This window comes from Poecilia reticulata, chromosome 21, assembly GCF_904066995.2.
Source record: "Poecilia reticulata chromosome 21, P_reticulata-male-v2, whole genome shotgun sequence".
Lineage (NCBI taxonomy): Eukaryota > Metazoa > Chordata > Actinopteri > Cyprinodontiformes > Poeciliidae > Poecilia > Poecilia reticulata.
Genome location: NC_088850.1, coordinates 15,931,334 through 16,003,422, shown reverse-complemented (window position 1 = coordinate 16,003,422; position 72,089 = coordinate 15,931,334). Strand labels below are relative to the sequence as shown.

Sequence of the window (72,089 nt, the reverse complement as noted above, 5' to 3'; positions counted from 1 at the left end):
TTTCAGATGCACTCCTGCGTTCTGTGCATTTCAAGATTACCATGTGGCATTTTTACGTTTCATGCATGGAATCACAAACGATCGAAAGCTGCCAAAAGTTTGATTAACACAAATTTCAACCGCATATTTTTCAAGCCTTCCCTAATCAGCAGATGTGCATTTTCCCTTTAGGAACACATAATAAAATTTGATATACACTCCCACAAGTGCACACATATCTAACCCACTCATGTTTAAAAGGTGCAAAATAGGAGCTCAGCACATTTGGAACGGAGTGGGGAACCCCAGAAGGAGGGCTTAGGAGGAGCACGCCGCTTCTGCACTGAAGCCAGACAGGAATTGATGCATATGGGACCAGCTACCTGTATAATCCCCCCCTAAAGCTCTCGACACCTTCGGCTGTTTACTTTTCCATTTGCCTTGTTATTCTTCCACACGGATTGGTAACTTCATGGAATGACTGAGGCCTATTGGAAAATGTGCTTTTGACAATGATTGGGGTAATCATCTCGATAATCATCTTGTGTGATATGGCAGGAAGGAATGACAAGTTCCATCATTTATTCCTGTTAGTCGTCACTCAACGCTGCAAAAGAATGATTAATATCATTTTCTTCTGTCTGGTCAAATTCAGTTACAGTATCTTTATTTCATGAAGCACACAACCATTTATCATCATCACCGCAGTGCCTGTTAAAAGTATTTACCCCCTTAGATATTTGAACCTTTTATTGCTTTTACAATGGAAACCAAAATATTAAAAAACAAAACAAAATGAAAACTGATTTTTACAAAAATAGCGACAAATAATAATAAAAAAGTGATTACATAGATATTCACCCACTTTAATTCATCCGAGGTCCAGCCAATTGGTACTGAGAGTACTCACACTGAGTGGAATGTTGCTAGTGTATCTCCAGTGATTGTAGTACCAAGTATTGGCAATTGGGTAATAAGTATGCCTGGCTACCATTACAGATTAAAGACAAAAGAAAATTTCCAAAAAAAAGAAAATCAGAGAAAAGGTTATTGAAAAGTATAAGTCAGGGTATGGATGCAAAAATCTCCGTTCAGCAGGCCCACATGCGCGAGAGAAGAATGTTCACGTCCCTCAGCAGAGTGCTGTTCAAAGAATTATTATTAAATTGTTGAGCAACAGGAACCAAAAGTTGTTATTCATAGCAAAGGCAGCAAGGCAACACTGGAGTGTTATATCCTCAAGGCCACATATTTTCTTAGGCTGCATTTTTTTTTGAACCTGTGCTGAATCTATTCCTATTTCGATCACATGTTGTTTGTTTGGGACTACACCATGAGGGAAGACAGGTGAAAATGATAATTGTAATTTTTGTCCTTCCCGAATCAGAAGAATAATACTTTTGCCAACGCCTCTGCTAGAAACCGACCTTTTAATGCATTTTGTTGAGTAAAATATATAGTTCTACCCTTGCTCCAAGTAAATTTCCTTTATTATCTTTCCCCACATCTATTGAATGACAAAACAAGCCATTCTATCTGAAAATAAGCAGTCGAGTGTTAACAAAGTGAATAAACACATTGGCTTATACATTTTTCTCTTGGCCAAATCTCCTGTAATGCAGAATTTTATGGTGTTACGGACAGAAAAATGACTGGCTTGAACCTGGTGATTTTGTATTTATTGCTTGGACAGCTGATGAAGGCGATGCTGCACTCTTCACTGTTAAAATGGGGGCGGAGGGGGTAGCAGAATCATGCAATTATCACTTTTGTCCACAAAGGCAGCCGTTGCCAGGCTTTTAGCGAGTAAGACACAGTTTAGACTGCAAAGTTAAGTAGTTAGTGTTCAGCTAAATCCCCATCAGAAATTTCTATCACACAGTACGGCTTGAATTCGAGTTAAAACAATAATCACAAAAACTGAACTGCAAAAAGACTGTCACTGATATATCGACGTGTTGGACATTGCTTCTTTTTTGTGTGTGTAAAAGCAAAGAGGGAAAAAAAAACTAATCTGAACGAGAGTGGAATAAAGCAAATACTTCTCATCACTAAGTGGCTGCATTGGGAGCTGCCTGCCATCCGTTCCAAGGTGTACAGTGTGTTTTTATCAGGGTCAAGAAGGCACGTAAGATGCGGCGGCGTGAAGTTTTAGCACATGAACCACACAATCTTCACCCTCCTTACACCTCGTCACCACGAGTTTATCCACTTTCATACGGCTGCTGTCCAGATATCTACAAATTCCTGCATGTGATTAAATGTTTTTTTTTAAAGAAGTAATTAAAGAAATTGCTGTCAAAACATTGCTTCGAAAAGATCTTGTGCATAATTGAGGTCAGGAAGACAAAAATCATCTGATCTCAAGAAAAGCGTTGTAAAACTTGCAGTAATGAAACATTTAGAGTGTGGCTTATTGATGTAGATAACAACATTGGGTCTTCTTGTAAACAGGCCTTGTCCCTGGAGGTATTAATGATGTGGACGGCTCAGGGAAGAGAAACATTTCAATGCCATGCGTCCAACAAAGGCACTTTTTGTGAAATAGCGATCGTTTACATTCTGTAATGGTGATCGTTGTTGATAGGGGCCTTGCCCAGCATGGCACGACCTGGAGGGTTGTACAAGAGCTGGAAAAAGCACTAAAGATCCACCATTAACCCTGCATATCTGAGGTAAATTGATCCCAGATCAATTGAACAAAACCAAAAAAAGCTTGGTTTTGTGAAACCAAGCTTTCACAAAACTGCTTAAAACTCAAGGTGAAGTGAGACCATAAAAAAGGGAAAAAAAAAGAACTACCTCACTCTTGGATAAATCATCTTTTCAAAGAACTTATTTTAATCTCATCATTCACAGCTGGACAACTGGTGAGAGCTAAAAATATACAACTGGAGACTTAAAAAAAAAAAAAAAAGACTGCCACTTGTGCTTCAGTGACAGGAAAAGTGCTTAATAAACCGTAAAGCAGGAAACCTAAACGCTTTCAAGCAATTTTACGTCTGCGCCGATGCACTGACTGTCAGTTTATTATTGTGTGAAGGATGAGAGAATGAATCAGCAAAATATGGCAACTCAGCTCAGAAAAACAAGGCATTTCCTCTGATTCCTTATTTCAGAATAGCTGAATCTCAGCCAGATTCAATGAAGAGTATTTGTTGACATCGATTTCCAAGTTTTCTCATAGATTCTCAATTGGATTTAGATCTGGACTTTGACTGAGCTATTGTCAAACTAGCTGGAAAGGGACCTGTGGGCCGGTCTCTTCTGTTGTATTTCCCATCTATACTCCGACCAACTCTTACCAGCATTCTTGTTTCTGCAAAAAAAAGCAAGCCCTCAGTATGTTACTACTGCCAGACTGTAAGAAGCTCAGGTCCTGCAGCAAAATGCTTCTATATATCTGTTATCTACATCGTCTATAAATCGGTTGTGGAAGGTCCAATCTTTTCTGCCATCATCTGCTTGGGTAGCGACATCAAAACTGGGCACTTGCTGATAAAGAAGGCTGAGATTCTCCACCGTATGACAGAAGAGATCCTTGCCGCTCACTGCCATCACGATCTACAACATCTCTTTAAAGAAACTTGAGTATTACTACTTGAAGATGCATTTACTTTTCCTTTGGGAGTACTAAATGCGTTTGAGTCGAATTGAATGCAGTTAAACACAAAATAAAACTTGTCTGTTTGAGAAAAAAATAAATTGCAATTGCTCCATATGAGGAGGATCAATGGTCATTTTAAAGGAACCTAAACAAGGAATGACCTGTATGGGTTATTAAGGTAAAATGGGCATTTTTTAAATGGTTTGGATGTTTACAAGACTCACATAACTCTGTCTGGCTTTGGCTTCTTTCTTTTAATTAGATTTTATGGGATAGATTAAGACAAAGTAGGGAGTGGAATGAATTGTGTTAATGGTTTAAAACAAAAACAAAAACTAAACCACATGAATATGAACGGAGTGGGATACATTTGTATTCAGCTGTATATCCATTCTTCTTTGCAAAATAGCTCAAGCTAAGTCACGCTACGTGGAAAGCATCAGTGAAAAGCAATTTTGAAGTCTTGCCACAGATTCTGAATTGGAGTTTGGTCAGGTCTTACCCAGGACAATATGATCAAAACCAGCACAACTTCAAGATCTTTTTGTACCACCAACCTGCTGGATGGTGAAATTGTGTTGCAATCTCAAGTATTTTGGAGCTTATAGAACATAAATAGAATAGGAAAATAAAAACAGCCTTTATTGTCCCTCAGAGGGGAAATTTAGGTGCAACAGCAGCAAGGCAATCGAAGCAGAAAGACAAATATTAGATATACTATAAAATAATTAAGAATAATATACTGTAGAGTAAGGGCAAACATAACAATATGAAACACAAAGGAATGTGCAGCTGAGTAGGATAATTTCAGAAATGTGCAAAATGTGAAATAACAATAATAAAATAAAAAACTGTGCAAACACCAGAGCTTTGCAAATACCAGCAGAAATGTTACTTGAAATGAGAAAAACTGTGCAAATACTGCTGCTCCAGCCTGTGAGGGTTATAGAGTCTAACAGCTGCTGGGAGGAACAATCTGCAAAATCTTTTGTGCGATGCAGCAGTCTGTCACTGAAGGAGCTCCACAGTTCAGTTCTGAGTCCAGACAGAAAAACAACAACCACGGTGGACAATAATGAGGATTAAGCTGCTTATATGTTGGCTTCACCTCATGATGCACTGACAGTGTCTTCAGGTTGGACCACATCCTGAGCTTGTTGGTTATTTCTGCTTTTACGGTTAAATAAGAATCATTATTAGGGCATTTAAAAGTACTATCCCTTCACTCCTGCTGAAATGTTTTCCAAGTTTCCAAGGAGTGCCGAGAAATCCCAGCCTTGAAGCCGTACGGGGTGGATGCTGGGGTGGATGAAGAGGAGTGGGCAGTATGCAGAGCAGGTAGCAGCAGCGGCAGCATAGATAAGCAGAGTGGGGGAGGAATTTTGCAGCTTCACCAGACCGCCTATATTGAAGGAGAATGTTTTATGTATGGCGTGTGGAGTTTTGTGGTGGGTCCAGTACAGAGCAGCTGCACACCCAAAGTTGACTCCCTGAAAAGGAGCTGCTTTGTGAAAGATGGCTGTATTAAAGCTGTTGCTTATACCCCGCAAAAAGTGTTGGACTTCTAAATTATTTTTTTTAAAAACCAACACTCCAGATATTATGCCATTCATTTGTTGTCTCATAAGACCAACACTAGACCTATGTTTGTAACACAAAATAGAGAATTTAATATAAAGCGAATGCTAGAGAACATACTGATAAACTGTTTATTCAGTCAGATATCTTGAAAGTATGGGATTTTGTTGAGTTAAAAAGCTGTTAGAAATGTTTAAAGCCATATAGAGACCATTGCCAACAAATTTTAAAAAGTTTTGCTAACCTCAAGTGACAGAAACAACAGAAGGAAGAATGATTTCAAAAGTAAAACTGTGCGTAATACTTGAAAAGAAATGGGTTTTTTGGTGCATGAAGTGAAATTATGGAAGTTTGAATGAGGAGTTGGGAAAAAAAAACATGCTATACTGTAAATCAACGCAAAACACTTTACAAAAAAAGTCTTATTAACTCTTTAGTTAGTAATGAGGAGAACAGTTTATAGTTAATGTATAGCATGTGGTTCTGAAAATTAATTTTGTAGTTATTGAGAAAGAGGCAGGCTTGTATAATAATAATTTCAAAATAATGTTTTTATTTTCTATTTTTATTATTTCTTCACTTCCTGCTCCCTTTTCATTTGAGTATAATAAGCGCTGTAAGCTTGCGTGTAAATTAATGATGACATTTGATTACTTTTTATTTTACTGTATTAGGCGACGAAATCAGAGCTCACTTGTCAATATCCAGATGCTCTGGCTCTTTCCTAAAGAAAATGGTGGTTCAGGGTCTTCATCAGATGTTGGGAGAGAGGTTGTTGACCTTTCGATTCAGGCACCAAATCAATAGTTGAGATTACCGGCTTCCGTTTCCAGGTCCTGCTGAGCCCCAGCAGAAGATTGCACCTAAATCTCTGAGAGAAAATAAAAAAAAAAAAAAAAAGAAAGGAGGGCTTGTACTTCTCATCCCAAAGCTTTTAATCTCAGCCCCCGAAAGCCCACCCACACAATCGCGGACTGCACAGGCACTCACTCGCACGATCACACCCGAACACACGATGCGCGCGCATGCTCAAAAGAAAGATGAATGCGCAACTAAAACCCAATTACAGAGATAAAAATACATGAAAAGGTGGTGCTGAAGACTGTCACACCACTTTTGACTCCAAAGAGTCCCGCCGGCGTCGTATTGATGTTGTTGTGCCGAGTGGCGTACACGGCACTGGAGTGGCTCTGGAGACGAGCTAGTTACCGGAGCGCATCCTTACAAATGACGGGATCGTCCAACTGTGAGAGTGATGTATGAATAGCCCGAGCTGAACCCCTCGCTGAGTGTATTGCTGCATCGCAGCTGAGCTCAGCCTCACGGATATCAGAGGAAAATCTGTCCACAATCTGCCACCTGCACCCACATGGGTCTCTGACAGAACAGCTGTGCTCCGCACACTCATTCAAATTCAAGACTTACACATGTGAAACAAAGTCGAGTGCATAGAAATATGAACACATTATTAACTCCAGTAAGAGACTTTCTTTGAAATGTCCTGCTATCACAAATCCGCGTTGATACAGAAGGCCGATGCTAATTATTTGAAGATATGAGTCAGTGCTCAGTCTATACTTAGTTAGTCTATGTTTAGGCAACATTTAGAACAGGCAGTTTATTCTTGATAGGTTCAGGAACAATCTGTAAATCACATTCAAACTGTTATGATATTTTTGAGATCGGAAATGTTTTAAGAAAATGCAAGACCGTTTTGGCCTTGGCTCTGCTTAGACTAGTTGATGGCTTTCACTTACAGAACCAGCTAACCTAGGCTTACACTAAATGAAGATGTAAAGACAGTTGTACTAAATGTGAGAAATTACATGTTTCTGCTCTGCAAAATCTCACTTAAAAAAATCCTGCACTTAAACTTTAATAGAAACATACCATTATGCACAATGTGGGTACATTCGGCTCCAAAAAGGGCTCCAAAACGTATCTTGGTGCAAGCATATTTTTTGCATATTTTTGCATAATGTCTTCCTTTCTGCATACATTACTTTTTTTTTGTTTTGGTTGTTTTGTTGCGCAGATTACCTGAAACTAGTGTTTATGTACTGAATTATGCATAGAAAACATCTGTACCGCCGTCATGCAAAGTGCACTTGCGAGCAAGCAAAACACAAAAACGATCAGAAACAGAGAACTGGATCCAACACGCTGACCTAAAAACATCTTGCTGTTACGTTTTGATATATTTCTCTTTGTCTTACAACCGAATTTCCAGCTTCACCTGGAAGTTTTTATTTATTTATTTTACTCAGCATTTTGGTGGGATTTCATCTAAGTTTCTGAAGCCTTCTTTATAATCTCTTTAATATTAAGGCAGCGATGAAAACTATCACATTGTGCTTCCTCTTAAATCATGTGGATTTATTCTGTCGGGAGCTTAAGTGTGCAGGCATTACCACAGGTACAAGCATGTTTGATGTATATTCAGGTGAGAATAAGGCTATGCGTTTAAAAAAAAAAAAATAAATAAAAAAATCTTCCGCTGCCTCGTTTCTCCCCTTTCCTCCCTCGTACAAGTGTGCATAGAGTCTACTGGGATCCCACAGAGTCAACAGAGTCAGACAGACATCCTTACAGCGTGTGTCTGTCTGCTAATCCCTGCACTCCCCATATCCTCCTTCTGAGTTAGATATAAAGCAAATGAAATGAACACATATCCCCAGTCGATGGGCTCCCGTTTGAAAAGCAAGAGGCATTAATGCAAGGTTCCTCTGCACTCCTCCCACACTCTCAGGCTGAGGCGAGAAGTTGGGGGGGGGGGGCGAAAAAAAATGACAAGATGGATTTCCCATGGGCTGCTGCTGAAATGATAGATTTGTAGTGAGAGTGCTGCGAGTGCTTCATTCTAGGCACAAGCACGAGGATATATTTCACACCAAAGAGATGTGCCAAAGTGTTTTATATCCCCAGATAGATTCTCGTGCTGTTCACTTAATGGCAGTAGGCCACTTAAGGTTTACACTCCGTCTTAATATCTGAGCTTTGATAAATAATCAAACCCAGTTGCATGGAAATAAGATCAGATATACAGTCATGAGCAGCATGATGATGTCTAATAAGCCATCCATCTAAAAGGCATTAGTCGGCTCGGTGTTGTGAACAAATGTTTTAAATCGTTCTAAATGGTCTCATGTAGAAGACATCCAATAAGAATGATCTCAGTTTTTTTTTCTTCTCCTGACAGATTATTATATTTTCTTTTGCTAGTCAAATCGGTCACACATTTAAATGCTTGTTCAACCATTCCTTGTATCAACTGTCTAATGATGACTCTAACTCTGTCCTCCATTCCAACTAAGCCGTTATTGTAAATAAGAATTTGTTTGTAATAACTCACCTCTTTAAATGAAAGTTAAATAAAAATAAATGAATACTAAACATTGCATGTGTGTGCCACTAAGACGGCTGTTTTATGTGAAGAAGTGACTGCCACCCGCTGGAGTAAAGGTTTGGTAGTAACTGGCAAATGCTTTTGCAGTTTCTTCCATTTTTATTGACATAATTCTTTTCAGTTCTGCCCTCCTGGTGGGTTTGAGCCTAAAAGACCTGCGTAGGGTCCAGCCACAGCCTCTCAATTGGATTTTACTGCGGACTTTGATGAGGCCACATCAAAACCCTCCGCTATTCAGAGGTGGAATTACTGATGAGCTTCGGAGCTTTGTCATTTTGCATAATCGTTGTGTGTTTGTGCATAAGGTCCTGATGGATTGACGCTTTCCTTCGTGAATTTGTAGAATTTATGGTTCAGTCGATTTCAGCAAGGAAGGCCAGACCGTCACACTACCGCCGCCAAGTTCGACTGCTGGTATGAAGGTGGAGAAGGTACTGGAGGCTGCACAGGCATGTGAGTGAATGGTGCAATGGGCTGGTGACGGCTTTGGGTTGTGTCTTCAAGGAAGGCTGTCGGAGAAGCAGCAAGGAGGTTCAAGGAGAGTTTCACAGGAGGAAGAAGCCAACTGGACAAGGGAAGGAATGAGCAGATCTCTGGGGATCAGGAATGAGACTTCAGCATGCGTTTGTTAGTTTGAGGCTGGTTACACTGCTATGCGCTTTACTGTAGAACAAACTGACCACTTTACTACTTTCTTCCAATTTATATGTTTCTGCAGTTATTTCAGCTATTAACTTTTTATTTTCTTTCAGTTTTTTTTTTATCTCCTTAAAAGCTACATCTGGTCTGGCTTTCTGTTTGGCTGTGGTTCCGTCCTGGAGGAGGGCGTCGGCTCAGCTAAGGCTGGCAACAACTAAACTTTTTCCCTCCCCTGCTCTTAACTTTTCACTTTTGTTTAACTTAGAAAGTACTTCTACATCAGTTCTTCTGTTTCTTTTTTGTCTGTCCGCTCCACCGTTTTCAAGTCCCCAGTCGGTGGTGGCAGATGGCTGCTGGTCCAGAGCCAGGTTCTGCTGGAGTTTCAGGTTTCTTCAACTTACAGGGCCGTTTTGTCCTCTCTCCTGTCAAACGTCTTTCGTTTCGCAAAGTACTGAATTAGCAAAAGGTGGGATTAAGCAGGAATAAATTCAATACTTACCTCCAAATCAGAAGCTGCCTGTAGACGTGGCTAAGTGAGATGTAGAACAAAACAATTAGTAAAACGAGACAAAAGATTTTATTGCGCCAGGGTAGCACGGGATGTCACTGAACGACAACAGTCTCGGTGGTTTTCATGCATTTTGGAATTACATCTACAAACCACTCCGCCGTAGTCTCGCTCAACGTTGGGGAAACATCCATCAAATGTGTCGTCCTAATATGATTATTACTCTCATTGAACACTGGTTATTTGCATGAACTCGAGACAAAATGGGGATTTTTGAATTTAGAAGCACAATGCATCTGCAAAGCTGTTCTTACGTGGGAACCTGTGTGACCAGCGCTTCGATCCCAAAACAACAGAACAGATCTCTGCTGTGCCAAGTGGATTTTAACTGGAGTGCAGCAGTCTGTGACAAGACCTCAATGCATCCAATCACAGGAAATTGCAAACAGGCACAAAGAAACTGAAGTGTACACAGATCACTGAGAACCAATCACTCCGAGACTCTGTGACTGGCATCCTAATAGCATTTTTTTTTTTTTCTTTTTACTTTTAGCAGTTGGAGTGTGACTTACCAACAGATTGTCAAATTGGTCCCTACTTCGTCTGAAGTAGATGTAGAAGCATTTGTATGATTGAAGTTGGAAAATGAGCATAAACCTCTTGAAATTCTCAAGATATTATCAGCCCACACCCTCTTCACGGCAGCTCGTTTCCCACTTCCTCTCCTGATCAGTAAAAGTAATCCAGGACCTTTCATCTCACAGATTAGGTTGTTGTGTTATGTATACGGGTTTGTAGTTGGAAAAACCACCAGATGCTTTTGTGTATTTCTGTGACATACCAGAAATTTAGTTTTAGTTTTAACTTATGGCCAAGCAAAACAAAACAAACAAACAAGAAAGCAAATAAAAAGTTTTGCATGATTGGAAACTATTAGACTCGTGTTTGGAGAAGAAAAAATATTGTTTTCCTGCTAAGATTCTACTTTGACTTGTTTTTATTGGAGGATCTGTTAATTAATACAATGTCTTGTATTTATTGGAAACAAGTTTTTAAAAAAAGAGGATAAGGAGACCAAGATACAGTGGGTTTCATTTTAATTAGCTTGCTCCACTGTAGAAGCTAATATACCAGTGGCTAAAATTAAGATGTGCTGGGAAGCTCACGCCCAACATTTCGTGAAGAGCCAATTGTTCCAGATTAACAGGCATAACATTTTGTCTCCAACATACGACAATTCATGAATTATTTGTCAGATTATTTGTTACATGAGGTGAAGACCGTCTTAATTTGTTGCTTCCTGCTGACTAACGACTGTTGGGCTAAGAAGCATCCAATCTGGATGGTTGTATTCACTCAACCCAACCAAGATGTGGCTGATTTATCAGAAAAAGGGTTATCAGTTTCACCCTCACAAGATTTAAAGCTTTCTCCTTTCTAGTTCCTCCTGTTTAATCGTGTTACCTCCCTGTTGTTCCTCATTCCTGTTGTTTTTGTTCTGCTCTGGCTCCTTGTGTTCTTTTTGTTGCAAGTTTTTGCTTTTCATTAAATTAAACATTCAACATGATCCATGCTCCCAGCTCCTTTCCACATTTCAGTCCATGCACAAACTAACCAACCATGACAAATTCAAGTGACTCTGACGGACATAAAACAGGAAAGGTTTAGTCTAATTAATGTCAGAAAGTAAATAAAGGGTCATGTTACTTTTTCTAAACAAACATTTGGTTTCAACTGCATATTATAGGATTGATAGACAAGAGATGAGGTCTTCACCATGCAGTTTGCAAGGCCAGACAAAGACTGAAACTCCAAACTCCATATCTGGTTGAGAGTATGGTCATAAATTGTCGCAGCTTTTATTTTTCTAACCCGAGTGCATTGAAAATTATAAAATGAAGACAGTAATAATGAAAACCTCATAACGTCTAGCAATCTAAATGGAACAATTTTGTTTTCTGAACTTATTAACATGAGTATCTGACAAGAACAATAAGCAATATTTAATAAAGAACAGCACACATTGTCATTATGATTGATTGCCATCTGATTAATTCATATATATGGCACATTAAGGTCCTTCTAATTCACCATTTTGACTCAGACTGCAGTTAAAAACTACACATCTTCTGTGCAAACTGCATAAATAAACCCAGTGTCACAGGGTGACTTGGCAACAAACTATAGAACCAGCAGTTGGCTATGTGACGGCTCCATAGAGCGACGTGGGGGGACTGAGTTAAAAAATCTCATCCTGCAGAGAATATGGCAAATTTTTCATTTGTTTCTAGTAGCAGTAACCCCCTGGTGTTGCTTTTTTTCTTGCCCTTTAAAACGTTCATTGTTATTTAACGGCTCTCCCTGGACTGAAGACATTGATCTGTGGTTAAATTAAAATTCTCTTTTGTGGATCGTTAATATTTATTATCACACACTCTAATAGGAAGCACAAATTAAAAAAAACAAAAAACAAAACATAGGCACAAGAAGAACACAACAAACTTAGGACATCTTCCTGAAAGCCTGTTTCAAAACGTACAGACAACTTTGCGGAAACGAGACTGATGCTGCTTTCTTAGACTTGTGTGTAATAAAAAAAAAATTAAAAAAAAGCAGCATCACAAGTCTTTTAAGGAAAGGCCATACATATTGATGTTCCATTGTGGTTCCTTTATTATGTGTAATAAAGTGATTGTGAGAGCGAATATCCAGCAGAATTGTTCAATAAGACTCCATTAAAGAACTTCCTGGGGCTTTAATAGATGAAATGCTTGGATTATATCAAAGCAATTATTTGAAAACAGCACGATTTCTTTAGAACGAAATCTCGTTATTTCACATTTATGTAAGTGCGTGATGCTGCGGGGCTGCTGGCAGAAACATGCTGTAAACATTAAAGCAAAACTGGAGAGAGAGAAAGAGACAGAGAGAGAGAGAGAGAGAGAGATTAAGAAAAGTGTGTACAAAGCCTCTTAAATACAAAAAAAAAAAGCAATTATCTCCAAAAACTTTCTAAGGTTCATATCAGCATTCACACTGTTACAAAAGGGATCACTGAACACCGCTGGAAACGTTGTTGTTGTAAAGAAAATGAAATGGAGCGAAACAGAAAAGGCAAATCCCACCCCTCCCTTCATACGCCGATTAATTAGTTCCGAGTTATCCATGAGAGCAACACACGGATAAGAGCAGGACAAACAGAAGCCAATTACCAACGCTTCCCCGTGAGCTCGGAGCATCTACACACCAGCAGCGCTGATTGAAAACATTTAAGGCGTCTTGAGGGCTGATTGGACAGGTGTTGCCGGGTGATCGCAACCACTCGCTTCGCCTCGCAGCACATCGTATCATTACTGAGCCAAGTAAACACCCTTATCTCTCTGCATCCGTCAAAAGCATGGGAAATGAGACCTTGCATAAAAAAAAAAAACAGGGGAGCCATCTACAACAACAGCTGTGGATGAGCGGAACCCTTGAGGGGACCTGAAAAAACACGTGCAGAGTTGGGAGCAGCACAACCCCCAACATGCAAGCTTTCAATATGTTTCAACGCTTCAAAGTATTTATTTTTTTTTAGTAAATCCTTGTGCTTCTCAGTGCTGCGATGCTGTTGCCACTCCAGTAATGACAATACATTGATTTCGCTGCCTCCACGCAAAGCCACCTTTTGACCTGCAACAAGGGGTTTTTCTACAGCAAAGCCTTGCAGGTGGATTCCTTTGCCCAAAACATAATTAATAATTGATTAGCAGTCAATGGGACTGCATCATATAAAGAAAAAAAAAAACAAAACAAAAAACTAAAAAACTGCAGGATTGGCAACCTTGAGCAGACAGCTAGCTGTGTGTTGTCATTTGCACAAAACCCCATGTTATAAAATACTTTCATTTTTCCTAGTAGTTTTATTTAATTTTTTTTTTTTACAAAAAGGTTTAATCAAGTTGAGTGCATGGAATTTAATTAATTTATCAAAATTAATCACATTTTATTTGAAAGCTATCATCAACAAAATAATCAACATTTTAAACTCAAATTTTTTCCCCCTGTATATTCATTTGACTTTGGATTCTTAGAAAACGTCAACATGGAATTCATGCAGGAATTGGAACGGCATTATATCCCTGAAAACAAAAATGAACTTTCTGTAGCGTTTCGGCTAAAACGTGTGCAAAACAGATGGCCTCTCCAATAAGACGGATAAACGTTGACACCGTGAACAGAGTCAGGTTGCTTGTGCGATCCAGATTCTAGTTTTAGATGAATAAAGAACTCTTTGTAACTTGAGCTGTCTGCAGGGTTTGCCGCCTGCGTTAGGAAGAGATAACATTTTTTAGCCTGGATCTGCTCTTTTCCTCCATGTCAGCCTGATTATTCATTCCCTTTTAAAATGCTAATCAAGTCAAATCCCTTACTTTGCTGTTCCTCTTTGACTCATTATTGAGATCTATTTCTTCCTCCTCGCAGAATGAGCTTGAGTTTCTTTGCACAATAGGCATCCCGCCCCCACCTCCAGGTTCTCAGAGGAGAAAGGAAGGATGTCGACAAGCGTGATTGTTTCGTCACCAGAGTCTTGTAAACTTGTCCGTTCCCAGGGGACGTCAACAAAGTCTTCACGCAGACTGACTCGCCACTGGATGGTGCTGACATCAGGAGATAATTGACTGTCAATTAGCGACAGAGACAACAACATAGGAGTCAGCGGGAAGGCAGTAAATCACTGCCTGTCTGTCAAACGGCTTCGGCTGCTCTGGTCTTGTCTTTATTCTCCTTTCACTGTGTCTCTGTTTCTCCCCCAGACATGATTCACTCCTAAATATCCTGCTCTTCAGGCTGTCTCTCATGCTGCCTGGTGCCACTCGCTGTGATATTATTTGCCGTGCCGACGGCTTTGTCTCGCTCCCTCTCTACAAACATATTTGCAAAACGACAGCTCCAGCTTGGTCTAAAAGCAATCGACTAAATGGTTTTGATGTGGAAAGTATCCACCAGAGAGAAGGGGAGTTCTTTCACTCACATTTATTTTCCTCAAAGGTAAAAACGTCTCAGGCTTCCTCTACTCTTTTCAGTTCAGCTATTTATACCCGTTGAACTTCCTCACATGTTTTCTGGCAACATTTTTCCATGTGTTTATATTGACTTTATATAATAGAACAACACCAAGTAACACGTCACAGTGACATGACAATAAAACTAAAACGCTTGCAACCATAGCTAAAATACAAATGGCTTTATCAAGTCTGAGGACTCCAAAGTAATTTACATTACAGTCAGTCATTCAACCAGAGCAACTGACCATGTGATTATTGGAAAAAAAGCACGTTTTATTTATTTTCTTAAACTGTCTTTGAAAGACCCACAAAAGTGACCTGGCTTTGGCTGACCTGGATAAAAAGCAAATCCATGTGTCAGAATGGTCTAGTCAAAGTTAACACAAAAATTTAACTGTGAATCTGTGGTAAGACTTGTAAATTGCTGCTTGCACACATCAATTACATTGTTTTCAACTTATCTGTGATAAAAGCTCAGAGAGGAAAACCCAAACATCCCTCTCCTGCACTAAAAAGACTCTGTTCTTTGCAGAACAAGTTCAACGTGTCACTTTTTTGTTTCATCTGCAACAAACTATTCAAACAAACCTGCAGCAGAGAGGCTCTCCAGCCAGGTTTGAGCTTTCTCAAACAGTGCAGTAAAGTGCTTAATCTCGTGTGTAACTTGGGACCTTAAGTGTTTAGTGGATAAGCAAAGATGCAAATCATAGGGCCAAGCAGGCAGGCAGGTTGGTGGACTCTTAATTTGACTGTGGATTCCAGATAATAGAGGTTGAGCCTCCTGCAAACAAATTTCTTGTTTGTTGAGAAACATAATCAGGGGGGATTATAGGTGTAGTCATGCACTTCCATATTAAAACAAAAGTAAATATGAGTGCCAGAGAGCAGAGGCTGAGACAGTGAACTCGTAAAAGTTACGAACGACTAAAGTTGGAAGCAAAAAAAAAACAAAACAAAACTATGTGCCGGAGAAGTTGTGAATGACAGCTGCAGGGGATGAGGCAGGTGTACTGTTAAAGATAATGGCAGTAGCAAGTGTGTATGAGGCACCGGCATTGTTCAAAGAGTCGCTGCTTCTGTTTAATGTTGTCTGCACCGCACTGTGGCGAACGTATCCAGTCTGCTGAGAGAAGCCGTAATAAAAGGCCCACTGAGGTGGTGTTACCTCAGCCGAGCAGGACCACCCTGAAGACAAGGCGGTTCAAATGCCATCTATCTCAAATGCTGAATCGTTAATGTGACAGCTATCGGGCTGGAGCTAAAATCGGTAGACAGATTTATTGCACCGAAACGTCGCATGTCATTACGCTTAACATTTAGGCGCATTTTATGGCTATCAAAAAAAAAAAATCAAGGAAAATGTTCTCCATTTTGTTCTTTGATTCGAGCTTGCATTTGTTGACTAAATTCCACTCTCAGGAGAAAAAGTGCTACTACAATATGGCAGGTATTTTTTTAGCTAATTATTATGTTTTTCATATACTCATATGGATGTACAAATTACTAAATTCAAACTCTAGAGCAGAGGTTCCCAAACTGTGGGGCGCGCCACCTAGGCGGGGCGTGGGAAGCCGTCTGGATGAAAAAAACAAACAAAACATGAATGCTGTATGCGTTGGGTTTTTACCTTAGAATGGCCAAATCTCTGTTATTCTTATGTCAATTTGATACAGTAGGGGCTTCCACACTTCCCATATCTGTGTCCTCTGTCACTTTTATCAGCAGTTAAAACTGTTTCATCCGTTGTTAACATGTGGTAACCTGTTTTTCCGAGCCGCCTTTAAACGCAACATGAGCGCTATACGACGCTCGCGCTGGGTTTACACCTGTGCGGCAGCGAAGGAGACCTGCTGCTGCTGTGTAGAGCTACGCAGGTGTGTTAGAATCATGGCAGCAAACCAGCAAAACGCAAAGAACTTTTCAGTTTTTCCCCCCAAACTAACCGACTGAGTTGAGTAAAGCTGCTAGATGCAGGTAATATTAGCTAAAAGATGACTAGCTAATATCAATACAGCACCTTAAGCTTAACAAGTAGCCTGTCTATGTTCAGCTACGTACATTCATTTTGCCCCCAAAAAGTCGAAAGTTTCTGGACCTCTGCTCTAGAGTTATCAACTCTCTCTTTAGGAGTGACACTCATGCTTTTCCTGTTTTTCTCACAAGCTGCCCAGATAAATCTTACTTACCATAGGGAAAACATTTTCTCTCGCTTTTTGTAGCAGGTCAATCCAAACTCAGTGGTATTTGGGCTGTTCATATCACTTTACAGATGATTGACTTCCAGCGATAAGAGAGCAAATTAAAAAAACCTACACCTTAGAAATGGAATTAGTGTTAAAATAAACCATGCAACATTGACAATCCATGTTGTTCAGTTGTTTTCATAAAGTATTGTTAACAAAAAAATATGTTCTGTTTTTTCCCCAAAATATAAACTGGTACAATAAGCAACATCCCTCTTTTTTAGCCCAGCAAAACCTCTGGATATTCACACAAACGTTGCAGCTCTGCTGTTCTTCTTGTAGTCCATTTCCTATATGAAACATGTAGCCACATTTTACACTAAACATTTTAAAGGTCAGTTCCTATTAACATGTATGAGGTGTCTGCAACATAAAGCTGTGTGTGTGTTTTGCTGATCTAACGAATCTGGGTATTTCTTTGACAAAATGTCGCTTTTTAACCATTACAGTCACACGGAAGTGGAAACTATTCTTGCTGCTGCAGCTCCTTTGTCCAGTTCATGCAACCTGCTCAGAAATGTGCTCAAAGTAGAAAAGGCCCTCAAAACGATGTTTTCTGTATATATAACTTCTAAATGATGAGGCCTTTAAATCAATGCATCATCAAAACAGATAACAAACATGCTAATACTTGCCTAGCACTTCAGCGACATTGTCTGCAGGAGCAAGATATGAGAAGCATGAGTATAAACAGTTCATGGTTTTGAAACAAATAAAAAAGCAAATTCAGTTTCAGGTAATGCCTACTTTCATGCTATGGTGCGTTCAAGAATTCACTCATAATAAGATCTCAACTGAAGTGCATTTATGTTGGTTCCCCTCGTAAAAGAGACATTGGATCTTATTTAGACCTACCTGGTTGAATAAATATTCTAAATCAACATAAAGGTGCTAATTTCATGAATTTAAGTATCAATACAAGGATTGGCAGTTGCCAAATGTCACATAATCCGTTCATTTTTGCATAATGTTTTTGCGTAGGCCATAGAAAATTCTTCATATTTGCCTTTTAGATGTCAAAATGCTAAATAAACTGTGTAAATTGCCTCCATTTAGTCTTAAAAGCAATGGATGTTATTCTTCCCCCTCAGCATAGCGTAGCATTGCCTTAGGCGAACTGCTGGTGAACTGCTACTTTGCTCTGACTATGCCCCTGTAATACTAACAAACCCATTTACCTTCAATGAGCACCTTTTTTTTTATGTTTGGGAGACTAAAAGGTTTTTAGAATCTTTCATTATTAAAACCTTTAATTATGCAAAAGACCAACTCTATCGTCTTTTTTTTGTTTATGAGTGGACGAAAGCTGGACCCTGAGCCAAGTTCTCAAAGACTACAATGTGTCACAAGACACCCATAACCATGTATTTTATTCACATTATCCACAACTTCTGTCTCTCTGTCCTAAAGACAAAACGGAACAGAAATTCACAGACAGCTCTGCCTGCGCTGGGAGCATAAATATCTATCGGGCAGAAAACACTAAACACAACAGAAGCAGAGGCTGCTTACACAGGATTGGAAGCTCGAGGCAGTGAATTTAAAAGACTGTGTTAATATTTATTTCTCGGTTGTTAGAATGCGAATCTGTTTTGTTTTAAATATGCATCACATTACAATGCTAATGTCTGCATGTATCCCTTGTGGCATGTCCAGGCTTACAGTCGAACAAAGGGAGGGTGCACGGTTTACAGTCGTAATAAAATGTAAACATTTTATTACTTTCAAACTGAAAAGCTTTCAAACTTTTCAGTTTGAAAGCTTTATATATCAGAACATAATAAAGGAAAAAAAATGCCAGTACGTTACCAGGTGTTAAATTCAGATGAAAACCACCTCATCTGAAGGTGAGGTGGTTATTTATGCACTATACATTACAACATTGTTACCACATTGTAACATTTGCTGCCACATTGTAACAAATGTTACAAGGTTTTCTGTCTACTGTAAGGCAAGAATATGACTTTCATTTCAACAGTGTATTCTTGGCTCTATAAAAGCTATAAGAATGTTATCTACAATGTTTATTTAGGTAATGTGTACATTTTTTTAGTTTGATACATTGTTTTATTATATTTTTATTATTTCATCAGGAGAAGGAAGTCTGGGCCTCTCTGCTTCATCTGTGACCCGATGGACAGATGGATAGACAGACAGACAGATAGATGGATTTCAAACAAACTGATTTTGTTTTTTGATGAACCTCCTGACTGCTGCCTCTTGAAATCATAATAAACAAGATCCATTTTTTTTTTACATAAATCAAGTGAAAATTAATATGACAAAAAGAAAAATTTTCACTGTTTTGAAATATTCACCGATGACACCGTTCTTAAGTATACGATAAGTAGTATTTCAAAAGAGCAGAAGAAATCTTATGTTTTTTGAACAATAAAAAATATTTGTTGTTAGTCTGTTGCTAAGAGATGAGCAGGTTTTCTGGTAACCAAGTGCCATGAAGTAAACGTAAAAATCAGAAGGCAGTGCATTAACAGCAGCTCAGACATTAGCAGTGCATTGCTAATGTCTGTGCTAATGTGAGCAATGCACTGCCCACATTAGCAGCATCCTGTTCCCTAAAATATGCTTTTAAGCTATTTTGTTTATTTATTAGCCATGCTTATCATACTGAATGGAGGAAATCAGTGTAAGACAACATGCTACTGAGAGAATTTAGGCTAACATTAGCATTTAATTTTAACTTCTGCACTAATTTTAACATACTGGATGGAGTAAGTCCATGTTACTCTACATGCTTGTGACTCTTTACATGCTATTGAATACATTGTAGCTTACTTTAGCATTGTTGCTAATGTTTAGCATCAGAATGCCGGGTTCCAAACCGGCAGGCCCCGTTTAAATTCTTCAGAAATTTTCTAGTTCATATCTGCTATTCACAGCGATAACTGATGTGCTTTTTACCTTATCTTCCAAAAGAGTATTTCTGCCTCAGCAGCTGCTGCCACAGACCAACTTTTAAAAGCCCTATATTCACAAATTCCTCTGTGCAATCTAATAAACATAAGATTTCCCTTTTTCTGAATCTACTTTCCTTTGGTTGCTTTCCAGCTGATAAATAAATCTTTACAGGGTATCTTGGTCTCCCAGCGGGTTTCAAAACCCATAAAATTAGTTTCATCTCAGCCCCTTTCCCCCCCCCCCCTCTCTGCTTGCAGACAAACTTACAAGTGCAACAGCCAGATAAAAGTCGGAGCTATGAGAAAACATGAAATCCGTTGCTTTCATTGCATTTGAAAAGGGCTTCCAGGAAACATCCATGTGAAGATCCACAGACTCATGGATGAAACCTAGTCAGGCAGAAGCAATAGCTCAACATCTTTGAAACGAGACATATTAATATATGAATTAAAACAGTATGAGGAATAAAGCTGGTAAAAAGCTAGTTACTGTGTGAGTCTAGACAGAGAGAATATTTGGTTTTATTGATTATATTATTTTTCACCAGACTCAGCATCGTTCTGATTTCCTTAATGGAGAGATACAAACTGCAATGTATGTAGAAATTTTGTGTGTTAGTTCATCACAAAATATAGTGCATAAATAAGAAGCTGAATAAAAAAAATACAATGTTTTTATTTCCTTTATATATAAAAATCTGAAAAATATGGAACGCATTTGTATTCAGCCCCCACTTGGTATCAATACTTTGTAGAAGCAGCTCCAACTTTAATTGCAGTCAGAGCTGCGAGAAAATATCTCCGCCAACTTTGTTCATTTACTGAATTTATTGCATGTTCTACTCTGCGAAACGCCTCAATGTCAAATTAATTGAATGGAGAACTTGCAATTTTCAAGCTTGACCATCATTTTTCAATTAGATTTAGAGCAAGCAATTTAAAAGAGGAATATGCTTTGATTTAATGTACTTATGTCTTGAAAGCAGAAATGTTCCCAATTTATTGTCTTAGAAGTTTTATTCATGCTGAGCAAATTGTTGGCACTGACAGCAAACTAAAAAATAAAGAAATTGCCGACTAATAATTTTAATAGGGATACAACAGAATTTTAAAGCAAACTAAAAATAATGCCTATAATGGGAAAATGTATCCTGAAGTGACAGACATAACATATAGACGGCTGTTTTTCCAGCAAACTCTCCCCAAGGTCAGACTTGTAAGCATTCAGATGAAACACTGGATTATTACATTGAAGTCAGGGGAAAAAAAGATTGATAACATCTTTAGAAATTGCTGCCATTTTCTCTGAGAGCCACATGCGTATCCTTGACGGATCTGGAGGGGGGCGGGTGCCTTTCGCCAGCAGTCATTGGGCGACAGGTGGAGTTTGCCCTGGACAGGTCAGAGGTCCAATGCAAGGCTGCGTTGAAAATAAAACATAATGCCGGCTTCAAAACATTTTTTTTTTTTGGTGTACTTTTGAGGATCTATGTTCTATTGAATATGTTGCACACAGTGGGCTACTGTAGAGCAACTGTTGTGTAAAATTTCACTATTCAAAATGGGGAAAGTCCATAATTTTACTAGCAGTTACCAAATGTGATTATGTTTTCTGCGTAAAACAGAAATACAGTCTGTCGAGTGTAATTCATAGATCCACTACAGGGAAACATGCAGCATGTATAGAGATACAGCACATTAAAATTAGAAACAATGTTATCTCTAACCTTTACGGCTGTGGTTCTGAAACAGTGGTACCAGAACCAGTGGTGGTATCTGGACGGCCCTTAGTCGTACCAGCAATTAACTTATTATGATCCTTGTGTGTTTTGGTTTTCATTTGATCTCTTCCGAGTTTTTTATTATTTCTTCAAAAGGTCTTGCTGAATTCAGTTAATTTTCTTGTGTTCATTATTAGTAGAAACGTGTGGATTCGATTGTGGATTCCTTTCTAGTTTGCTCTTTATGCCTCTCGATTTATTTCTCTTTTATCAGTTTTAGTCATTCTTTGATAGTTTTGTTGTATCTAGTCCAGCTTCCTTTGTGTAATGTATTCACATTTCCTCAGTTTGCCTGTTTGTCCTCTTCCACAGCTGTTTCGCAGTCCCATGATTGACTCACCAGCATTCAATGTCATTCTCTACTTTCAACCTAATAGGTAAGCTCACAGGTTTTCATTGTTCTTTGCTGCTCTGCTCGTGCTCTACGCTCCGTTTTCTCCATTCAAGCCCTGCAAGTTTCTCTCCAGTTCCAAGTTCACGGCTGCGTTTTGGTCAAAACCTGACACAGCCGTAGTAACCGTGATTCAGTGGATGCCAGTTATCGGAAAGATTCACTCAACCCCGTAGAAGAAGAATCTCCCCCCTCATCTGAGAGCTTCGTATTCACAGCGCAATACACAGAACCAACACCTGCTCGCTGTGCTATCAGCTCAAAGTGATGTTTAGGCCCAATATGGTGATTTGAATTTTTTTTAGATTTTTCAGCCGTAGGGATTTGATGATGTGACGAGCGGAAAGTTTCTCGCTTGTCGGTTTTGAGAAACACAATTTATTTTCCCAAAACAAACCTCAGAAATCCTTTGAGGGAAGTTGAATATAATTTAGATTTTATATGGAAAGAGCTAAAAAAACAAGGAGTCAGGTTCCAATAGAAATTCGCTGAGGGACATTTTGCACACACACACACACACACACACGCACACCCCCCACCCCACACACACACACACACACACGCACACCCCCCACCCCACACACACACACACACACACACACGCACGCACACGCACGCACACACACGCACACACGTTGCAATCAAAACACAAATGCCTTGTTTTGGAAGCTGCTCTGCATGTCTTTTTTTTTTCCTTAATCCGTCTGTGAACAAAACGGTTTACAGCAATATTTATTTGAACTGTGTTGTGATGATTACCCACATGCTGTCATGTGGGTGGGTGATCATCAGCACATGTAAAACAGGGTTTCTGGGGGCTGCGCTGTCCTTGGGTGGAATACAACGCCTGAGAAATAAACTTGTCGGAAACATCAGAACGTAAGAGGCAAGCTAATCTAACATTATTCTATTAGCAGTGGCACTTTAATATTAACGTATGAATTTAATTTCTTGGTGTCATGACACCCGAGTCGTTTAGAGACCAGAAAAACAACATCTGGAAACAAAGAGGCTGTTTATGTGACTTGATCAAGTATATCCCATTTGTGTTTAATCACTTTTGCAATAATTGCGAGCATAATGATGTAAACTAAATAGTCCATCAAAATGCACATATTGGACACACAAGATCACATTATTTTAAAAACACACCGTCTTTATTTATGTACTTTTTTTCGGCTAGTCTTCCTGAACTCTGTAAAACACAACCAGTTTCCTTTGATCCATATGTGCTCATTAATTCAGCCCACTTGTGTCTGCTGTTGAACGTTGCTTGTTTATGCTGGCACAAACAAAACAAAACAAAAAAAAAAAAAACCCAACCTTTTCTTTCGTTTGTTTATGAGTATTGCTCGCTCCCGGTGTCTTCGAGAGCATCTCTGTTCTTCTGCAGCTTCTGTTTAGTGGCAGCAACCCCGAGATGTTTTCCTCTCTTGCGAAGAAATCTTCTCCACAGCTGGAACCAAACTCGGGTTTCTTGCAGTGCGTGCACATACTGTGACACAGCCTGACCCACAAAGAATAATTAAGTCTTCACGGGTTTATTTCCTGCATCAGATGACTAGTCATTTGCAATTCATAGCTGTAGATCAGTGATTCTATCTGAAAGGACATTAAACTGCAAGGTGGCTGATCATTAACCTGTCCCAGAGGATCCCATTTTCCATTATGTCCTCACAAGGCTTTGTGCTTCAGGCTTTTTATTTTTTTACTTTTTACATATTCATCAAAGAACCGTCTTGCCTGCCCCTTAATGCGCTAAAGAATCTGCAGGGCGTGGAGCAAGATCACGGCCCGGCCATAAATGCATTCGTTAAGTGGTGTTAAGTGGAGACCGTCCTCCTAATAAATGTGTCCAAGAGCAGAGCAATGTTCATTGATTTTCTGAGAAGGCCCCTTCAATCTGTACCAAGCTGAGTGTAATTAGGTGCGAGCCAGTAGTAGAGGACTAGCAATAAGAAGTATTCAGACTGCTCAAGAGAAGGAGCTGTTATCCAAAGCACATTCAGATTCTACAAAGTCCATTCAAGCACAAACAACTGAGTAATCTTCTGGAGAAAGATGATTCTTTAGGGAAATAATTAAAGGGGCAGTGTTATGTTTTGTTTTCCAGAGCATGGTGAAACTTTATAGCACAATCTGGCCATTATGCTACCTTCAGTAAAATTGCTGCACATATGTCAAATATGACATAAAATAAATTTGACTGTGTAATTTAAAGCTTTTAAATTGGTCTCTTTAAAAACTCCTGCTCTTTCTGAAACTCCGCCCTCGGGATGGGATCACAATGTCGCTCCTCTGCTAGCCCTTTAATAACGTTTTCACCAGAAATGCACTAAGAAACAGTTCATACAACGAGCTCAGAACATTAACAATTAATCTCAAGAGATAACTGAGCAATTTAAAATGACTTGGGAGAAAAAAATTCCAAAAATGTAAAATTGCTCTGCTCTTCTCAATAGTCAATGGGAAATTTAAAAGCTTTTTTTTTTTTTTTTTTATAATTCCTGAGCAGCTTTTAGCACGTTTGTATTTTTGGTAATTTGGACAAATTCAGCTAAAATATTCCCAAATAAGGAAATATCATGCTTTGTTACGGTGATAAAAAAACTGAAACTGAAAAAGCAACTCTTAATAAGTTTTAAAAGCCAATAAATATGTGGATGAATCTGCGTACAATAACTATAAAAGTAACAAGCAATGTTAAAACTGAATGTGCAGAAACAAACAGTCATTTAAAGAAAGACTATGTTGAGCATGATAATGCAGCCCAGTTGGGTCTGAAATTCAAAAACAACATCAGCCGGTCTTGTCTTTGCTTTCCAACACTAACAGAATGTCAAAACAGACTGACATGTACTGGATATAAACACTTTGGACCTGTGCATTGAACTCAGAGTGTAAATAAATGCATAAAACTGATCAAACATGTTTGTTATAAATAACATAAAAGCTGCTTGCATCCTAGATTTGATGCTGGTATTACATTTACATATCAGCAACACCAAGAACACAAAGGTAGCTTTACTTCTTGCATGAATCAATGAGATTGGTTCAGATCCAAGTTTCTGACTCTTCCTAGCAAAGCAGCCTACACTCTGTGACTCAGTCTGGCTTTGCTTTTTGCTTTATGAACTCAATTCTTTCAAGCTGTGGAGATAGTTTCAGATAATTATACATCTTCAATTTATTCAACTCCTAAAGAACAAAACAAGCTACATAAATAAATAAATAATAAAAAATAAAAAAAACGTTTGTGCTTTTAAGAAGACACCCTTCTGTTCAGGTTTATTTTTCAATACATTTGAGGATGCGTTTGCATCTTATTGACACTATTTACACGATGCAGTCACACAAAAAATAGAAAGAAAGAACTCAAAAACATAAATGTGACATACAAGCACAACACAAACAGACGACTATCACCCCGGCATTAAGAACTGCGTTGAGACGGATCGTTGTGTTGGCGTGGACTCAGGTCGTCGCTGGAAGGGAAATAAATAAAAGCAGCAGCAGCAGCAGCATAAAAGTTCACATACCGTTTTGACGTACTGTACAGTAGCAGGTGAGAAAACAAAACAGGTTTGAAAGACACTCTCGATGAGTGAATGCATGTATGCAGAACGGACGAAAATGTCTTAAGCGATGACTTCACTGATGAGGATGACGGGTGTGTTCACTGAAACCTGTAGGTCCAGAGTTTCTGTGGTCCAACTGGGTCGGTGGCTTTAAGGGCCGAAGAAGCCAGTCTGTTCAGATCAGCAAAACTCAGACAAGCTTTGAAAAATAAACCGTTACAATCAGTCTGCATTACGCTGTAAATCTGTATCTGGCTTTTAATAAAAAGGCAACTCAAAACTGGTTTTCACTTAAAGAAACCGACTCTTTACCTTTTGCAAAGGTTTTTTGTAGCAACAAGCAAAACCAAAAGTAGCTTTTTAATGAAATTAATGCGGCCGTGTTTATTCAGGGTTGTTCTCTGGGGGGAATACGCCGCAAAGCTTGTTTTACAGCCTAATTGTCTGGAGCAAAGAATGCAGTACCTGTGCAGAAAACGTAGCGACCAACTTCCTGAGACTTCACCGCTCAAACAATAAGCCTGGTTTCTAAGCTTCAATGCACAAGAGTCAGTTGAAATGCCAGAGAATAACAATTCAAGTCAGCTAAGATTTATTTGCGTTTCCAGATTTTTTATTTAAATTTTTTTTTTTTTTCCGTTTTTGAGTATCCGTGACAGTTATTGAAGGAATGACGGAAAAAATGATAAAGCCTGAATCGGATCTAAAACTATGTTTTCAGATTTTTTATTTTATTTTATTTTTTTTGTTACTAGCTGAAGAGTGGAATTTAGATTCAAGAGTTGTGCAAGTATGGTCTGTTTTACAGCAGTTTAAACTTTTATCTGACATAGAAAAACAAGTTATACTGTCCAACCAATCATGCATTGCAGTATACTGCCGGCACGGCAGGACTCATGCACGGAATAACAGATTAGAGCAAAATTCAACGCTGTCAGATGGCATTTTTCCATTTATTCATGAAAAATATGTAAGGCATTCTTTTAAATGAGATTATCTACATGATTTATAACCTTCCTGTCAGCTGTGCATGGGTAAGGGTTTGTTTTAAATATTATTTTGATCCTTAGACACTTTTTGGAGTAAATCTCAGACCGTGTGAATAACTCAAATCTGTGCTTCTTACATTCTTTAAAGTGAGATTAGTGAGGACTCTGTTATAACCACAGGACACACCGCAATTTGGTCTTCCATCAGGTGTGCATCTGGTGTTTGGACACTTTCTCTGTGGAAACATACAGGACTGAGGCACCGATATGTATTGTTGTGACTTGTGTCAATTTAACACTTTAAAGAGAATAAAAACCTCCATCAGCATCTTGTACTGTACAGTGTCTTCAAGAAGTAACCATCTAGCTGTGTTACATTTTGTCATTTCACAAAACACAAACATCATTGTATTTCATTGGGATTTTGTATGACCAACGTAAATCAGCACATAGGCATAAAGTTAAAAGAAAATGACAAATAAAATTCTGTAAGCGGTCTAGCATCTTTGCGATCGGTACCGTTTCCTGTGACAGACATAAATAAAAACTTTTACAGCCATCTGTCTGCAACTGCTCTGTGAACTCTAGAAAATTAGCAGCATCTAGAGACAAAAGTAGGGGTAGCTTTTCAGACAAAGTCCCAAGTTTTTAAAATTGGACGTGGTATTTTTTTTAACTCATCCAAAAATGTAAACAGTACTGCACAACTAAAAAGCCATGGCTGTCCTCCAAGAGCCCGACGGAGAAGCTACTGAGGTCAGGTGTTGGTTTCTGTTAAGAAGACAACTATTAATTGTGGACTCCACTTTACAAATCCATTCACTTTGTAAAAGTGACAACAAGAAAAGCATAGCTAAAAGTCATATATTTTCCAATTAGCAGTTTGCCAAAAGCTACGTGGAATAACAGCACACATGTGTTAGAAGGTCCTCTAACCAGCGGAGAGCATATTTAATCATGTTGGCAGAAAACTAGCGTTGCAAAACACTCATGCCGTCCCCACCTTGAATACTGGTGGTAGCATCTTACTCTGGGGAAAAGCTAAATGCACCGAAACTCTTGAGACTGGGGCAGATGTCCACCTTCAGCAGTACAATGACCCCAACCATGCAGTCAGTCCTAAATTCAAAAGATTATTGCACAAAACAGTTCAGTTGATACAAAGTACACATCTTTATGTTGGTCTACGCATAACATAACAAATTACAATGAAGTTTGTGGTTGTGACATGACAAAAGGAGAAAAAAAATGTTAAAGGATCTATCTCAACATTTTCTGGACATTAGATGCATTTATACTTAATCTTATTCCTAGTTTGTGAGGAAGTCAGTGCCGTACAAATACCGATAATTTAAGCTGATGAGTCAAAGACCAAGGTGCATTCATAGCTGGCATACCTGCAAGACAAGTCCACCCAAAGAAGTTTGAGACATAGCATTAGCTGTAATAAATACAGAGTTGGTTTAAATGAGCATATTATTTCTTAACCGTCTTTAACGATGATAGTTACTTGATTTCTGAACGATGCTCTCCATTTTCTCCTTTTTTAGCTCAGTTTAGGAACCTGGGAAGATAAAATCCAGTCAAAGCCAACAAGGATCAAGTCAACCGAACGCAAACAAAGCTCATGGGAAACTTTGTCATCACATCCGTGGAGTTAAAAACAACCAAATAAGTCAAAGTTTCCCTTTTTCCTCCCCTGTGCCCCCGTCATTCTTCTGAAGCTTGACCTGTCTCTAGTCACTGTGGCTTGTCCTGGACACCAGAGGGTCTTTTGCAGGAGAAGGCAGAAAAGAGAGAAAGGTGGACAGAAAAAAAAAAAGACAGAAAAAAAACTGTACATCCACATAAAAGTTTTCTCAAAGTCTGCAGGTGCAACTCTGTCTCCCCAGAGGGGGTTTGTTCTTTTTCCCAGGCTCCCAGGAGGTGATGGAAAACAGGGTGCTTCTGCTATATGTGTCCTGGTTTAGAGAGGTAGGCAATGAGAGCTACCACCACTCCTACATAAACACCGGTGCCTATAGTGATGGCTAGGGCAGCGAGGAACAAAGCCCTCCGGGAGGCGATGTTGGCCAGTGGGAAGTCTCCTTTGTTCACCGCCTTGGTGGTCTGGAAAAGAGAAAATGAAGGAAAGCAGATTGAGAATCGGGTTTAGTTACCAAATCTGTGCACACCAACAAGGGCTTTGACTCACAAGGGAGACATTTTAAAATATAAATATGGAGGAAGGGAAATTAAAATAAATGTTTTTTTTATTGTAAATGCGTATGCAGAAGAGAAAGACAAGATTGAAATAGTGTAAATATGCAAAATTTATCAGAGAGCCACCCTGGGGACAAAACTGACTCAATGACATGATTATTGAAAATATTTCCCCCATAGTGCCCGACCTGAAGATAAAAGTCATAACAGTTTGTGTCCAGAATGTGTGGGGTCTGCAAAGCTGTCAGCTGCTGTCTTCCTGCATCCAGACCTGTAAAAGTTCTGGATGGAGGGAAGTAGAGCTCAGAAGTAGAGCCTCTGCTGAACCTTCCTCTGAACACTGTTGATGGTAATTCAGTAGTAACTTTGTGTTTTCTGAGATCTGAAGTGAAGCGGATGATTTTTAAAAAAAATTGGAAAAGTAAGGGTACGAAAAAGATGATTTGCCACAAATGTGACTTCAATCAAATAAAAGTGCAGTCGGTGTTCGTTTTATTGTCTTTAAGGGAAAAAATTATTTTAGCAATGAAGTGCAACGTTCATTTTTCTCGTTTTTTGCTACTACTTTTTATTTGAAGCACTTAAGGTAGCAGGTGATTGTTATTCCAGTGTAGATCCTGTTTTTAGAGCCGTGTCAGATTAAATCTTTCAACTTCAACAAAACTTTTGAAGTACTGTCCTCAAACGTCCATAATTAATTTGGTTATTTAATGCGTTATGAAGTGTTCATTGTCAGAATACTGGACGAGGAATTTTCATTCTCGTTTCAAATTGTTTTTCTGTTTCCCAACAACACTGTCTTTCGCTACATTAATTCTGTTTGGCTTAATTACAGTGCCGCTGGCACATTTATGCATTTTTTGTCCTCAGCTGACGAGATCCGGCAGGGTGCAGAGTGCAGTTTGTCGTTAAAGAAACCGTAATTCAGCGCGCCTGCGTATTAACACGAGGGTCGGGCTGCGGCGTGGAAGCAGAGCCTGCGAGTGCAGGATGCCAGCGTGGGGGAATGACCTTCATTATTCCAGACTTCATTTCAACAACAATGTGTGATGTGCCCGCGTATGATGAGATCAGCCTCAGGGTCAGACGTTCTGAGACATAATCAAGCCCGATCTTTTGCAGTGGTGTATTTCCTTATTTTAAGACGGGCAGAGAGTTTGTCTGCCAACTACTTTATGCTGATTCTGCCGAGAAGCTGGGCGTCTCCACTTTGAGGCCGATATATGCGTCTTGATATAGATATGACAACCAGCCTATTACTGTCTCAGCAGTGAGCCGTACAATTTATTGTGAAGACTACGAAGAGCTAAACGAAGTAAATAAAAATAACAATGAAGGTGTGAAATTCTTGGATCTCATTGTCACGTTTCGGTTTTGGTGTATATAAAGTTTAACCTGTAGGCGGTAAGCCTGTAGCATAAACCCAGAATGAGCTGCTTGCAATGTTAGAAGAACACAAAATAACATTTAATAGAATGTGATTACAGTCTCCTCCACTCCCAGCACATATGCAAATGAGCTACTTGTGTATTAAAAGTGAAACGAGCTCTCACTGTTTTCCACTGAGAGCTTTTCTATTATGCACAACCATGTTTTCAGTAAACAGCAAACCAATTTAGAATGCTTTCACACTAAAACAAGAACACTTTGCCGCTGGCACAAATCGTCATAAAAAAATAAAGAACTCAGCAGGCACTTTGTCACATTTAGTAGTGGACTGTGTGCTCGTCCACTGTACAACTGGTTCAGTGTCGAGGTCAAGGAATATTTTCATGGGAGACTTAATAATGCAGTGCAATGCAGATTATGGCTGAAAAACAAGATTTTTAAGGAAAAACAGACATGCAACTGAAAAAGACTTAACAGACCAAAAAATTTTGTATTTCCTTTTTTTTTTTGCTTTTTGTTGCTGTCTAGTAAAGCTAAATCCTGACTACAACCAAAACAGCAAATAGTTCTCTCCATCAGTGTAGAGCGGAAGCAGACGTTCCTCTTTTTTTTATCTAATGGATGAAATCTAAAAGGTTTATGTGTTGACAGAAGATCAGACATGTTGGTGCACTCCGCATATGCAAAGATTATAGCTGAATGAAGAAATGCTCTCAGATGGCTTTATAAGATTACAACTGTGAGAGACTAATAGTGCATGTCGATGTGAATGTCAGGATGCCCTTGAGAGCAAAATGGTTAGAAAGCTTCTGGGCTTTATCTGCACAACCTTGACAAAATTACCGAAATGGGGTGTCATGGGAAAAAAATAAAAAGATAACATCTCAGTCTTGGCTCCATGGAGGCTCACTCTGCGTTGCGCTGTCAGAAGTCAATTCAGGAGCGTTAACAGGGTTTTTTCCTGACCAAATAACGTGCAAAGAGGAAGGTCTCCATCTCTGATGCTCACTGTCCTGACTGCCCTTAACGCAGACAATTTAACTGCTCAACAATAATTAGCTCATTCATTTTCATTCATTACGATGGCTTGTACGCCATAATCTAGCTTCGGCGGAGTTGTATTTGCATAATCAAGAGCGGAATCACTGCCGGTCCCCTCAGCTCCCCACGTCGGTCCACGGCTGTGTCAGAGACGGGAATGAAATCCATCTGCACCACACACAACTCGCACTCAATTAGTGTCAGATTAATTAGGACTCATTGATAGTTTACGATCTAAAGTCAAAACAAAATTTCTTCAGGTAACCAGGGTACTTATGTCATTATCGGTTGTGCGCGTTTGAGGCTTATTAGTGCAAATCCTGAATTCATAAAAGCATTACAAGGGATTTAAAATGTTTTCTTCAGCAAACAGCAATTTAGCTGTTTGGGGGCTGTTTGAGGGAACAGACAGACAAACAATGTATGTGTTTGTGCTTGTATATATATATCCTGGTGCCCTGACTCAGGTTCTCTCCAGAAGCTCTCTATTTGACTAAACACGACCTTTGGGTATCGTAGCATGACCATATGCAGACATTTACAGTCAATAACAGGTTTGTTTGTTGATGTCATCTAAAAAGGTGAGGCTGATGTGCAATCATTGAAATCTTTGAAATTCCTCAGTTTTCTCGTCATTCATTGACAAAAAGGCAATCATTTCCTCAAATGATGTTTGGAGAAAGAAAGAAATGCTCACAGGTGGTTCTTAAACATTCGGAGGATCCATTGTCTCCTAAATATTACATTAACCATCTGAAAGGTTACTTTGATTTTTTGAGTTCTGATCCCAGTGCTTTTTGATGGGCTATGTATTTCCATTATTTTCCAGTTGATATACCCATAAAAAATTGAATCTACAATGTTATTTTTACAAGAAACTAGCCAATAATCTCAGACAGATTCTGATCAGAAGGATGATTTAGTGACTTTCACCATAACAAAAAATATATAAAAAAAAAAAAGAAAAAAGAAATGTTCACATTTTTCCATCTTATTTGCAAGACCGACATGGAATGTTTATTTGATCATTAAAAAAAAATGTTTATTTTACATAATTTAAACATTAGACCACATTTCAAAAGGAACAAAGGCAATAAATAGTCCAGGGATTTTTTTTCCCCCTGACATTTTGTCTGTATTCAGTTAAAAACATTCAACACAGTCAAATACGTTTAAATAATATACACTTTTTTCATTGGCTGTTCTTCTCAAGGAAAAAAAAAAAGAATGAAATGAAGATACAGCATGGAGTTACTCAGCTGTGACATGAAGTAATTTAAAACTCCCTCTATGTTCTTTCGTGACAGCTCTACTTATGATGCAACTTCTAAAGCAGGGAGACTGGCAGAAAAATCCCCCGTACCTAAACACTGCCACAATGTTCTCATAATTGCTTAGGAAGAATCAAATTAGCTCCTGACAAGATAATTCACCGACTGACTTGAACTCCTTGCCTCCAAAGATAAGATGGTTAAATGTTCAAGCTTTATCATCTTAAGGCAATTTAGTAAAATGGCTGTCGATCCGCAGCAAATGCACGGGTACAGTGCCTGGTTTTAAATTAGCTTTTGTGAGCACGTGGGTGTGCTAATGATATCCCTTAAATATGTTATCTCTTTGTCCTGCTGATGATGCACGGGAAAGAATCGGTTAGCGGCAAGACAGGACTGGTCTTTGTCTTCTTTATGCAACACGGCATCGTTCAAGCCGTTCCCTGCAAACCGTGGGAGGAAGTCTAGATGGACGCCGACAGGCATCTTTTGTTACCGGTTAAGACTCAAATGCACCAGAGGTCGTGGACGTGTAATACAGCAGATGTGGGGTTTTTTATAGCTCAACAGTAAATTTCGATAAAAGAATGTGGGTGAAATATCCATTAACTAATTTAATTTATTATATAATTATACGTAGGACCAGTAACAAGAAAATAAGTTTAAATGCGTAGTGATCATCACAGCAGTTATCTATTTAGAAGCCATTTTCCTGAATGCCTGTGGTATAAATGCTTTTATTAGCTATATAATTTGACGAAACTGGGGCTAGTTGTTGGTCTCAAAATTTGCTACCATTTTTAAAATGACTCCGAAACTTTACTCTTTTTTAAAAAAAATACCATACTATTGTTATGGTTTACTTCCAGAGACCCTTCTAGAGTGAGCAAAGGTCGGATCAAAGATTTTCCAACTTCATTGCATCTTTCATCGCATTCACTCTTATTACTCCTATTAATAAGAAATGTAGCCATTTTCCTACAACGTCATGGTCTAGAAACTGATCAACGCCATTCTTAAGGTAACGCTTTTTCGAAGGCGAGTTGGGATGTCTAAAGTTTACTGCAATATATTTGATTAGCAGAGTTTAACTAGCTAACCAAGCCAATAGCCTAGCTGCTTTTCAGCCAGTTAATATTAGCTTTCAGTGTTAGCAAAAAGACAACACTAGGTTTGTTTACATAACTTAGTGTTTAAGCTAATCCTGACATCAAACCCGCTCTAGTTTAGGGGTGTTTACATGACTGGAAAGCAACCAGAAATGATTAGCACCTCTGGGATATTCTGTGAATGACTGTCATTCAAGATCCTTTCATGTAAAAATGATGTTATTGTAACATCAACTAACTACAAAGTGCTAGCAGAGTTAGTTGTAAAAATCTGTAAATGCAGTGTTTTTTTTTTGTTTGTTTGCTCTCAAAAAAAAAAAGATAGAAGCCAAAGATCGTATCTCAGAAAAGGAAGAATTTGGCTACACTAGTTGTAGGAAAGTTTTAGCTGAGGATGCTGAGGTGCTAATTTAATTTAAGATGCTGAAGAGGCTAAGCATTTGCCATCAGGGAGAGCTTAAGAAAGAAAATAGAAATTTTTATTGGTAACATAAACAGGTCAGCTGGGTAAAATAGGGTGGGTAGTTAGATGGTAGTGGGGCTTTTATCGAGTGTAAAGCGTAAGCAGCATGTAGAGAGAAGAAACAGATACTGAAAGTAAAATAGTTTGTAACATTATTTTGATAACAGTATATAGTTTTCACCCAACAGGAATAATGTATTTATTTGTCAATGACTTAAAAGTCTAAATGCATGTTGTGTATCAAAGTGAAAATGTGAAAACTCTATTGAAAGAAATTAATTTCATTTATTTTCACGGTGAATGTCTAGTAAGGCTATCATAATGTCTATGTTAAAGAGTTAAAAATACAACGCAAATGTGGATAAAATAAATTAAACTTGGGACAATGGTTCATGTATTCATGCACCTTTTCCAGGTATTTAGTTCTCTAACCTCCTGCAAAGCAGCCGAAACAGGAAACAGGCCTGTTTAATGTTTCCTAGAGCTCATCATTTTTAAACGCCGCGGCACACCTTTAATTGGGTTCATCTTTAATCCTCTTGAAAACGGCAATAGTTCAAAGGGTCCTTCTCACCTAAGGATTTTGAAAGCCTCCTTTCTTGGCGTTCAGAGATAGAGCCTTAAAAGTGATTTATGAACTCCCACTAAAGGAGGCTCTCATCGTGTTTACAGAGCATCAGGCTTACAGATTGGCCTTGAGTTATTGATGGCTTGCTTAATAAAAATTGGCCTTGCATTAGGACTGTCAGTTGCAAGGTTTTTACTGGTAGTGATGGTTCTAATCTTGTGGTAATGACTCACACCCCACAAAAAAAAAAAAAAAAAAAAAAACGGGAACGTGCATGTGAGTGTGTGCACACTGATGAATCTATGAAAATGTGTATTTCTGTGTGTTTGAAAGCACGAAATGTTAGACCTTGACAAACAGATGCTGCATCATTCATGTGTAACAGACCGCAGCTTTGAAGGCGTGTGTGTATTTGTGTGTGCGTGCGCGTGTGTATTTGTGTGTGCGTGCGTGTGTGTGTGTGTGTGTGTGGACTCACCCCCTGTGAGAAGTAAAAGGCTGCTATCCCCAAAGGCCAGAAACAGCAGAGCATGGAGAATATAGCCAGGCCAAGGTGGTCTCGTGGTGGGACAACTATGAAGTTATCTTCACTCTCACTGTCACTGGAGCAGTCCGTCTGCATGAAGGACAAGGTCATAGCAGACTTCCATTACAAGCATCATCCATAGACATATTTTACAGCTCACAAGCGGTGGCATGGCGATAAACAAAGAGGTGTGTCAAGCTAACAAAGACATCTTGCATTATTCATTCTGTCCTGGTAATAAAAATGTAAAACCCCCCCCATCCCAAGTTGGAGCATTTTAAAAGGACAGAACGTCAAAACAGCATAGAAACAGTTTGCAAACACAAAAATATAAACCTTTACACTCACCCACATTGTTGCATAGTTATTTATGAGGAAGCCTGTTATTTACACTTAACATCCTGAAATACTTGCTCCTTCTGGAAGATACATACCGTATTTTCCGGACTATAGAGTGCACCATACTGTAAGCCGCAGCTACACATTTTTTTGAAAAAACACTCGAAACGTGCACATATAAGCTGCACCGGGCTATAAGCCGCTGGTGTCTCTGCCGTTCTCGGTTTTCCATAAGGACTCAGCAGAGGGCAGCAGAGAGTTGCGACCTAATAAATCTGCTAAATTTATTAAGGACTCAGCTCTCCGTCTCCAAAGCCAAACCATGGAATTCCTTCACGCCGAGTTTACGTGCAGCGGCTCTATTTCCCTCCTGTACTGCCAGATCGATAACCTTCAACTTAAAAGCTGCATCATATGAACTTCCTCGTGTTTTTTTCATGATGAGGTAGTATGAGTTTGAAAACATTTCTTCGTCGTGTCTGCTGCTAGCATGTGCTTGTTCTAAATGAAAATTAGTGTTTTTTTCTTTGATTTCCAATATTGACTACCAGCAATTCACTTCCTGCTAAAGAGCCCCCTGGTGGTTGAAGAAAAATCCACAGAAAAGCCGCAACGGGCTGTAAACCCCATGGTTCAAAGTGTGGGGAAAAAGTAGCGGCTTATAGTCCGAAAAATACATTACTAGGTTTCTGAGTTTATAACCACTATGATAATTTGTAATGAACATTTTTTATATTCATGGTGCTACAGTGGACGCAGCCTATTTAGGGTTCAGTATTCATGAATTTACTGCTTCATGGATTTTTTTTTTGTGCAACATGACTCAACTTTCCACTGTAATCCACTTTCCCATTCCAAATCTTTGTTTCACCTTCAATCAGCCTCCTCCCTCTGGTGTATTTCTGCAAACGACAGTAGAACCAATCAGTGCGAGGAGGGTTTTAGCGTTGTCAATCAAGCTCATCTACACACTCCTCACACCCCAAATTATATGAGCTCTCTAAATTCTCTATGCACTATATTGAAGATTGTAGTTGTAATGTTAAAAAATTGTGAAAATATTCAAGACACTTTATTAACTGAAGTGACTAAGTAGGAAAAAGCAGACACACACGCCTCACTGCTGAACAATAAGCAACACATAATGATATGCAGGCCCATTTCTCAAATTTGCTCGCTTTCATTTTTTTTTTTTGCTACATTGTTGCACACCACATCAACAGATACATGCAGTTTGGATATTTATGGCTGATATCTTGTTAGGTCTACAGAGAAAAAAAAAGAGATTTCACTGTAAAAAGTGACAGATGGCAGATGGCAGCCTCTCTCATTACAATAAAGTGTGAATAGGTGGAGGTAATTTTCAATCTGACTGAGTGAAGGAAGAATCTCCATCCTTTGAAAAGAAAAGTCATTTGTGTAATGAGAAACAAAACATGTCACTGTATGCGGGATTGTTTGCTTCCACCAAATGTCACAGCTCATATTCATGGCTTTTTCGTGATGGCCCATTAGGTTTCCATTAGTTCTGATATATGCAGAAGCCCACATTTTGGCTTCTAAACAACAGATGGTATCAAAAAAAGGGATACGCTTGAAAGTATCCTCCATTTCAGATGTGAAAAACTTATAAATCAAACACACCTCCAACCCTAAAGCTTTATGAAACTATTTCACGCTCCACACAATATTCCTCACATGGAACTGCAGTGCTTTCAGCAAAAGAAAAAAAAAAAAAAAGATTATTATTCTCTTTGGGAGGTTGCAGATTCTGAGTCCTTATCCAGAACAAAAAATTATCAGTGTGTGTCACCATCTACAGATCCATATATTGTGACTGTGGCATCTTCTAATGTACTCGCATATCAACAAAGGCGAAACAAAAACCAGAGATTTATTTTCGGTGGTTGTAGTATTGAAAGGAAAATGCAGATTGAGGTCACCGTTTCTATAAGAGTCTTTAAGCTGCATTCTTCCCGTGATCCTGTTTGAGGGATGATGCAGCAGGAGGACGGAAGATTGAAAATAAACGACAAAAAATAAATAAACCAAGGCTATTGAGGCAAAGTAGTCCAAAATAACATTTGATAGTTTAATCAGATAGGTTAGATAAGTAAGAGAAAAGGTTGGGGAAGGTGGATAAAAGCAAGCAGCACATACAGTCACAGTAATAAAATCTATGCCTTATTGATCTTTTTATTGTAGAAATGTGGTTTGGCCAAGTAAGTTTGACTTTTTTTTATTTATTTATTTATTTATTTATTTATTTATTTATTTATTTATTTATGGTTTTTTTAACTTTTTGTTAGGGTGCAAACTTGAAGGTATGACGTAAAAATGTCTTGCATCATGATTGTGTTCCACTTCTCTCTAATAATACAATGCTTAGTAACTTTTATTCATATTCTTCCACATTGCAAGACAATTTTGATGTTATGTGACAGACTAACCCAAACCAGCACACAATTAAGAAGTAGAAGGAATATCATACTTGGTTTCCAAACTTTTTTACAATAAAAAGTGGGGGTGGGGGTGGGGAGTCTGGTGTGATTTGGATGCTGTCATATTTCATTGCAATTACAGCTGCAGGTCTTTCAGAGCGTGTCAAACTCAGTCAGACTGAATAATGTTAGTAATTATAGACAGATCCTTCATTGGATTTATGTCATCATCTCTGAATAATTTTCCTGTAGCTGCTAAAGAAAATCATACCTAACGCTTCTACAACCATATTTTACTCTAGATCTATTTGTCTGTCCCATCTCTCCTGTTAACAGATCCCCCCACCTGAGCTGTGGATCTCTGCAGCTCCTCCAGAATCACTATGTGCCTCCTGGCTGCCTCATTGAATAATGCTGTCTTTGTCAAGTTGGTCGGTGTAGGAGGGATAGCCATGTCCCTTTGGTATTTAAAATAATTTTCCTTATGCAGTTGATCACAATCGACTAGTCAATCTCTGTGCCAATAGAAGAAGATTGCAAAACTATCAAACTTTAGGTCATTAAAGGTTTCTTTTTTTCCCATTCAGCCAATCAGTTTGCTTAATGCTGAATCACTCTACTGTTTCCACATTTGTTCGTGATGCTTGAAGGTCTTGTGATGTTCAATTTGGGTCATGTTACTATCTTTTAAGAAAAGCTACAGAGATCGTCATTTAGCCAAAACTGGGATCTGCCAACCGCCTGGCAGCTTCAGCTGGCAGATGGTGTTCAGAAGAAGCTGAAAATCTACCACTTTTATTCAGAGTGGAAACAAGAGTTTTTATGCACTTAGGTCAAAGACGGACCAGTCTGCCTGCTTTGCTCCCAAGCAGGTGCGCTGATAAAAATGGCATCACAAGGCCCACCCAAAATCCAAAGGCTTTCCAACTAAACTCGCACTCCAGACCACAAAATGAGAGGAGAGAATGGCTGAGTTAAAGTCACCATTAAAGACGTTTATGATCATGTCTGCAAAAAAAAAACAAAAAAGAAAAACAACCTTTGCATGGATGGATGCTAAACGTTTGAGTGGGGAGTTCATTCGGAGGTGTTTAAGACTTCAGACAATATATAGTGACTATAAATATAGTCACGAAATTGGACATATTGATCTTTTTGAGCAGATACCTTTTTGAACAGCAGCTCTTGCAGCTGGAAAAGGTCAGAAATTGGAAATAATAATGAAATGATCAAAAAGGGACTGAAAAAAAGCTTGTGAAAGCCCTGAATTTGAATTATCATTATATAGATGAAGAGAGAAACACATCGCAGACAAATTAATGTTCTTTCAGTTGAATCTCTTCGTATTAGTGGCAGCACATAGCTGTAATATTTCCATTGCATTAAATGTTAAAAAGTTGCAAAAGAAGGATAATATTGAGAACACATTTGCTTCCAGCTGTAAAACTTGTTTCAAATAATTTAGCAGCGCATACCCACGGCCGTGCTGCGTGACTGATGATGGAGGATTAGATGGTGGGTGGCTGAAAAACCGTACCCTGGCCCTGCTCTCTCATGGTAGGGGCACATTTTGGATTAAGCTTCAAACACAAATGCAAAACAAAACCAAGCAATATTTGACGACAAACATGATTGAGCCAGCGAAAGCCCTCACATTGTCCTTCGCCCGCAGACAATATCTGACTCTGCTGTCAAGCTGCGCTCACAAATATGCTAAAAGCTGTGAAAACAGACTCCTGTTGTGGCGATCGATATATCTTAATTCTTTTTTAAAAGGAAAATGCGGAGGCCAAGAAGGTCGGATGAGCATAATGCAGCTCACATTGTGCATAATGTCACTCTGCAATAATGGCCTAAAGCAGATGCCACGGTGCAATCGCTGCAGAGCCAGACCAGCTTGGATAATGTGTGTTCAGATTTTTTTTGCTAACATTATAGGCACAGCCCCGTGGCTGTTTGGAGAATAAGACAAACAGCCTTCAAGAATATCATTAGCAAATGTTTGCCGAGGAAGAGAAGTTCAACTAGCAGAGGAAGTTAGTAAAGTAAGTGAAGAACCAGATTTGGCTCATTGTACGAGATGACTATAATCCAAACTTTTCAGACAGCTCACGAGCAATTTTTTTTAACCAATTATCTTCTGGGAACAAAGCAATTATCTTTAATTTTCACTCAAATAAATGTGACACATAATTTCAAATCAGTCTCTACAAACATACTGTAGTGTTTCGGGTCATGAACCTCCTCTGGGTTTACAGCAAAGAGGAGCTGTTTACACTTTTCCCGTATAACTTTTAATGAGCATCTGTGTGCTGCTTGCCAATCGGCCACCTCTACCAGAGTGTCCTAATGAGTATGAATTCAGACATTTATTCCAAACGGTGTGGTAAAAATATGAAATGTTGCCAACAAGTTGCAAACACATAATTGATAGATTCATCACTTAGCATAACCCGCTGAAGGGTTTGATTAATTTGAATATCAGGAAAGATTTGCACCAATAACCACAAAGTTTTCAAAATGTGGCCAGATATAAACAAGCAAAATGTCTGTACTTTATGCCAACTGTCGATTCAGCTTATGAGAGCTTTACTTTCAAAGTGAAATACTGTGGCCATTTGTATTCAGCAAGTCTACAATAACCTAAGTTCACCGTTAAGAGAGTCAATCTGCTGTATCGTCCTTGTGTTCAGTTTCACTTTGCTGAGTCAACCGCATACATTCTTGGGGATTTTATGTGGCTGATCAACAAAAATTGCAAGAATAAGCAAAGTGTGGCAAGCATTAGTATTTAGTCGCCCTGCATCAATATTTTATAGGAACACCTTTCATTGTAATTAGTTACAACTCTTTTGCAGTCTCAGATTTTCTTTTTAAAGTTTAGCTCTTCCCATCTTCCGATAAAGTCTACTCTCCTGTCCTTGCTGGAAGAAAATCTTCCTCAAAGCACCGTATTTTGTGGTGGGGGTGGTATTGGTTTGCTGCCAGACATTGTGTTCGACATGCAGGTCAAAAACTTTAATTTTGGTCTAATCTGACCAGAGCATTGTTGTCCATGTTAACTCTGTTCTCTTTGTTGCTTGTGGAAAACTAAAATGGCTTTCTCTTAACAGTTCTGTTCACTAGACACCATATTTGTGAAGTTCAATACATGTCTTGTCAGAAGATTCTCACACCTGAGCTGTTGCTATCTGCAGCTCCTCCAGAGTTAAAATGGCTGCTTGGGCAACTTCTCTGATAACTGTTTTTGACTTGTCCAGTCAGTCAGTTCAGGTCATGTCTCGGTAAGGTCTGCAGTTCTTCCTTACGTTTCAATTTTCTGATGAAGAAAATTGTCCACAATTCCCACAAGATCACTGCTCTGCCTGCTGAGTTCCTTGGTTGTTGTGATGCTGTTTGTTCACCAATGTTCTTAAAAAACAACAACTTTGAGGCCTTTAGAGAAACAATAGATTTATACTGACCATAAATTACACAGTTAATTGATTCCACTGGATTTCATTTAGATCATTTCATCAAAGTGAAATGATCTGAAAACATGAATGCCACAATTTTGATTTTAATCAATAAATTATGTTGAAACTCCTCCAGGGTTTCCCTCAGTGTATTATAAGCCTGGCGGGCCACCAGGCTTTACTTGTGCCCCCACCAGGCATAACATTATTAATTTTTATTCAGGTTACTTTTTATGATTGCCTTTTTTTTTTCTTTTTTTTTAAGAATTATAGTTGGTGCTTAGGTATTAATCTTACAGTCTTCCAAAAGTGCATAACTATATAATGATATTTTCAAGTTTCCTGTCAGGTTTAAACATTTTTTAACTCAAAAATATTGGCAGGAGGCTGGATGACTGCTGCAGCGCCCTGAGCACCGGGCTTTGCAAGTTTTCTGGGGGAAACCCCGGCCCCATGGCCTCCATCACTTTTCTTTCATTACCCAGCTAAACATTACTTTGTTTTGGTCCGTCACATAAAATCCCATACATTAACATTAACATAATAGAAAAGCAATGAGAAGCTATTTAAACCAGCGTTGCCTTTTCAACCTTCTTATTATGCAGGAGCCCAATGGTTGAGATTATACACTTATTAATTGTTATACTGTACAGCAGTACAAAGATAAAGTGTGCAGGGGCGGGGGAGGCTGGAAGCAGAAAGAAATCTCTACAGCCAAAGGCGATTCAATTAATTGGATGAATGCATAAGCAAAGTTAATGAGAAAAATTCAGATGCAAAGTCACATTTTCAGCATATTTGCGGGCATAAGACATGGGATGAATCACGCGAAATGACACAAATTATGCATATTATTCGACTTTTCCCTGTGGAGTCTGGCACTCGCTATGCCAACATCTATTAATAAGCTATTTACAGAAACAGCAGCTATTAGTGTCTATTCTTAATAGTCTCTTCCTTATTCTATTACTTTATTTGTGCAATAGATGGTCCGCGGTCACTCGGAATAAAAACGTTCATTGGTGCATCCATCCCAGCAGCTACAGCGACGCCACACCGGGAAAAACAGCATCAATCCACACCCACCGCATCCCAACGACACAGGAGAGGAGCAATCACCGCTGAGATCCACACTTTAAGGCCAAGTCACATCATCATGTTACAACATGATACACACATCAGGTTTTATATTAAAAACGTGACATGTATATGTATCATGCACTGCAAGCGTACCAGCACAAACCTGATAAAATGTCCACCGTCCTCAGGTGTTTCTCTCAGTCACAGAGTGCGTGGGCTCACGATAATAGCATCTCCGTCTGCGACGTAGTGCTGCTGTCTTCCCAAACATGCACAACAGTCACTGGAGCTCTGCTACCCACGATGATTAATGAAAAAAAGATGTTTTTTTTTCTTCTTTTCACTACCTTGTGGCCTCTCTTTGACAGGTGTGCAATTTGGGATCGGGTAATGAGGCATCAGCAGGAACCGGTACATGCTTAGCATTCATGTTGCGCTATTTGAATGTTTTAAAATGCAAAAGCAAATGTTGGGTTTGTAGAGGAAGCAAGCAGGTGGGATGTGAATACATACATTGACTTGAGTAATGTCTTTATGTTTACTTCAACTTGAGTACCATTATTTTTGAAATAACACAAATCTTGCTTGAGTACACTTACTCACTGCTCCTACTTTTGAACTTCCATGACTTCACTTCGTCAGCGTACAACAATGTATGTGTGACTGTAAAAGTGACTGCGCAAAATCAATTCCAAGTTTGCTGTAAAGATGCCACTTTTATTCGAAGCGACAACTGTGCTGTTACGCTAATTAAAACTGCAGCTAATTTAAAAAGTGAAATACAAACACATAGTGGGATTTAAGTACCTCTTTCAGTGGACATGAGAAGGGAATTCACATTATACTGGAAGTGCTAGTCAGTTTTGCACATGTGAAGGAGCCTGAATTGTTTTGTTTATTTCCTGGAGAAGAGGAAACAACTAAACCCATCTAAATCCAACAGAGCTCCTTTTAACCCGTAAGAAAGACTGTTTATATTCTCTACATATAATCATCCCTTCTAGGGCTGACTGTTATAAAAAAATAAATAAAAAATCACAACATTTTAGACACAGTTTTCACTCTATTTACATTTTAATACTCTGAACACCTTTTCAGGTGAGGATTAAATCTGGCATTTGATACTTCAAATTGGCACTATGGAGGATATTTTATTTCTTAATGTCTAATCGATGCTTATGGTAATATGATGGTGTCATTATTAAATTTCCTATGAGACCTATTGTATGTTATGGAGGCGTTTTTTGATTTTTCAAGGGGAAAAAAAAAAGTTTTCTTATTAGAATCATTTTCAGCTGTGGTGCAAGATTAAAGTACAGACATCTGTGTTAAAACCAAGCTCCCTGCAGGGAGATTGTACTTCAGTTCAATACTTCAGTTTTTTTTTTTTTTATTTACTGTGGAACAAACTCTTCAAGACGTCCTGTACCAAAGCTGAATACACGACTCTAACAAGTCCAACACTGCATATAAAGAATTTCTCAAGGCAGTAGCTGCAAACAAACTCATACAGATGATCTATGCTTCTGCCTTGGGTCAAAAGGAACATTTATCACGGTTGCTACTATCAGTCGATAATATCACACTCAGCAAAACCAAAGACACACTCACTGCAGTAATTATCGGCCTAATGGCTGGAACAGCAAAAAGAAAAGAAAAAAAAAATCACCCTACATGTTATTTTAATATTTCATTTCTAATGTTAGCTTGTCTACAGAAAGAAATAAATGGCATTTTTGTCTTAGATGTGTTATTTTTCTGTCTTTCCACCTCTTTATTTTTGGTGTATAAAGTGGATGAAGTTGCTGTAATAAAACGTCGCTGCAGCCCTAGCAATCACCCTCGTCTCCTGCTAATAACCGCAGACAGACAGTGACTGACTGTTTCTGCTTATACATTATGCAAACAGAACAATAAAGTGAATCATACTACAGAAAAGCTACGGTACTTCTTAGGTAGACCTGTGTAGTGTGGTTAATTATGAACCGACTTCCAGCTACATTAAGTGGCCACGTATTTGATACAAACCAGTCAGAAGCTACGTTATGACTACTGATGGACAAAGTGAAAAGTCTTAATCATTTCATCTTCATGAAAACTGTGAGATAGGTGAGATACATTGGTAGGAAGGGAGCATTGTGTTATGAAATAGAGATGCTGATTAATATAAATTGTCATTTCAAATCGCTTGATTGAAATGAAAAAAATTAAAGATAATCAGAATATATGTACAAGCATATAGGTTCATGATGATGACTTTCATTCAGAAGCCAGTGGAACATCTCAAATCTGAGATTATGTGCAGTATTTTATACTTTGTAGAAAATTTTTGTTCATTAAGCAGCAACTTTAAATCTCCTTGGTGTTTTTTTTTTGTTTGTTTTGTTTTTGCAAGATGCATGAAACTTCAGATTTACAGAGCATCTCCTCTTTGACGTATTTTGAAACATTTCTATCATTTGTTTTAACTAAAACAGTTCTCTAAAAGGCATAAAACTCTTTAGTTTTCAGGTTTGAAAATCAATTTCAGAGCTCAAATGACCCCCCCTGATTTTGCCGAGCTCTGTGAGAAAAGTCTGAGACTGTTAAAAGATTTTGCCGGAAAGTAAGACACTAGCTCACTCTGTGTGAGCCTTTTAAAGAGCGAACAATTGGCGTGCAGCGAACTAGAGAATGACAGCATTTTAAATTTAATGTAACCATAGGCAGCCACTTTCTCTCACATATAGATTAAATGGATAATGCTCGTAATCGACTCGGCCTCTATCTAGCGAACATTCTGCAGAGGGTAGCGGGATGTCACTGATATCTGTATAAAAAGCCAAACCCTCCATTAATCCGACACACAAGGCAATGATTTTAACCTTTTAGTGCTCATGGTGCAGAGCGACACCACAGCAAGGCTGAGTGGAAGCTGATTTTTACGTTCCACCTATGCATCACATGCTGAAATGACTCCGTGGATGTAAAAAGTACTGATGAAAGCAAATGTTATGCATTGAACTGATGCAACAGATGGGTGACAAGCAAATGTGGTTGGCTGAAGTATTCTCTTTGCATGCTGGTGGCAATTTTAAAAAGGCAAATTCTGACTGGGGAACAGTTTTGCTTAAATTGATAGTTTTAAAATGAGTGTCTGCGAAATGGTTAGATGGAGTTAATATCACATCTGCAGATAGAGTAGATAACTTTGCATTTTCATTTTGTACTAATTCGCATTCAGATTGAATGTAGCATCTATTCCACGAAGTGCCAACACTAATTTATACCGTCTCACAACACACCAGTCTGAAAGTCGTTGAAGCAGTTTAGCTGAACGATTCTTTGAAGCCATTTTCACATTTACAATGGACAATTAGTTCAAGAGAAAAAGGATTTGATTTGCACAGGAAATGAATGTTGGAGGCTGTGGGCAGCCAATCATCTTCCTACGGAAACACAAACTGAGAACTGAACACTCATAGAAAAGCAAGGTAAGGATACAATTACTTTTAGTTTATATGCCAGTTCACTATTGTATCAGGTAGTTAGTCTGACCTGATATGAAATATACTCAGAACCCATTGTTATACGTGAATCATCTACTACCTTAATTTTCTGTGTACATAACCAACAACTTTTGCAGAAGTACAACCACAAAAGACATGAAAACTATTTATGGTTCATGAATTGGTGTTTTGTGTAAACAGTAGTAATTTATTTGGGAACTGAGTTGTTTTATTGTGCAGAAGTCTGATTTGGTCTTGGAGCCCCAACAGATTAGCTATTAACCTTAGCCTCTGGGATTATTAATCTGGATTTTTACTAAAAGATTTTTAAAGATGAGTTTCATACTGTAGTAGGAGAACTCCACTTCCCTCTTCCTTTCAGGCTAAAACTTTTCCTGAATATGAAATTGTGTTTTATTTGCTTGGTTTTCACTGGTATTAGTACATATCCAGTATTGCTACAACAGTCATTATCTAATATAAGATACAAAACTTAAGAGCTTTAGTTCACTTTTCTGGAAAGATGCACATCTCTATGGAAAAGACTATTTCTTCCACTAAAGCAATCTTCAGCACAAAGCACACAAACTACCCAAGTCACCTTTCATTCGCTTTTCTCACTCAAATCTCTGACAGGCTAGACCTTCATGTACCGTCCCTTAAGATATGGCTGTCAATAAAACTGTCATCTGCAGATTTGTCTCGCTGTTCTTACAGCGTCTCAGCATTTTCAGAAGCCAAAAGAATTACACAAATTGAAATACAACCACACTGACCCGAAACAACCAAACTGACTCAGTAAAAAAAGAAACTAGTATAAACTTGTTTAAATTTGTCTGTGATGTAATTTGAAAACTGCATAAATAGAAGCTGATATTACTTGAATCTGTCATTATTCACAACAATTGCAGACACACACAAAAAAACAAATACGATCCTGGCTTAATCATGTTACGACGATAAACTATGAGCAAGTTTTCACTCTCCCTTTTATCTGACATGAATATTACTTGTAAAATATCACACTCTTTTCAATGAAATGCTTCTTGGATCTTGGAAGTGAACAGGCCGGCTGATGTATTCATAATATATGGTCAGTTAGTGACGTGAAATTGGTTTTAGGAGGGAACCTGGTTGATTGACCTGCAGGAAGCGAGACCTTTTTCACACCACTTTGCATCTTGAGCTGAGGCAAATAAGGACAGGGATGATGGGATGATGGCTAGTCTGTGTTCTTTATATAGCCAGCAGATGTCTTAGTGTGGACACCAACACCATCTGCTGCTCTCTCATGTTTTTTTATTTTTATTTCCCCAACTGTGGACAAAAGGCTGCGCATTTTACCAGATGAGACTTGAAAACATAGTTTACCGTTGACTTTTCAAGGAAAAATGCACTCATTGGCGTAACTAACTGCTTGCTCAATGAAGAAACACCTTTCTTTTTTTTTCTCTTTTTTGCAGATCTGTGCACAGCTTATCCACAAACACGGCTTCATTTTACCCCACTGAGTCCAAGTTTAGAGCCGGCAATACGCATAACACTTCAAATCTAGATCTAGCAGCTTTCACAACTGTGCACAACTTAATAGGTACATACTGTACACACGAACGCGCACGAGCACGCACATATCTCTTTATCACTGCAGTTTTAAACAGTGCTGCTGAAATCAAACTCAAACTCAGGATGTTTGCATGTTTTTGAACCATTTTGGCTGCATTGCACATTCATCATATTCCAACGAGAGCCGGGGATTGCCGTTTCCATGAAGGTGATTTACTCAAAGTACAATATTTAGTACTTTTCAGCACATCGTCCGCATAAAAAGCAGCTCATTCCTGTTAGAGCCTTGCACAAATGAATACACAACACAACTCGTAGCTGCACGCTCTCCTTCTTCCCACACTGTGTTGTTGTGCTAAGTACTTGTCAGGTAAACAGCATCCATTAACCTGCCTGTTATCCATTTCTAATATAAGATTCATGATACAAAGTGCATTTTTTTCAGGAATGCAATGTGCACAACAGTTGTTTTTATATGGAATGGGGAGCTGCGTTGCCTAAATATGTAAATATATGTATTTGTCTCCCAGAACCTTATACCATTGGTTTTTGTTTCTCTGCTGATTTTTGTTGGTCTGCAATTAAGCAGAAACATTACACAGTTCTAACCACAACTATATATTGTTTCGCAAAATCTTTATTTCAACGAGCACTTAGGAAAAAATATTCTTGTGGGATGTTTCATTCACTCTCTAATAGGGCTGTAGTGATACAATAATCTCACGATACGATACACGATATTCTGCTCACGATACGATATATATTGCAATATTCAGCAAACGATATAATTCAATACACTTTTGCGATTTTCTCAAAGATTTTAGAGGGACAGAGTGATTTTGGTGACATTTTGTGACTGTTATAGAGTTGGATTGAATTAATTTAACTGAAAACTGATTAAAAGCACCAACTACACAATACCTGGCTCTGGTTGGACATGGACACAGACTTAAAAGTTGACAGCTGGACAAAATGAATCAAGGAAGTGGTGAGAAAACATGTTTCTTTTAATTGAAATAGTAAAAACCGTAGCTAACATTCATTTGTAAAGTAAATAAAGTGCACCAAGTACCCTGCTCTGAACAGTTTGATACCTTTTTAACCTTGACACTTAACATCTGAAGGAATCACTCTAAGCCTGATGAACGACTTGCTCTCCCGGCGAAGCAAGCAGTAAGTGAGCAAGATGACAGTTGGATGTTACGATACTTGCGGATGAATATCAATTTTTTTCAAGGAAAGAAAATATCGATATATATCGCAAAATCGATATTATTACACATCCCTACTCTCTAAAGACAAAAATAACTATATTAATTGATTGTAGAGGGAATTTTTCTATGAAAAGACAAATATTGTTCTTGTTGCTTATCCATACCTGTATATTTAAAGAACTTACACATATACTAAATATGAAAAGTATACCTGTGCTATTAAAAGGTCAGTTACTGCTTTATGTATTTCAGCATGCTTTTTTTTAAGGTGCTGCTTCCAGTGTATTTCTCAGCATGCTGCAACATGGCTAATGTACTAAAGCAGTTATTTACCCACTGTGCAACAATGCCACTGCAACACTGACAGCATTTCAGAATCCACTGCAACATGTTTTGGCAGTACACATCTTTTGTGTGATCTCCTTTCAATGACCCACAGAAATAACAATCCTATAAGGAATCTAACCAAGTAAATGCCACGTCCTTGCTTCAGAGAAGCAGGCGCTAAACAAAGAAGCGTTTTTTTCTTTTTCTTTTTTTTTTCCATGCATAGTTGGCCAAATGTCCTCATGCTCTCACCTGCCAATGCACACTGAGGCTACAGCGTGATGGAGACAGATGGCGGTTCATTTGGCTGACCTCCTGTGCTTATTGTACATTTGTTAAAGCACAGGCTGATGAAAAGAAGCAGGTAATATTACCTTGGTAGTCTGGCATGGAGACCTTGAAGCCCTAGGTTTGCTGAATTCTGAAGACAAAAAAATAATTGTACTGGTAATGCTCTTCAAGAAGTGTGAAACAATGGCCATACATCTTAAAAAATAGCTTTGCTCTGAAAAATTTCAGGAAAGTCTCCAAGTGTTCCTGTTATCAAGTATTCAACCGAATAGGGCTAGTAAAAAAAATAGATAAATATAAATATATATACTAGTCTATAAAGACTAGTTGACAAATATTAAAGTTAAATAAAAAAAGAAATTAGAAAAATATCCAAACAAAATCTGAAAATTCACCTGTAAACAAAACTGAGTTATATTCTTCAAAAAGCCAATAAATAAAATATTTACACAATTTTTTTTACAAAAGTTTAACATCTTAACGCTTAAACATGCTAATTTTAGTACATATGTATATTTGTATATATTTTGAATTTATTCATCATTTATAAACTTTATTTCTGTAGTTCTTTTACTGTCTCAAAAAGAGGTCATGATGAAATGTTTGAATAAAAAGGTATTGTGAAGTTTGGAAATAATCAATTCCAACATCAACAGAAGTTTATCATGATATATTATTAAAACAATATTCCTTTTCCCCTTTACCGATTCTCCCTCTGGACTTTTGCTAATTTATTTAGGCACTTTGATTTCATTTACTTTAGTCTCTGTCTTTTGATAGTAAAATTGAAGAAGACTTAATTTCACTAGAGCCTGTTTCCCTTTAATTCTTTTAGCTATTTATTTTTTTGTGATAAACTGAAAACAACAGCTGTTAGTTACAGATAAGACAAAGCAAGACTTCAAATCAGATTTCTAGTTATAAAGTGGTGTGTTCACCAATGTTAGTTTACAGTGCAACTCTTAACGAGACTCTCATTCAGTTCTAGGGTTTTGTGTATTGTGCATATGGACAAATTGAAAAAAGCTGTGTGTGTGTCAATGACCAAGCATACCTCATGATTAATTGAGTTTGCAGGCATTCGATTCTGCACAGGTCTCTACACAGAATTTCAATAATGTTGAAGTCTGAAGTTTGACTTTGTGTGAATGCCTTTTGTTTTTCCAGTCGTAGCTGTTCTGTTTGAAATCATTGACCTGTTAATGACCCAGTTTCAGTTTAGCCATAATGCACATGGCTCTCTGCATGGCTAAACATCAGAGTCATGCACCTTCAAAGCTGTGTGCACAATCTTTCTATATCTAAAATATATCTTTTTATTTTGTTTACATATATATCAGGTTTCAACTGTACATGGTTTATAAGCTGCAATTATGTGTAATGATAGGCTAATAATTTCAATGTTGAGGCCCATTAAGTGCCTCAGACAAACTCATCATTTACACGATGAGTAAAGCAAAAATATTAAAAACATATAGACCTTGGTTACAGCAAGAAGTGGCTGAGACACCTGGCAAAAAGAGAAAGGTATTCATTCACCTATTTTAATATCCTAAAACGGAAGCCTTTCTCCACAAGGACAAACATTAAATTTACTCCAACTGCCAGAAGGAGAAGGCAAAATGTCTACAATAAAGATTTAATCAAACTGATAACATGGCCATTCACCAGGCAGAACAATGTTTCTTGTACGATGCCTTCAGAAAAATCAACAAAAAACAAAATAAAAAAATACAAAAAGAATCAAGGGGAATATTGAAATGGCGAATGAATTCCTGGGAGGAAACTGTCTGCAAATATGAAGTTGAGAATATAGATTCATGGCGAAAACATTGGTAACACTTTATTTGAAGGGGGGTGAATTAGACTGTCATGACATTGTCTTAAACATGACATAACATCTGTCATGAACATGAATAAGCCTTCATGAGTATTTATGACTGTTGTCATAAAGTGTCATTCGGTAAATTATGACACTTTTAATACGAAGTTGACATTATTCAAAATGTCTTTGTTATGACAGCTTGACATTAACCAAGAAATCATTACTGTTTATACTTTACCTTTAATAACATAAAGTTACCTAATTTTTAAAGTGCAATCAATAATACTTTTATAACAAATTTATATCAGTAATGATTTCTTGGTTAATGTCAAGTTGTCATAACAACATTTTGAATAATGTCAACTTTGTATGAAAGTGTCATAATTAACCGAATGACGCTTTATGACAACAGTCATAAATATTCATGAAGGCTTATTCATGTTCATGACATGTGTTTATGACAGTGTCATGTCAGTCTTATTCACCGCCCTTCAAATAAAGTGTTATCAAAACATTTTTTGCTAAATCTCAACCACAGTGCATGTCAGCAGACAGGCTTTCTAATCTCAGATCTTTGATGTTGTCAGACTGTGGGCAGGAGAGCTAGAAACAACTTGGAAGTGTCATTTGTTTCCTGCTGGGCTTCTACGTAATGACTCCCAATGTTTACTTCACTCTTTACATCTCAAAGTAGCCTGTTGATGCGCCTCAAAGAGAATGTGTGCGAAAAGAATAACGGCAATAAAACAATGTCAATGAGATTCCACAGATCAAACGTGACGTTTACATCTAAATTCACGAGTTTCAAAGAAATTGGAGAAGTGGAGGAAATTCCAAAATCAAGAAATTATTTCCTCATTTGCGTCTATATATCAAAGCCAGTTGAAGAGTGCTTTCTTTCCCCAGAGACTATTTCATGTCTACATGGTAAATTTGCCTGATGTTTGTCTTAATTATCCAGTAGCCACCTGTGTGCAGTGTCCACCACAGGACACCAATCGGCTCCCAACTCCCTTTTCTGCTTGTCGGGTTCGTTAAATCCTTTTGAGTATTTTTTTTGCAATTGGTTGTGCTGGTGGAGTGTGAAAATGCTGCAGCTAATTTTGTGCCAAGTACCCAATATTTCTGTTCAAGGAAGCCCTGTGATTTCATAATATCTAGCGATTGAGTTACCAATATTGGGAACTGACTGCGAGGTCAGTGCATCAAAAGAGATTTACTCTCGGTAAAATGTCAGTCTCACAAAAAACCTGAATATAAAAGCACGTGCGCCACAGAAATACAAGCGTTTTCTCTCATTTTCTGTCCTGACATGTACCTGACCATGGCTGGATGCTGTGTGGTGAGTGCTTAAAAAGGACTCTAAGTGCAGGACAAAAAAAACAAACAAACAAAAAAAACTGCATCTCAAAGTCAGAAAGATGTAACACGCTTCTGTTGATCTGCTTTATGTCAAGCTTTCAGCCAATAATTTATTAGAAAGAGCTAAAATGCCATTTCAGTGAGTGAGTATCTTTATTGTCTACGATATTTTCAAGGAGTCAACAAGAGACTGAAACAAACTTTGACTAAGCAAAAGAAAGTGACCAAAGATCCTGTTTAAGACAGGTGCTTTGCTAAGTTGTTATATACAGAAACACAAGTTTAAGCATTTCACTTAGGAGTCTGTTTATGGGTGTGTGGCTTGAATTCGTGGGTCAAAGTTCGGTGTAAGATTAGATCTAACCGAATGCTATCCTGAACTGAAAATGATTGGACCCAAAAATGGACATTTAAAAAAAAATTTAAAAGCAATGCTTTGTAAAAATATCTCTGAGGATAACTTTGAAGCAGTTCAGCAAAGTCAATGCACCTTAGATAAGAACAGTTTATGGATATGTGGCGTCACACTCAGCATGTTGGAGTAAATATGGATGCAACACAAGCTGGCATGTGAGTATCAAAAAAAAGATAAATCTGATTTGAACCAACAAAACAATGACTTTCATCTAGTCTGCCACTCTTACTCCGTCTTTGTCTGCATTTCATGTAGCGTCATATTTAAGTGACGTAAAATGCGAACATCTAGACTGAGTGGGCTTCAGAACACATCAGCAGCATCTGCAGTTCACAACCATTCATCATGGCGGCCAGTGGTCTAATTTGAAAAATAAATCTGATTTGTACGGTTCAGGCTAAGCAAAGGATCATTCGAGCAAAATAGTTGGATTTGAGCCACTTTTGGTTTAAGTGTGAACAAAACCTATACGTGCCCCCAAGAGGTCAAATATTGATTAGATGAATTAATCAGAAAGTAAGTCAGAGTATGTCACATTCAGCAGATCCAAATATCAGCTTGCAGGATTTTCCTCAAACTTTCCTTCAGTTCTTCACTTTTAGACCCCGGTAAAATGCATTTCTTAGATCGTCAGCATATATGGAAACGTCGGATATGATGGGACAGAAGCAAGGAGCAAAATGAATTAATTGCTTTACATGCACAGCTTTTTTCAGATGCGGATAAGCTGACACATTACAGCGGTTAGTAGGAGTGCGTTTGAATATTTTTGACAAAATCACGCCGCCTTCGATCTGCTCTTACCTCATACTCCACATATTCCTCCTCCTCTACCTCGTAAGAAACGGTCTGAATCTTGACATGCTCGCCGTCGTCGAGCAACTTGGACTGAGGGTCCTCTGCGCTGGGCGTGTCCCCTCCCGCGGTGCTGGACACCTCTTTTGCCTTCTTCTCGGTAAAGGTGGTCTCACAGCACTCGCTTTTGTATTCCTTAGCCTTGATGCTTCCGCTGTCCTCCTTGTACAAGATGAAGTTAGGCCTGTAGAAAGCCTCCACCGCCAGATGCAGAGAGGTGGCGTCCAGAAACTGCTGCGACTTCACCTTCCCATTGGTGCTGTAACTTCCTCCACTGACTACATTCCCATTATTTACCTTTCCTCCTCCTTCACCGCCCTCACCTCCACCTGGGCCTCCTCCACCTCCTCCTCCAGCAAAGTAGTTAATAATGTTTTCTTGGTATTGGTTATTGGGGAATTCTCCTCCGTAACCATTGACCATGTGCTTACTGTTTTTGTCCAGCAATGGGTTCTGCAGTTCGCTGAGGTTCTCCATTGGAAGTGGGATCAAAATGCGAGAGAACGAACGTTCTCGGCAGCCGGACAGAGACAGAAGAGTTGTAGGGAGGAACAGGCTCCTTAGTGGTGGGTGTTAATGCCGGTAGACATTAATGGCATTAAGCACTCTGAGATCTGTAGAGGCAACAAACACAGACAGAGATGAGAGCTTTTACCTTCAGCAGAATTTTATTTGACATCTACTGGCAGGTAACATTTACTCCAACACATGCTCGCATCAGATCAAAGTTAACAGCCGGGGCTCTCTCAGCATCAGCAGCAGCAGCAGCAACTTTTACAGCCTTCTGCTTGTCGAGAACTGGATGGCGCAGATGAATCCATTAGGCCTAATTTGCATCCTCGCTCAAGTCACATTAGAAAACATTCACAGGCGAAAGAGCAGAAACATCAGTAATATGGCGAACTACAAAGGTCTTCATATCCAGTGAGCATTTCCATATTTCAGTCCGTTACAGCCACAAATGCTAGTGTGTTTCACTTGAATTTTATGCGACAGGTATAATTGAAAGTGAAAAAGATATTTTTTTTCTGTTTTTTTTTCTTTCACAAATGAAAACCTGAAGGTGTGGCCTATATATTGTATTTACTTCCTTTTCCTTTAATGAGTATAAATTAAATCCACTGCCATCAAGTGCCTTCGTACATCTACAAGTCTTTTGGGGTGTTTCTCTGCAGGCTTTGCACATAAAGACACCAACACTTTTGCCGAAATAGCTCAGGCACAGCCAGACAGAATGACACGTCAATTTTCAGGTCTTGCTACAAGTCAAAATTGGATTTAGGTCTGGCTTTGCCTGGGTTGGTCTAACACATGACCACACTTTGATCTAAGGAAAAAATAAATAAAATATTGTGGCTCTGGCTGTATGTTTATGGTTGCCATTCTGCTTGAAGGTCAATCTCCAGGCCTTTACCTCCTCCAACAGTTTTCCTTTAGGACCGTTTTGTATTTCATCTCTACTTATCTTTCTATGAACTAGAATGCAAAGAAAAGCATCATGATGTTGCCACACTATGTTTTACCTGAGGGGAATGTGTCCTTTGGAGAGCTTTCAACGTCTCCACAACTATTTACCGGGCTTGTCTGGTGCATTCCTTAGCCTTCATGACGTTTGTTCTTAGAACAATTGTTTTAATGCTCAGGTTGAATTACACAAAGGTGTGCTTTAATAACACACCAGGTGTCTTCTGAAGGCAATTGGTTGAGCTCAATTTTATGTAAGTGTATCCAAAAAAAGGGAAGAATCTCAACTAATCGAGAAAAGGTTTTTTATATCGCTCTTTTCCACTGTGTATGTAGTTTTTGTGAGCAGATCAGATTATTATTGTCAAATGTGCAATCAGTATCACCGTCTGATGTGTCAGTGGATGCCTCCTACATAGCTTTTGCTCACAGGGAAGCTATTATTCCCATTTCTCCTAATCAGTGTCTGATAGTTCTGCTTAAACAAGTATGACATCTTTAGAACATAAGTTTATAATTGGTTTGAGATTGGCGAAGGTACTCATTTTCATTGTTTATTAATTTTTCTCTAAATGTCTGGCACTCGATTTATTTCTTTTTGATATATTTCTCAGTTTATCAAAATATAATTGCGATAGCTATTTGGAGAAAATATTGCAGCGGTTCCCCTTAAATATATAGTAGACGTGAATAACCCTAAAAATAAAACTTTTAATGTCATGCGTAAGTGTGAGCCTTATGCCAGTCAGCATGTTTTTCAGAGCACAGGAAAGAAGAAAAAAAAATGTGCTGGATTGACTCAGAAGTGCTCACTAGCCATCTTCCATCTGTAGCACTATGCACCTGCTCTGGAAAGGCATCCAAAAGCATCCAGGCTCAAATGTAATTTTTTTTTTCATCCTACTCGTTTTCCCACAATCCCAGGTTTTCTTCTCACCCCTTGACCTTGCTCTGAATAATTTCTAGGTTGCATGAGATTTCCAGACATAGATTATTCACCTTGATTCCTGATACCAGTCATATATGGCTGAATTACCAAATGTTTTAAAGGTAATGCAGAAAACAACAAGACTAGGAACAACAGGAAAAGGCCTTCAGTTGATGAGATAAATACAATGGAGGGCTCAGTGATTAACAGCTTGTGTAGTTATCTTGATTTATAGGTTATTTATAGTGAATAAAAAAGTAGCAGATTCACTCGCATAATTTTCTCTATTTTCCATAGTCTCTTTAAGTCAGAACCGTCTCTTTCATCTCTGTCACTGCATTTCAATATGTTTTCCATAAATGAATTGCAAAAAATGATTATGTAAATGTGTCCTATCTCTGCACAATTTCAAACTGACATTGAAAGTCTGTTCGTACGAACTGTTCTTTGATGAAGTTTTCTAATCAATTATGTGTGCTGCATTCAAGTTCAATATGTATTTTGCAATTTATGAGCATTACCAGTTTCTCTGATACTCTAAAGAAAGGCAACTCAGTCATTTGTCATAGAAAAATATATATACATTAGACATAAAAAAACACACAATAATCCTAAGCCTTAAAAATAGCATATATATATATATATATATATATATATATATATATATATATATATATATATATATATATATATATATATATGTAAATATTGGTACAGAGTCACTGGTCTGGACCACCAAGTTGTTCTTGTAGCGTTACATCCTTCTGTAATGGTTTTTCCAAGCACATTATCAAGACAACTATGGGTTGATGCTCATAAATGCCTGGAAATCTATGCAAGAGAAGCAACCGCTCCCATATTTTAATGTTGGTGTGCAAACTTTTGTTTTTGCTCCCCCGTTTTTTGATTCAAAGAAATACGATCACTTCCTATACTCTAACAAACGTACAAGGTTTCCAGCAACTCCCATTGTGCACCATAAAATAAGAAAAACAAATACAGCAGAAAACCTCTTACAGCATCGCAGATGTTGTTTGCAGGCGGACTCTGACCAATCTGTAAAAGTGCGAGTAACATAACAATCTCACCATATATAGAAACTTAGTTTTAGAACTAAATCTAGCCGTAAACTCATTAAATGGGTTTATTAATCAGTAAATACTTGACAAGGTGAAAGGATAAAGCAGAATGTACAAGGTTTTGTAGTTTGAACCTCCTCTGGAACAAAAGGAGTGTGTCCTCAACCTCTTCACTGCCAGCCACATACAGGATGCTTCACATCTCACCAGAACTATTTAGTTTACTCCATCTATTGTTTTTCTTGAGCAGTAACATCCATCCATTCATTGTCTACACCCACTTAACCATGCAGGGTCACAAGGTGGCCGGTTCCTATCTCCGCCGGTCATTGGGCGGAAAACAGGATACGCCCTGGTCAGCCAGCCATGCAGATACAGTTCTGAAGGTGTTGACCCGTGCGGTTTCAATACAAATGCACACTCCATGTTGTAGCTAATTATTTGTAGACAAAAAACAACTTTGTATCCTTTTCATTTTACAGCAATTACACGCTGCATTGTGTTGATCTATCACATTAAGTTCCAATTAAAAACACTGAGGTTTGTGGCCTCCTTGCCTTCTTTGCTTTAATGACTTGTTATACGCTACAAATTCCTCTCTTTGCTTCCCCATTTTTCTTCAAAGGTAGATTTTTTTCCTCCCTCTCTTCTCTTTTCCAAAAACACATTAATAAATCAACATCCCCCAGACTCCCAGACATCCTAAAACTCTAGAAGCACTGGACAGCTAACAATGTTTTCAGTGTTCCTCCCTGCTGGTCTTCCTGTGCCTCAATGTGCTGAGAATACGATTTTGGTTAGACCATGCGTGGCCCCAGGGCTCATATGTGCAAGTGAATCTTAAATTTTAAGAATGAAACTAATAGCACATTGTTCAGTGGATGAGCAGGTGTTTACATTACTTTATGCTCTTGATGCAATATTTATGTAAGCATATGGGTCTCCTTGGCCTAAACATAGACCACGTTGTGGTGTGTGCATCCCGACATATAAATTATTGATACTGTAGGCCATTGCTGTCCATTGTATCCTTTAGATTGAGTTTTTTTTGTTTATATTGTGTTATTTTTGTACATTGTGTTTGCTAAATACTTCAGTTAAAGTGCATTTTATTAGCAGCTGTAAATCACCTCCGTATTAGAATAAAGCAACTGCTCTGATTACCATAACACCATAACATGTCTGCAACACTGTAAATAAAATCAGCTTCTGCTAAAATTACCACACCGTTTACATTTTATAAGAGAAACAAACTGTTGGCACGGATTTAAAGTCATAACACAGGATTTTAAAGGTTTTCAGTTATCAACCCTATTTTTTCTTGGGTTTGGGGGTTGATGCAGGGCCTATCGTGGCAGACATTTTCCCTTTGTGCTGTGTAAGACAAGTGCCTGATCTTCGGTACATTTAGTTTTGGAGGAAATAGGCAGAATGTTTCAGAAGCATTTGGTGAGTGGTCGGCCAGGTCGGGAAGGTTTGGTGTAAATATAATACTCTTAGGAACAGTGTTTTAAAAAAAGACATTGCATTTTTTCTTTGCTCTGACATAGACACTGAAATTAATTCCCAAAGGTGTTTGCCTTGACTATTCCCAGTTAATTTATTTTCTTGCAGAAGAAATCATCAGAATGTTTCCAGTGATGATTGAATGTATTTAAAGCATCAGTTTTGGTTAACAAGGCTTCAAGTTGCCACTGTTAGGCAACTTGGCAAACGAAGTTTGCCTTGCATGCCATAATATCCGGTCTTGAAAAACTAATTTGGTTCAGTGAGAACCAAAGAAGCTTCACCATCATATGTATTATTTTTCTCATTTTTACTGTATTAAAACAACACTTGACTAGCTTTGAGCAGCAAGTCTGGCAAGCAGCCACCTGCAGGTTGGCTACCTGAGCAGACCGTCCAAATAATTAACCAGCCAGTAAATACCCAGACACCCACAGTGCACAATAAGCACTTTTTAAACTACTACATTTAATGTGTACATATGCTAGATTTTTGCATTAGTCTATGTATATAACTCAAAACATTACATAAATGTCGTACACAAAATTACAACTGCAATAATTAATATGCTGTGCCCTTTCAGCAGCACTATGAAGAATTTGTTTTATTTTCCTAATGAACTGTGTAATGTATGCTTTCGATTTAATATTTATATGCAATCCCATAAAATCCTAGTTTCTAATATACAGTCCATGCTTAGTGGGGACAACAAACAATCCTGATTTGGTGCGTCTGCTTAAACTTTAAAAGCAAATAAGCCGAGTCGCTCTGACTCGGTTTTGAGAGCAAGACGATGCGGTTGTCATGCAAGTAACAGGAAAAAGTGTTCTGCTTCATACTTTGCCGCTATAATATCTGTAAGACTAATACTCCAAATAAATGCTTTAAGCTGACAGTGGACTACTTTCATGTCATTACTCTGGGACGCACGCAGGAATCTTTATGGTTTTGCCATGCTACTTAATTTGTTGAGGCTGTGTTGGTGGTTCAAGTTGGGCACTTTTTCTTTCCCTCCAAATGGGAATTAAAGAGTGAATAAGCTATTTTAGTGCAGGCTGAAAAATGTAGGACACCTTACAATCAGACAGCATGAAAGTCATAGAGGTAAAGAATTCTAATTTATATATGCAGGCATGTTTCATTTGGAAACATTGATAACATGTGGCTGTGAGTGACTATACATCTGTATGTGAGATGTTTAGTGCGTTTTTTTGTTGTTTTTTTTGGGCAAAGAAGGAGCAACAAATAGATGCAGGGAGAGGGTGAGGTGGGGGGGAATCGAGAGGGAGATCACAATTATATGTGATTCTCTGGTTGAGTGCATTTGGGCATATTGGCAGACAGCAGAGGCGGCGAGGAATAAAGAGCTGGGAGGTGCGGCTGAAAGCGAATGAGGCAGAGAAGCCGTTGTTGCAAGGAAAACAATTCGGCATGACTAAGATGGCCTTAGCGCAGGGCCTGGGTGCTGCAGTGCAACTGCATGAGACAGAGGTGCCCAGAGGGGTCCGGCAAAGGGGTCCAAAGATTAGCGATCAGCCTGTAAGCAACAAGGTGTGAATAGGGTAAGATTAGGACCGTGGCAGCGCCAACATCCGAGTGCCGCAACACAATTAGACTCCAAGTCAGCATAGCCTGCTTCCCTTTCTCAGTCTGCTGCCAATCACGCTCTAACCTCTGACCCTGGAGAAACGGAAAGCGGGTATTATCAACAAGGCCTAGAGGCGAGCGTCAGCGAGAGGCGGCAGAATACCAATGCGCCTTATCTGTCTAATGTGTTTACTAGTACGTCGCATCCACAGTTTCGCTGCCACATGTGGAGAGCTGCTTGCCGGGGACCACAACAACAGCTCCATCGCTAAATGTAATTTCATTTTAGGAGCAGTATGTGGCATTGAATGTGCACAAGAAGGATGACGACACGCACTTATTTATGGCCACAAATTGGGATGATGCACAAGGTTGAAATGCTGAAACATCGGCATTGGCACATCATTGGTGATCCCTTCACGCCGCCTCAGCAGAGGAAAACCCACAGATTGATCCGGGGACAAACCAAAATGATTATACGAGTAATGGGCTTAACTCATGTTGACTGATCCTTTTACGATCTATTACCATCAAAGGAGACTGTGCATAAAATGTAATCCACTTCAGATTAATCGGATGTCTATTTCCGCACGAACAGCCACAGATGAGGTCATGACTATCTGCTGAGCTCACGGACATAAAACTATTCATACATTTCACGGAACAGCCACAGCCCCCTCTCTGGAGTCCCTGTGCCCAGTTGCACTCTTGCCACCGTGCTTTATGATGTTCACACACCTGTGAGAGGACGCGAGGTGTTCCTTGATGTGTAAATCTGCCGTCTCTGTCGTGGGTGCTTGAATAATTCAGCGGGAAAGGTGTCGCACTTCTGCATAGTTTGTTCTCTGTTGTTTGCTGTCGGCGAGGCAGAGTGTGTCTGAGTTGTCTTCATTGCCTATTGATCGCAGACTTTAGGAGAGGAGGACAAGAGGCCAGCGCTTAGACTGGGTTATTTTGAGTGCTGGATGGACGGATGGGTATAGATTGAACGCTTATTGTCTTGTTTACTCATGCAACTCAGATTCGGGGGACAGAAATCACTGCAGGCGCTCAGGGGACAAGATTCCCATTTGGAGACAAAAATGATAAATCTCACCAATGTCAGTCCTTAAATATTAATAGTGAGAACTAGTCATGTGTAGTGCTCAGTGCATGCCAACAGTGTTAGTTTCTCCCACGAACTGAAATCCTCTGAAGCCTGTTATCCTTCTTATTTGTGCATTTTTTCCCATCCACTCAACTTTCATTTAATGTGGTCACATAAAATCTAAATTATTCGCACCATCTGTTAGACGTAGATTTGGTATTATGTTTTCATTCAGACAAAAAGTTTGTTTCTTATAGAAAATGAAACAGGCATCTCTCAAAAGATAAGAGAAAACAAGGAATCGATTTTTGAAAAAAAAATTGCATTTATTATTTTATTTTGTAAAAAATGGCATTTCTAAAAATAATTTACACCTTTCTCTGTAATAACCCCAATTTTCAGCCCCCTCCTCAGTTTATCCATTGGATTCACGTCAGTATGTAATGGGACAATTCAAACCTGTGGCTATTGAAACAGAGGCTCTGTACACTTTTCATACTTTTTCCTTCCACTAAGCTTTCCACAAATACGCTTTGACGCAGCAATCTGGGAACAGCCAGCTTTTCAAAGCAGTGATTTTTGGTGGCTTACCTTCTTTGAGGACAGCATCAAAGACTGTGTAGACATGAACATAAAGCCTTTCCAACAAAATATTTTTATTGATCTTATGGAACATTCAAATAATCTCAGAAACAAAAAAAAAACTGTGTTTATTAGCTGAAAACACTAATGACTAAAATTGCTTAAAACATAAACGTTTGAATTATATCACTTTATGGATCCACAAAATAGTTGTACTTTTTCAATTAGAGTATAAAACATATAAAACGCACATGCTTTAAGGGGAGATAACGTACTCGTTCACACACACACACACACACACACACACACACACACACACACACACACACACACACACACACACACACACACACACACACACACACACACACACACACACACAAACCCCCACAGCGGTCTTTGTTTCTTTTCCACCCTTTGATTTCTTCATTAAGGAAAAATGAATCCTTTAACACTGTTTGTCCAAGCAAGTGCTTTTACTCCAACCTCTACTCGATCTTAAAAAGACATATCCTGATAATACAGGACAGAAGTTGAGTCGCTGAAAAAAAAAACAGAGTAGGATTTTAGCTTCAGCAGTCCGCAAGTGGGGGGGGGGGACTGTGTGAGTTCTTCATCAACATCCTCCTCCATCGCAAGGGACCCAGTGCAATGCGACAGATATGGCCCCTTAATGAAATTAATTACTTGGGGATGAACATGAGAAGGCAAAACTGCGCGTAAAGGCAGCGCGCTTTCTTCACATAAAGACACGCGCGATCAAATAAAAGCGCACCTCTCTACACGCGTTAATTGCGAAAGAGATTCGAAAACTGTGACGGGAGGATAAAATCCCTACCTTTGGGTCCCGGCGGCTCCAGATGTTGTCATGAAGACGGAAACACTCGCTTGTTTTTGCCCGTGCATTATGGCAGCGGAGCTGGCGTTGTCCTCCACAGAAAGAGACATTTCTCAGACTTTCTCATTTAAAGAAAATAGCCCATCACTCCGGGCGAAACCGCTCTTCCGACTTCAGGTGCGGGGTGGGGTGGGGTGGGGTGGGGGGAGAGAAGAAAGAAAGAGCGCCTTCAACGAAGATGAGGTGCTCTCCCCCACAGTAAACCCGACCTCTCACTAGATATCGGTCTCTTCTGAAACTTAGAACAAGCCTCGGAACGAAAAAAAAAAAGAGGGAGAGGGAGACACGACTGATGGTGCGTGGAGGTTTAGAGAGAGATGAGGAGTGGAAGTGCGCGCGAGGCGAGCGGGAAACAAAGCGCGTCCACCCCCAGTCAGCCAGAGATTACTATAACCGAATTTACTATTACCTATTGGTCATCAGCAAGCCATCTGCAATCTAAAGATCTGCTAAAAAAAAACAACAACCTGCTGACTGCTCGAAATCAATGCAATCCACCGCTGCGGGAAAGCAAGCAGACTGGGATGAAATAAGGAAGAAACGTCCAAGCCAATCTAAGTTCATTAAAGTGACAGGTGATCAGAGTCGTGATCGGACTGGACTGTCATCTCTCCGTGGAAGAGCTTCAGGGCAGACAGCGGGCACCTTTTAAACACAGCTGCAGCAATTAGATAGAGAATGGATGGACGTGAGCAGGCAGCTCTGTGTTTTTGTTCTGATTTCATTAGTTTAAATGTGCGAATCCAATGACCTCAATCACGTTTTTATTATTAGTAGTAGTAGTAGTAGTATTATTTTAGAAATAAGACAATAAATCTACTTGGTGAAAGACCGTGAAAATAATTTCTTATTAAATAATGTTTGATTTCTGTTTCTTGGGAACACCTTGGTGCCATAAGTAAAGCCCTGATTCTTTATTGCATGTAGGTTCAACAAGGTGTCAAAAACACCTCGTCCAAAGTTTGGCCTTTGTTGACATGAGAGTTTCACACAGTTGATGCAGATTTGTCTGCTGAAAATCAAATTATTTTGATTACTTGTACTCTGTCATGTACAAGATGCCAGTTTAAGATGATTTTAGGTTTGTGACATGGTTTTTTCTGTTGGTGGTCAAAAAAAAGGGCAGACAGCGCCATGGTCAGTAATGCAGTTCGATGCTCAGTTTGAACTCCAGATAAACACAGACGTCAGTCGTCTTGAGGGTTGGCTTGTACTATCATCACATCGCTGCTGCTTTGAGTTGAAAGTAGTCAGCTGAGGTGATTCTGACATCTGATCAAAATGCTTCCAAGTCTTGTCCCTTCAAAGGTTTTCCAGGTGCCCCATTGTGAGGATACTCCAGCCAGTGCCGACCCAGAACTTGCTAGATAGATTCTACATCCTGGGATTGTCTTTGGCTACTCTTGAAGTCAAGTCAAATCTGAGGTTTATCCTTGCAGTAAAAAGGTGTGAATCCTGGCTGGAGCTTTTCCAGGTGCGTTCCCTTAAGCTCCTTCTCCATGGGCGTGGCTTTACCCTCCCCAGCCAGCCCCATGTACATTTATCTCCATTTCCAGGTACTGTGCAGTTCTTCCCTGTTTTCTGGAGCCACCTCAGGGGTGGTACAAGCTGGACCCAGTCTGCTCTGGGAAATTGTATGGCTCCATTCATTGTTTGGCCCATGGATTTATAGCAATAGCAACATCTCAAAAAGATTTTCTCTCTGCAACAAGACTGTAGTAGTTGGCATCATGACAAGCTGCAAATCAATAATCTCATGGTCGAACTTTGAGGTCCAAACCTTTTCACCTGTTGTAATGAAGAGCGCATACAGGGTTAACTGGACGGGACAACAAGCAAAGAGCAAATACACCAAGAAATGTTGGAGAAACTGGCTGCCCAGGGGTTTCTTGTGGTTTATATACTAAAAATATGCCTGTTGTTGTAGGTTGATTAGTCTCTCTAACTTGCCGTTTGTCCTGTGGGTGTCTTTGTTGCTCTGTGATAGACTGCTGTCTGGTCCATGGGTTTATTCCATTGCTCACCTTGTGACCCCCTTGGAATCCTGTAAGGATTAAGCAGGTGTAGAGGATGGATCCATGGACTTCATTACAGCTGCAGGCACAGCCAGTAACACTGGCACCGTCCTAATCAGACAGCACTGTGTGTCTTTGTATTTGTATTCTAAAATGTCTTGTGGGTACGCTAGGAAAAATGAAGCTATATCACAGAACTGTGCAGGAAAAAAAAAAGATTTCAGTGTAAGATTTAACACCTTAGCTAATTAACACATTAACACAAAGAGCAATTGCACCCATATGTTATATTATGCCAGGCGGCAAATTAGTACGCACTAAATCTGGAATCTAATCTAAAAAATAGACCTTTCTATAAATGTGCAGCTGGGTCACAGATATATATGAATCATCCTCTCGTAGGAATTTTCTTGTTACTGTTACATCAACAACATATCAATCATTTCATGCTTGTTTCTTTTACAAAAGAAAATGAGAACTTATTGAAAGTAAATGCACCTCAGAGTAAATATGCACCATAATCTACATCTGGACCTCTTACTCTTACTTATTTTGACCCTTAAGTGTAAAACCTCTAAGATTCTTTGTGTAGACATTTCTTTTCTTTGATGTACACTAGCTTCTTTTATGCATTTGACATTTAGACCTGCCCACTTTAGAGTAAAAAGAAAAAAGGGGGGGAAAAGGTCAAGAAATACCCCAAGAGAGTGTGGATCAAAATAGTCTAGATCATCACAGAGTTTGACCAAGGGATGGACAATAGGGATGGAAAAAAAGAGGGCAAGCACAATGGGAGGTGGCTCTGACAGGCCGTGTAATAGCTTGAACGTTCTGAAACATTGATCATACCGCCATTTCAACGTTTCCTCAAACCACCTACTGTTCTTAAGACAGGCCTCCCAGGAGTATTTTTTTCTTTCTTTTCCTACCTGTATTTTTATTTTTTTTTGTTCAAACTCAGTGGAACAGCAATCATTCCTGACAAACAGATTCAGGTCCGCTGGTCGGTTGCTCTCTTGGCCTCATCAGAAGCCCATCAATCATTGACGACTTTTCTTCCTTAGCTTCACTCCTCTCTTTTTGAACTTAGTTTGATCAGCAGAAAGCTGTCATACTGTGATGCTCAGCCGCATCCCTCCCCTGCTTTTCAGAGGTGCTTGTCGCTCTCGTAGCTACAGGCATGTCTCGCCATGCGGCAGAGCTGTACGATCCAATTTGTTTGTTTTGAGATGACTCCAATTCCTTTTGCCACAGAACATTAGGGCTGCAAATGAATATCCCTGAGCTCAGTGGCTCACAGGTCTGTTTGGAGGCAGGAGGAAGGCATTCTGGCATAATGGCAACAGCGTGGAGAGAATTCCTTAAAATCGGAGATATACCGGCCGTATTAAAAACAAAACAAAAAAACGCCTCGCTCTCGCCTCCAACCATTTTCTTGCTCTCCTCTTACGGTGTCATTTGTCACCTTTACAAACCTTTTCACAAATGAGTCTAGAAGGCAGAGGGCTCATCGACGGCACCGTGCTCGATTCCAACCTCCACCTCTCTGTCACTCTCAGTCGACACTCACAGGGAGAAACAGAAAAGAATACAAATGAGCAGCAGAGTTTGAAGAGACAAAGCAAGGCCAACAAAACGTTGCTGAATGTGGTGCTAATTGTTAAATGCCTGCCTCATGATAATACATATTTAAACCTCATGTATATGTAACACCTTTTAACTTTTCAATGTCATTATAGAAATGTGGATGAATTTGTAGCTAGAGTGCTGCCAGGGCTTAGTTAATTGAAAAAACGGCCACACTTAGTTTTCCAATTAAAGAAATGTTGGTTGACACATTAAGCTTCCTCACTGATGATGATGATGATGCACTCTGGAAAATAGACTGTAGCTGCTCCATGTTTCACTTCAGTGACTTGCAGCAAAAAAAACAACAACAACAACAACAACAACAACAACAAAAAACAATCAAGACTTTGTCCCAAGTTGAACGTTGCTCTCTCCTCAAGAAATCTGATAAACCCTTTGAGGATAAAAGGGAGCACAAAATAGAACCTTGTTGAAAAGCCTCACAGTCGTTTAAACAACACGGGACATGACATCTAGTTCACGTGTGGGTTTAACATGTTGTGCATGCCTTTGGTCTCTGTCGTGGTTAAGACTTTTATTTACAACGTCCAGCTCCTGAAACCTGCTATAGATCGTCGCCCCTCATCTTAAACATAATGCGAACAGAAAACTCATGTGCCAACCATCGAAATGTATCAATTATCCTGAGTTGTCTTCGGATCTGATTTTGATGTTCCCATGCAACAACTTTATTGATAAGTTGTTCATAATACAGATTTTCTCAGGTGATTTGGTATAGCCCTCGGATCAGAATTGACATTTTCTGTTGGATCTTAAAATCATTGTATCAGTTGGACACTTTAGAAAAGTTGTTTCTTATTGCTTTGAACAAGTTACAAATGCAAATACATGCACACAAGTGACTATGCACATCTCTCTGCTACTTTCTTCAGTTTCAATTTCATTAAAACATGTTGAAATTGTATTCTTTGTGTCTGTGGTGAATTCTCAACCTCCACAGCAGGCTACGTACGTTGCATAACTCTTACCTTGCAAAGTAGTCGAGCTAGTTGTCATAATATGTCAAGTAAAAGATTCTTTCCACGCCGTGTTGCAAGAGAAGTTATTCTTTCTAATGCAGATGTAGAATTTGTGACTCAAGAGTCAGGAGCTCCAGGAGGTGTAGGGAGACCACACCACAATTCCTACAGCAATTATTGTATTGTTTTCTTTAAGAAGATTCCTGTCAAAATATCTAAACGCAAAAGCAAAGTATACGTTCTCATTTTTGGTTTATGTTTAGATGAAATTTGAAAAGAGGGAGAATGTAAATAATATATGTTAAAAAAAAAAAACATCCATAATGTTAGTTCTGATTGGACCAACTTTGACTTGCACCGATCAGTGATTATCAGCGACATGTGAACAAAAAAACCACATGTGGATCCATGTAACTGGGTTTATCACAATGAACTAAGACCTGATCTGTACTACTGTGATAAAAAGCCAAAATAAAAAAAAATAATAATAAAAATAAAAATCCTGCAAATTCAATCATTTTGTGAAGAGTGGCTTGGCTCAACCTTTGAAAAGGCTTAGAGTAATGAAGCTGCTCCCCAGGAGCCGGATAATTCAGTTGAAGTGGTTTAGAACAAAGAGGTCTAGGATTCTCTGCTTCTTTCTTTCTCTTCTCAGTAAAAACTAAAAACAATTTAAACGAGACACATCACATATTATCTCCAAAACTGTAATGCGTTGGATGCTAAATATATGTGAACTTTTCACCAGTGGCTGTTGGGATTAAACACTTACCTGTCACCTTGAAAACGCTTTCATGTTATTCAAAATCACAATGTATATCCAATTATATTGAACTGCATCACATTGTGATGCAGTTTACGTGTGTTACATGTAAAATCATATAATGTGTATTTATTTCATATATTATTGAGTATCCACAAAAAATGTGCCTTTTCACAGCTTTTTCCAACATGTATTAATATTTAATAAATTGTAATATTAAAAAGTGAAACATGCATAGAATACTTACACCGAGACTGAGGTTTTAAAGTTTTTCATGATTGTTTTTATGTTTACAGCTGATGAAAACAGCATTTTACACTGGAGTTTAACATCAGAGCTATTAAAAAAACATTTTCAATATATTAAATATATATGTTTAATACTTATGCAAGGGTTGTTATTTTGAAGAGTTACTTTTAATCTGACAAACTCATCAGAAATAATTGATTAAATTAAATTGATTTCATTACTGTGTGACTGTACAGTACACCATGATTTGGTACAATATGGTGTTGTGCAATATAACATTGCATGCATTATAATACCATATCATTACAATACAATTAGTATAAAAATATTAATAAAATTTGAAGCTTTGTTGAAGGCGTCCAGTAATTGAAAGACAAGTGTCCTGTCGTTGTTTTCTTTGAGCAGCAGAAATCAAATTCCGTTCTTTTAAGAGAATCAATGCCTTTCCTCTGAACTCCCCGCTCAGTCGAGCGCATCTGAAAGTCCTATGTTGTATTTTTAATTACTGAATTTATCCTTTGACATCTCTGCTGTTTAGCCCGTTGTCTTTTCTCTCCCTCTCAAACGAAATCCAATTCGTTTCTCGGGTTACTTTTCCTTTGTGCGTGCTTTCATGGGATTTCACAATTAGCAGTGGAGTGGATCACAACAGTTTTTAAATGAACCTTTGTGATCCTCCCCTTACATTAAAAACACAGAACCAAAACAGTAACAATAAAAAAAGAAGCCTGGAAATAATGAAGCTATAGAAGATGAACCGTGCTCTATGTAAAGCGTGCGTCCGTCTGAAAGAACTTTGAAGGTCTTTCATCAATTTTCTTCTTGTTTGAATAAGAAGAGAGCAGTCATTGCAGATTATGGGGAAGAAAAAAAAAAAAAGCGCTGAGGCTGTTAAACAAGAGGGTGTCTATGAACACATCACTCCATGCAGCTATTTTCAATGCATCCATGGCCACAGTTTGGTTTAGAGGGGATTTTTTAAAATAACGTTCCTCAAATGGGCTTTCCTTCTCAACTCATAGGAAATGATTTAATATTTAACACCTGCAAATGACATTGGAGTTTCTAGTTTTTAGCAACAACCTTCTCTGGGAATCAATCAAATTTACTTTCATTCATGAGAAGAATAATTTATTTTTTTTTATTTTTATGGATTTTACACATTTTCTCTTGTAACAAAACCATTTTCTGTTTTTTGTTGCAATGAAAACACACAATACTACTAGCTGCTTCAATTCAGATAAAGGTGCTTTTCTGGTGTAGCTATAAAAATGTGATAGCAAAATTATGATTTACAAAATTCTAAAAAAGGAATATAATAAACTCAAAATACAACAAGATACAGAACAGTGATGTTCCAAAAACATTCAAAGCATATCATTATTAAATCTAAGGAGTCGTGCATCTTACTGTAATCCAGTGAGTTGGTCCAAATGAAAAGATTGTCCAAGTTTTCCAAGAGAACATGAGATAGCATAAAGTTAAATGCCAGTATCTCATTTTCATTTCCTTTTGCAACTATTACAAAAAAGGAAGCAAAAGTGATACATTTTCAAAACAGAGTCTTACCAAAAAGGCCTCTGTTTCTTTTTTTTTTCTTTAATAAAAGAAGCATACTGAAGAAAACACCTTGCGTTCCAACTTAAATGAAAATGTAGATCTCCTGACAGAACTGACAGCGGTCAGTTAAAACAATTAACAACAACAAAGGCTGACACAACAAACTGAATTTCAAGTTTGTCAAGGCTTTAGTAAAAGCTTGTAAATGTAAAGTAAAGCTCACTGAGTGATTTTGGACACTGCAAAAATGATTTCTGAAATATTTTCATCCAGCCTAAATGACTTTTTTTCCCCCCCTGCAATGACAACACCGACAGAGGAAACGTTGCAGCTGCAAGCACTTCAGCCTCGTATGTCTGAGCCAAAATGTGACTCTGATCATCCAAAGGTCATGTTGGACGGCAACATGAATGCAGAGGCTGGAACAAACTTAAAATGGTATCATTCTGCATTCTGTACAATGTGCACAAACAAAAAAGGAGCACTTCATTTTGAGAGCTGGAGCTTGCTGGTTCAGTTTGCTCAAAAACCTTTTAGATCTCACCCACCGTCAGCCTCTCCACTTGCCAATCAATCTTGGCAGCCATGGCAGATGATGTGGTTGTTTGAGAGGTCTTGTTTAAACAAATTTGAAGATTAAATCTGGCTTGTCTTGTCCGCCCTAGTCCTTCTAAGTAGTTCTTCTTTTGTGTTTTGTTGCCAAGTTACTTGGAAACCTAGAAAAACCTAGAATTTTTTTTTTGTGGCCACGTTGCAGAATATGCAATGTCCATTGGAGAAGATATGTGAATGAACACATCCTGAAGCTGCTGGACATTAAAGGTGATGTCTTGGAGTCAGATGGATCCGTGGTAGAGCAGGTGCACCGTATGCAGAGGCTGCAGTGCCTTGTTTGATTCCCGGCCTTGGGTCGTTTGCAGCATGTCTTCCCCTTATCTCTTAACCTTTGTTACTGTCAAGTTACTAATGAATAAAGCCCACTAGAATCACAAAAACCAAAGGAAGAAAAAAAAAAAACTCCAGCTCTAATCACCATTGGAGACAGAGATCCTGGAACCATAGCTCTCTTTTTCCTCCTAGAAAAAGGGGGGATAAGTTGATTTTCTGCAACAGAGAATCAACTTTTTTTGGCCTGAATTTCTTTCCGAGAATCTTTGTGACAAAAACTAATGTTGCCAGAATCCTGTGCGCTATCTGCATGTGTGTCAGAAAGCTATACCAAAATACAACACAACCCCTTGACTGGCCAGCTGGCAAAAGAGTATTTAAAATATTACAAACAAACCTGGCAACATAGAATCAAAAAAAAAAAAAAGACATAAAGGTTGAAGCAAGACTTTTGACACTAATATACTGTTGTCTTCTATTAAAGTGTCAAAATATACTTTAATACCTTGTAGACTTAAAGCGAGAGAAGAAAAAGCATTATTTTGTGCATAGTCTTGATGCTTCAATCAGGCATTGTGGTATTCAACCAGGATATAAGTGAGACTTATTCAATGTCTGAGAGCGTATTACCTTCCTTTATGTCTGGATCACTGTGCTGTAAAGGTCCTGATTTAAAACTGTGGCCGTTATATACCTAGAGGATAAATGTGCAGTCTAGGATGTGAATGACAGAGAAACCTTTAATGATATAAATGCAGGCGAAAAGTAGGTCAAGGCTGGCGAAGCCGTAAAGCCTGAAGATTTCTCTAGTGGGTCTGGTTGGCGTGTAAGGTTCCATGTGTCTACATATATTTTCAATATATTAAATTCATAAATTCCGTACAATTCCCCATGTGTGAAACCGAAAGGTATGCTTACGTCAAGGAAAAGGTGACATAAATGTGGCAGAGGAAACACACTTTCATCTGTGTTTTTCCACATTAAA

The 72,089-nt window shown here is 38.7% G+C and overlaps 1 protein-coding gene across 1 annotated transcript; it reads right to left on the bottom strand.

The window, feature by feature from the left end:
• Positions 1 to 25,351: 25,351 nt before the first annotated feature.
• On the bottom strand, positions 25,352 to 63,640 carry syndig1l (synapse differentiation inducing 1-like). The gene is made up of 4 exons (XM_008398404.3): positions 62,961 to 63,640; positions 53,839 to 54,503; positions 35,187 to 35,324; positions 25,352 to 28,774 (listed from the first exon to the last, which is right to left on the bottom strand). The coding sequence occupies exons 2-4, from the start codon at positions 54,364 to 54,366 to the stop codon at positions 28,616 to 28,618; spliced, it is 825 nt and encodes a 274-aa protein (XP_008396626.1). The 5' UTR covers positions 54,367 to 54,503; positions 62,961 to 63,640; the 3' UTR covers positions 25,352 to 28,615.
• Positions 63,641 to 72,089: the final 8,449 nt, after the last annotated feature.

Coding starts and splice junctions, on each gene's coding strand:
- syndig1l (XM_008398404.3), bottom strand. CDS start 54,366: ATGGAGAACCTCAGCGAACTGCAGAACCCATTGCTGGACAAAAACAGT. Junction 35,325..53,838: donor AGGAATATGTGGAGTATGAG/GTAAGAGCAGAT, acceptor TCCTTCATGCAG/ACGGACTGCTCCAGTGACAG. Junction 28,775..35,186: donor CCTTTTACTTCTCACAGGGG/GTGAGTCCACAC, acceptor TCTCTTTTCCAG/ACCACCAAGGCGGTGAACAA.